The 72,089-nt window shown below is 37.8% G+C and overlaps 4 protein-coding genes across 4 annotated transcripts; 3 read left to right on the top strand and 1 right to left on the bottom strand.

Annotated features, from left to right (window-relative positions):
- The first annotated feature begins 1,593 nt into the window (after positions 1-1,593).
- LOC131797914 (melanocyte-stimulating hormone receptor-like) lies at positions 1,594-2,451 on the top strand. Its single transcript, XM_059115573.2, has one exon. The coding sequence runs from the start codon at positions 1,594-1,596 to the stop codon at positions 2,449-2,451; it is 858 nt and encodes a 285-aa protein (XP_058971556.2).
- Positions 2,452-9,103: 6,652 nt separating this feature from the next.
- On the top strand, positions 9,104-9,961 carry LOC136283760 (melanocortin receptor 5-like). Its single transcript, XM_066172957.1, has one exon. The coding sequence runs from the start codon at positions 9,104-9,106 to the stop codon at positions 9,959-9,961; it is 858 nt and encodes a 285-aa protein (XP_066029054.1).
- A 13,546-nt stretch (positions 9,962-23,507) lies between these two features.
- Positions 23,508-29,592, bottom strand: LOC136283759 (tetratricopeptide repeat protein 28-like). The gene is made up of 4 exons (XM_066172956.1): positions 29,529-29,592; positions 27,167-27,325; positions 25,466-27,007; positions 23,508-25,225 (listed from the first exon to the last, which is right to left on the bottom strand). The coding sequence occupies exons 1-4, from the start codon at positions 29,590-29,592 to the stop codon at positions 23,508-23,510; spliced, it is 3,483 nt and encodes a 1,160-aa protein (XP_066029053.1).
- Positions 29,593-59,086: 29,494 nt separating this feature from the next.
- On the top strand, positions 59,087-59,944 carry LOC136283758 (melanocyte-stimulating hormone receptor-like). The gene has a single exon (XM_066172955.1). It carries the CDS (start codon positions 59,087-59,089, stop codon positions 59,942-59,944), a length of 858 nt encoding a protein of 285 aa, XP_066029052.1.
- The last annotated feature ends 12,145 nt before the right edge of the window (positions 59,945-72,089 follow it).

The raw sequence follows: 72,089 nt of genomic DNA, 5'->3' as shown, positions 1-72,089 counted from the left end.
CTATACTTCATAATGTGTTTCAAGAAACAGATTGGAAGTTCCTGAAGAATTGAGATTGAGTTGCTCTTGTGTTCCTGTTTTGAAATAATGATAAACAAAAACCAACAACAAAAACCTCTGACAGGCTCTGTAAAAGGTAGTATATCAGTTTTTTGATGCAATAACAACCGTCCTCAAGCGCGCTCAATATGTATTCTTATTTTTGTTTTTTCAATCTCTTGTCCTGTTTTACGAAGTGTATCGTGGAATAAACAGGAGTTTGGCTCATGAATGTCATACAAAGAATAAAACCATGGCATCGAAGATGGGACTAGTGTCAAGTAAATTGATATTTTTGATGAAAATCTTCGTGAACGAACTAAAAGAAAAGAGCTTAAACTCACAAATGATATTTTTGACAATGAAAGACAGATATGCAAATAACTGACTTTAAATTAAGCCCAGAAAACCAAAGAAAGATGTCAAATAAATTAATAGCTAATATTTTTCTTTTAATATAGTTTTAAATTAGAATAAGAAGCCATGTAACCATAACTATCGATATGGTCGTGTAAGGCGAATCAATTTCCTAAAGAGCAAGGTATGTGAAGAAACGAGGGGGCTATTACAAGTTACAGAGACCACTTAAATGGGCTGAAAACATTTTTGACTCGGTGATTAATGAAAAGTCTAAAGCGATTTAAATTATTTTGGATTAAGAATGATAACTGGGCCGAGCTTTAGGGAGACTCATTTGATAAGGCGGCGAAGAAAGTTGCCACGTAAGCTTCTTTTGTGGTGTTGTCCTGTAAATGTGGACTGAGAAGTTATTCTTAGGAGGTGCTTAAACTACTAACTATTCAAAGCTTAGCTTTTCGCTGCCTTTTCCCTTTTCGTGCAATAATAATAATCTGTTGAAAACATTAATTTTAGCGATAGATCAGTTACAAAACAGCAATAGAATTCAAGAGTTCATTATTGAAATATTGCTGATAAAATTTTCGAAAATGTATGATTGTTTATCAGGTATGCATGCCATTAATTGTAATACAGCAGACATGGGAGATCCGTGCGTCGGGTTTTGTGACGGCGAATTCAACTACATTCGATTTTGGCAGGGTTGATGCCATGAAACTGACTCATTACTGTTGGATTTATAGCCATTCCCAATAGATTTTGAATTTTCAAACGAAATGATTATGACACATTGCATGGGATGCAAAGCAAAATACTTTCAATAACTTAAAATTAGCAGAATGGAAATTCAGACTTCGAAACTGACCTTCAGAATGTATTTTATATTTCAACAACGGAAAAACTGAAATTCGTTTGTAAACTTAAATAAAAATAAGTTGTTAAATCTTATTGTGTAGATGTGTAGGCATACACATCTGAAACAAGAAACTTAGAGCTGAATTAATCATACAATTAGAAATTGAAATACGTGAGAAAATATCAAGTTAAACCACATGCACACTAAAATGGGGCTAATGGATCAAAGCCTCCGAAAAACATTTAAAATTCTAACTGATACAAACTGAGCGGTCGATATCAATAACGTATCAAACTAAACACATCAAACTTCTTCGAGCTTCATTTGCGAACGCTATAACTATGACCAGCATAGAAGGCGACACAGTAATTGTGCCTCTGGAGGTTAACTTCATGATCAGTGCTATCATTAACAGCATCACCTGTCCTTTCACAGTTCTGCTTAACGTGCTCGTAATTATAGCCGTCAAAAAAAGACGACGACTCCGAACTAACAGCAACATCTTGCTGGCCTGTTTAGCGGTGACTGACGCATTTACTGGTCTCTTTGGTCAACCGTCATATGTCCTTTGGAGGATATTCCTGATATTTGGCCTCGGTGGCAGTGAAATACTTAAACAATTTAACGTCAGTGTTATGTCTACACTTTCGTCTGCTTCAAACCTTCATCTGATGTTGGTTACTTTCGAGAGGCTCATAGCGATCAAATATGCGATGCACTATTCAAACGTTGTAACTAATAACAAACTGAAAATAGCGGTGTTAGCAATTTGGATCATTGGTTTCGTGAGTGGTATTTTAGTTGCGTTAAAAATGTACCTGGCTATGCTTTATATCGCAAGCCTCATCACGATTTCATGTATCGTGCTCGTTGCCTTCGCATATGTGATTTTGTATCATGAAACCTGCCGTCATCGAAGGAAGATAAAAGCACAGCAACTGCCCCAAGAAGAAGTGGAAAGATCTATCAAAGAGAACAAAGCACTTAAGACAACAGTGTTTGTAGTTGGTGCTATCATTGTGAGCCTTCTTCCGCTTGGTTTCTGTCTCATCGGTACAGCTACAGACCTCTTTGATACCTGCCCCATCGATGAACCAATTTGGAAAACTTGCAGCATGTTAAACTCGTTTGTTAATCCATTGATCTACTGCTGGAGACAAAACGAAATGAGAAAGTTCGTACTTAGAATAATGAAGTAGGGCAATATGACAGAAAAACTAGAAAAAAACCTGTTTATGTAAACTTTAAACTCGCTCGATAAACAAACTCCTTAGTTATTGCTCTATATCATAATCGCATCAGTAACTTGTGACACGAAACCTCTGAAGGCTGAGGGTTTATTTTCAAACTCAGTTCTGAAGTCTTAAATTGAAGTTATAGCTTAAAGTTACCAGGGAAGTCACGTTATTTTCTTCGCATTCCTAAGAGGTATATTTAAACATCGCCTCAATACCTGAGAGGCGGAAACCCCATGTCAGCCGTACTTATTTATTTCAGGCATTACCGCGAAATTATTAGCATTATATCAATAAATATATCAGTTAAGGGGAAAGTTATCTCAAGAGATGAGTTCAATTGTTCAAAGGGTTAATGATTCTCTTTTCAATTTATTAATGATACTTTTTATGAACCCGAAAGCAGCCCTTGAACAAGATAGTAGCCCTTAAAAAAGATATTAAGTTCGCCTCTAAGATCCGTATTCTGATAATTTTTCCGAAAAAAAGGGCAAATGAAATCAGAAATTGAAATGAGAGAAAACATATGTTAAATAAGACTTTGAAAATCAGTTCATCAGTCTCTCCAAGATATAGACATCTCTTATGCTTCGAGAATTGCCAACGTCTGCACACATAAAGTCAAGATTAGGCAATTTCCTCAAGCCAGAAAATGCTGATCAATGGTAACTAGTAAATTCCCTTTGATGTGATTCAAACAAACGAAACAGCGGAATAAAAAAGGGAGAATCCTCATGCAATGCAAACCCAGAACTGCAGAGAGTAAACTAAATAAATTCCACTCCTGGAGTGAATATTAGCTTCTCTTCAACTACGCTTTAAAAATGAGATTGTGTATGCAAACTTTCAAATCAAACTTTCCTGAACATAGCACGAAATATATACAACTGTAGTTAAAGAGAATTTCGTTGACTGAGTGCGAGGACACGGGTCAGCAGAGTGTACATGAATAATCATCGAGGCTTTCCACCTCTCCTCCTTATTTCTCTCTTTCACATGATGGCTGGATGCACGACTTGGGTTCTTATTCTAAATACAAGCTTCCTCGTTTCTTTTTGTCTCCAGCATTAAAACAGTGGATCAAAAAGCAGTTTAACATAGCAAATGTTTGCGTCAGTACTTCGTTGATAGGACAAATATTAGAAAGGCCTGTAGTTAAAACGACCAGAAAGAAGCCAAGTGGGAGTAGGCAGACAAAAAAAAAAACACCAACTACAAACACAGTTGCCTTAAGCGACTTGTTCTCTTCGGTTAATATTTCCATTTCCTCTTAGGGAAGTTGCTCCACTGTTATCTTCCTTTGGTGTCGACGCGTTTCATGATACAAAATCAGAATAGTGAAGATAACGAAAACGACACATGAAACAGTGGCAAGGCCTACCATCTATGGAAGCAGTGCTAAGTGCACTAAAACACGCTGTAAGCCCGGCACAAGAGGGCAATGATCCAAACTACAAAAAGTGCTATCTTCATGTTATTATTAGTTACACGTCCTAGTGGCATAAAGTCAATTTGATCGCCATGAGACTCTCGAAAGCAACCAAAATCAAATAAAGGGATGAAGCCATAATTAATACTGCAATAAAAGTACAATGGACATTTTCAACTATGACACTGCTTCTGAGATCAAATAATAGGAACAGTCTCCACAGTATGTACGATGGCTGGTCAAGGAAACAGGCCAGCAAGAGGTTGCTGTTGGTTGAGGGTCGTGGTCTTCTCTTTACGGCCATTATCATCAGTACGTTGAGTAGAGCTGTAAAGGGACAACTGACAGTGTAGATTATGGTAACAATGACATAATTCACCAGAACAGGATTATTTGCTATGTTGCCCTCTGTACTGGTTATGTTTGAAGCGTTTGTTAACCTCGCCTAAGAGAAGTTTGCCGTGTCGAGTGGGAAGCTTATTACAAGTCAATGAGATCCCATTGATTTTTATCTAATATTTACTACTGATTTTGACTTTGATCAACCGCTAAAATAAAAGTGCTTATATTTAAAAACGAAGGGAGAAAAAGGCAGAGGAAATCTGGTTATTAAACAGTAAGCAGTTTCAGCATCAACTTAGAATGACCTCTTGGCCCATATTTTATATAATTATAACAGTTTATTAAACTCTCTTGCAGTAACTTACTGAATTAACGAGTTATAATGCAATGAAAAGTTAATAAAATCAACTATGTACATTTCTGTGTATATTAAGTACCAATTATGTGCACCACACCAGAACATGCATCACATTTGCTAAAAATAATTAAAAGTGAAAAGGTCTTCGGTGCGCTTCGTTCTACAAGTAGTAACGTTTTTTTAAAAGTACAGCTGGCCTGATTTGTGCCTTAGGGTGTAGGGACAGATATCGTCTAGGCGTGTTGGTAGAAGAGGATGAAGAGGGTGGTTTAAGTCCTTCATCGAACTCACAGTAGAGAACCTCTGAGTTCATATAGAAGAGTCCGTCATCAAGTTGCTCGATATATCCATATATAAGATTGAGTTATCATCATTATGCTTTAAATTCACCCTAACCAATCAAATTAACAACCGTATCAATTGAAGAAATGGTAATTGCTACAATTTATGCAGGAGAAATTCTCAAGTTGATCAAAGTACTCAAAAAAATCTTAAATCCAATCATATTGATCCGTAAGGTTCAATTGATCTCTATAAGGAATCCAACTCAGCAAATCAAGTTTCTGTGCTTTTCTTTTAAAAATTCTAAAGATGGTAAGCAACGAAGGTTACAGAGCAAATGTCCCACAAGAGGTTAGTTACTTTATCACTATTATCATTGGCAGCAACACTTGCCCATTCACAGTTCTTCTTAAGGTGCTGGTGATAATGGCCGTGAAAACAAGACCAACAAATACATCTTGCTGGCCTGTTTAGTGGTAACTGACACATTAACTGGTCTTCGTGGCCAGCCATCATACATCCTTTTGGGGATTTTCCAACTGTTAGGTCTCAGTACCAGTGAAACAGCTGAAAATTTGCATTTCAATTTCATGAATTTCATTTCTCTACTTTGGACGCTTCATGCCTTCATCCAATGTTGGTTACTTTTGAGAGGTTTATTGCCATCAAAATTACGTCGCACTACCCAAACAGTGTCACTGATAAGAAAATAACGATAGCACTGATTGCAGTTTGGATCATTGCCTTCGTGTGTAGAATGTTTGAGGCCTTAGAGATATATCTAATATTTTATTCTAAAGCAAGCCTTGTCGCTATTTTGTGAATCGTTTTCGTTGCCATCGCATATGTGATTTGATATCATTAAACGTGTCGACATTAAAGGAGGATAAAAGTACAACAACTGCCCCAAAAGGAGGTGGAAAGATTTACCAAAGAAGACGAGGTGATGATGACAACTGCGTTTGCAGTTGGTGCTGTTATTGTCTGCCTTCCTAAAGTTTCTTTGTGTCTCATCATTTTAGCTACAGGCCATTGTAGCTTTTGCCCCATCAACGGACCAATGTGGCAAGTCTTTGCCATGCCATCCACACACAACCCCGAATTCCTCCAATAGCTCTGACAAAGGGCTAACGCCCAAAAAGTCAGCTTTTGAACTCTTTTCGGTGGCCAACTCAGTTGATAATACTAAATTAGCATGCTAAACTCGTATGTAAATCCATTGATCTACCGCTGGAGGCAAAAAGAAATGAGAAAGCGCGTTCTTACACCTTGTACAGGAAGAACCCAGCTCGTGCATCCAGCCATCCAGCAAAGAAGGAGAATATGGCAGAAAGACTGAAAAAAAGGTCCTTGTCGTTGGTTTATGTGACAATATATTTTTTGTTAGGAGTGTTGATTCGGACATTGCGCGCAAAATCTGATTCTTAAAAGGACTATTTGAACCCACGGAAAAAAATCTTCGCAAGAAGGGTACATGTTTGGTAATTTGCCTCAGCCTATTTTTCCTTTAGCAAAAAGAGCTACGGAGTAATGATGTCAATTGAGTTTTTTCTTATATTTGTTTTAGATACGTAGAAATGTCATCATCATACTCCCGTCAATATTTAACGTTGTTCAATTACGTTCTTCGGGGCTGTAACTAAACTTATCCGATTTCAAATTGACTTGGGGAGTTACCCTCTTTTAGTCGATGCACGACCTGGTTCTCATTCTCGATACAAATTTCCTAAGCGCCCTGTTTTCTTTGGTTCATCTTTCCACTTCTTTTTAATCGGTTCCTGTACTTTTATCTTCCTTTGTTGCTGTTATGCGAAGTCGTCCACTGAACAAGAATAACTGGTTGTAGATGCTAAAAGTGTCATCAACCAAATTCACTGGGAACTTTTCGGCTCCGTTCAAATCTTGCGCACGCTTTGAGTTTAGTCAATCGCTGAGAAAAAGTAACGCTGTGATGTAAAATGCCATAATAATTCTGGCCATGCATGCTTGAAATGGCACCTTGTGCTAAGGGGCAGGTGATAACAAAGTTATCACGACATGAAGAATTACTAGATCTGATAATTATGCGATCATGATTGACACTATATTTCTTCTCTATATATAATAATGTGTTTAAAGAGACAGATGAGAAATTCCTGATGTGTTTTCAATCTTTGAAATAATAATAATAAAAAACAAAAAACAAAAACCTCTAACAGGCTCAGCAAAAGGTAGTGTATCAATTTTTTGATGCAATATTAACCGTCCTCAACCGCGCTCTACATATTTTCTTTTTTTTTTTTTTTTTTTTTTACCTCCTATCCTGTATTATGGAAGAAACATGCAAAGTGTAAAACTATGACATCGAAGAAGAGACGAATGTCGAATAAATTGGTATTTTTTGATGAAAATCTTCGTGGACGAACCTAAAGAGGAATAATATTTTTGACAATGAAAAACCTAAATGCAAATAACTGACTTTAAATTAAGCCCATAAAACCAAAGTAAGATGTCAAATAAACTAATAGCTAATACTTTTCTTCTAATATAGTTTTTTAATTAGGATAAGAAGCCATGTAACTATAAATATCTATATGGTTGTGTAGGGCGAATCAATTTCCTAAATAACAAGGTATATGAAGAAACGAGTAGGCTACTATAAGTTACAGAGACTACTTCAATGGGCTGAAACCATTTTTGACCTAGTGATTAATAAAAAGTCGGAAGTGATTTTAATTATTTTGGATTAAGAATGATATCTGGGCCGAGCTTGAAGGAGATTCATTTGATAAGGCGGCGAAGAAAGTTCCCACGTAAGCTTCTTTTGTGGTGTTGTCCTGTAAATGTGGACTGAGAAGTTATTCTTAGGAGGTGCTTAAACTACTTACTATTCAAAGCTTAGCTTTTCGCTGCCTTCTCCCTTCTCGTGCAAGAATAATAATAATAATCTGTTGAAAACATTAATTTTAGCGATAGATCAGATACAAAACAGCAATAGAAGTCATGAGTTCATCTCACAGACTTAGTAGACTTACAATAATCTACCAACTCGACATGGTGAATTTTTCAAAGCTTAACTTTTCGCTGCCTTTTCCCTTTTAGTGCAAGAATAATAATCTGTTGGAAACATTTGCACATTTATTTTAGCGATAGATCAGATACAAAACAGCAGTAGAAGTCAAGAGTTCATCCCAAAGACTTAGTTGACTTACAATAATATACCAACTCGACATGGTGAATTTTTCTTTGGCTAGTTTTAGAAACGCTTTCAGACTGATAAAAAATTTCTTATGCCCCATTTTATATTTACAAATGTATCCGCTAACGTTCTGATAATTTTCCTAAACAGAATCAATATTTTGAATAATCAAAAATACAAAAATCAGAATTAGGAGTTTATGGGAGAGCCTCATAAATTGTTGAATGCCTAATCAGTAGTGCTGTTAGCTTCATAAAGAGTTTCATTTGTCATAGGGAAAGTACATCGTAAAGCATTTGCGCTATTGAACAAATCTCTCGAGATAATTTCCCCCTTCAATATTACCACGATAACGTAATTAAAATATTGCTGATAGCATTTTCGAAAGTGTATGATTGTTTATCAGATATGCATACCATCAATTGTAATACGGCAGACATGGGAGATCCATGCGTCGGGTTTTGTGACGAATTGAACTACATTCGATTTTGGTTGGGTTGATATGTCATGAAACTCTCTCATTAAAGTTAGTTTTATAGCCATTCCCAACAGATGTTGGAGTTCCAAACGCCATGAATGTAACACATTGCATGGGGATGCAAAGCAAAATACTTCGTGCGACAACGGCTAAATTTTCAATAATTTGAAATTAGCAGACTGGAATTCGGACTTCGGAACTGACCTTCCGAATGCATTTTGTATTTCAACCATGGAGAAACTGAAATTGGTCTGTAAACTTAAATAAAAATAAGTCGTTAAATCTTTAAAACAAGATAAACAAGTGGCTGTGGGTATACATGTCTGAAACAAGAAACTTAAAACTGAATTAATCATACAATTAGAAATTGAAATACGTGAGAAAATATCAAGTTAAAACACATGCACACTAAAATGGAGATAGTGGATAAAAGCCTCCCAAAAACATCTAAAATTCAGCGAAATGATACAAACTGTGCGGCTGATATCAATAACGTATCCAACTCAACACATCAAACTTCTTCGAGTTTCATTTGCGAACGCTATAACGATGACCAGCATAGATGGCGACACAGTAATATTCCCACCGAATGTTAATTACATTATCAGTATTAGCATTAACAGCATCGCCTGTCCTTTCACAGTTCTGCTTAACGTGCTGGTAATTATAGTCGTCAAAAAAAGACCACGACTCCGAACTAACAACAACATCTTACTGGCCTGTTTAGTGGTGACTGACGCATTAACTGGTCTCTTTGGCCAACCGTTATATGTGTTGTGGAGGATATTCCTAATATTTGGCCTCAGTAGCAGTGAAATACTTGAAAATGTTTGTGTCTGTGTTGTGACTACACTTTCGTCTGCTTCATACCTTCATCTGATGTTGGTTACTTTCGAGAGGCTCATAGCGATCAAATATGCGATGCGCTATTCAAACGTTGTAACTCATAACAAACTGAAGATAGCGGTGTTAGCAATTTGGATCATTGGTTTCGTATGTGGTACTTTATGTGTGTTAAAAATGTACCTAGCTTTGAATTATATCAAAAGCCTCATCTCAATTCCATGTATCGTGCTCGTTGCCTTCGCATACGTGATTTTGTATCATGAAACCCGCCGCCATCGAAGGAAGATAAAAACACAGCAACTGCCCCAAGAAGAAGTGGAAAGATCTACCAAAGAGAGCAAGGCGCTTAAGACAACAGTGTTTGTAGTTAGTGCTGTTATATTGAGCCTTCTTCCAGCTGATTTCTGTTTCATCGGTTTAGCTACAGGCCTTTTTGATACTTGCCCAATCGATGAATCAATCTGGCAAACTTGCAGCATACTAAACTCGTTTGTTAATCCACTGATCTACTGCTGGAGACAAAACGAAATGAGAAAGCTCGTATTTAAAATAGTGAAGTAGGGTATTATGGCAGAAAACCAGAAAAAAAACTTGTTAATGTAAACTTTTCTGTTGCATTTTAAACTCAATAAACAAACTCCTAAGTTATTGCTCTATATTATAATCGTATTAGTCACTTGTGACAAGACACCTCTGTAGGCTGAGAGTTGATTTCCAAACTCAGTTCTGAAGTCTTAATTTGAAGTTATAGCTTAAAGTCACCAGGGAAGTCATGTAATTTTCTTTATATTCCTGAGAAGTATATTTAAACATCACCTCAATACCTGAGAGGCGAAACCCCCATGTCAACCGTACTGATTTATATCATGCATTACCGCGAAACCATTAGCAATATATCAATTAATGCCATTGTTATCAATATTTAATAGATAATTACTGAGGTTCGCAGCATTATACCCAATAATGCTGCGAACCTCAGTAATTAACTATTATAATTATTGACCCTCATAAAATCCTATTGTTCTCTCTCTGCATTACATCGACGATTTCAGTCGCCCCTTCATATTGATGTTTTGGTACACCAACAATGCAACTGGCAAGCATTGTCCAGTAATAATACAAATTGCATAATCCTTTTTCATTCCCCAATTCAGCCATTGTTAACTACTTGCAAAGATGATATAATCATTGACTCTCATGAATTCCTACTATTTTCTCTCTCCAACAATGCAATTAGCACGTATTGTCTAGTAGTTATACAAATTACATAACCCTTTTCATTTCCCGGAATTTAGTCATTGTTAAATCCTTGTAAAGATTATGTAACTTTCCACATCTTTCAGGTGTGTGATTGAATTTCATGCAAACGTAATTTGCATTGTATATTAACGCAATGCACTTGGTTATTTGAGTTGTTTGTTGGAAGGCAAAGAGTTGCTACTGTTTTGAAGCTTGATGGAGGATTCTTCGGAAGACGAATCTGCCATTTTCATAACGCAGAGCCAGAGGTCGGAAAATGCCGCTGCCGTTGCCCTTCGACGAAGTTGCGCCACACGATTGTACGAAGGTGGTGTGCCAGAACAAGTTATTGTAGAAACCACTGGTCACCGATCATGTGATGGGGTTAGGGAGTATAAGTGTACCTCATCAACACTTAAAAGGAAAGCAAGTGAAATCTTGCAGGGAGCGACTCCTAAGAGGGCAGAAATAGACGTCAAGGAAAAAAATGAAAAACTGTTTAACAATGATGTTGAGTAAAAATATGATGGACAAAGGGAAGAAACAGGGTTACAGGGGTTAAGCGAAAAGGTTTTAGACGAAAACCAGAGCGAAGATTATAATCAGTCAGTTGTAATTAGTACTCACAGCACGAAAATTGTTATTTCTTATAAGTGAGAAAGACTGTCATTGTCAGATGTGCCCTAAATAAACTGTAAAATGTTTTCGTCTGTACGTCTCCTGGAATGGTACTTCTCATGGTGTATTCATTTACTTTTTAACTTCAGATCTTCATCATAAATTATGCGCGGACATTCGCGAATTTTCAAAAATTACTGAGTGGAAAAATAACGAAGTAAATACCACAGTCATGCAGCAATATTAAAAATATTGCTGGAAGCAGGCTGCATTATTAAAAATATTGCAGTGCAGCCAGCCCACTGCAATATTGAACGTTTTAGCGCGTTTAGGATTACCCCTGATAATTTCCCTGCTACCAAAAAGGACCGCCACCGTTTTCCTCAGACAGTTGGACTTGACTGAATATGAATACTTTCTCAGGCTGAAATCGCCGATATAATGCTGAGAGAGAACAATAGGATTTTATGAGGGTCAGTAATTATTAGGGTAAAGTTATGTCAAGAGATTACTTCAATTATTCAAAGGGCGAACGATGCTCTTTTCAGTTTCCTAATGACACTTTCTATGAACGTGATAGCAGCCCTTGAACAAGATAGTAGCCTTTGAACAAGATAGCAGCCCTTGAATAAGATAGCAGCCTTCTTTTCAATTTACCAATGACACTTTTCATGAACGTGATAGCAGCCCTTGAACAAGGTAGTAACTCTTCAAAGACATTAAGTTCGCCTTTAAGATCCGTATTCTGATTATTTTTCCGAAAAAAGGTAAGTCAGAAATTGGAATGAGAGGAAACATATGTCAAATAAGACATTGAAAATCAGTTCATCAGTCTCTGCAAGAAATAAACATCTCTCATGCTTAGAGAATTGCCAACTTCTGCACATATACAGTGAGGATCAGGAAATTTCCCCATGCCACTGGATCAAAAAGCGGTTTAACATGGCAAATGTTTGCGTCAATACTTCGTTGATGGGACAAATATTAGAAAGGCCTGTAGCTAAAACGATCAGACAGAACCCACGTGGGAGAAGGCAGATAAAAAAATTAAAAAAAAAATACCAACCACAAATACAGTTTTCTTAAGCGACGTGTTCTTTTTGGTTAACATTTCCATTTAATTCCTCTCAGGGAAGTTGCTGTACTATTATCTTCCTTTGGTGTCGACGCGTTTCATGATACAAAATCAGAATAGTGAAGACAACGAAAACGACACATCAAAAAGAGGCAAAGCCTGCCATCTGTGGAAGCAGTACTAAATCCACTAAAACACACTGTAAATCCGGCACAAGAGGGCAATGATCCAAACTACAAAAAGTGCTATCTTCAAGGTATTATTATTTATACGTGCTAGTGGCGTATCGTAAATTTGAACGCTATGAGACTCTCGAAAGCAACCAAAATCAAATACAGTGATGGAGCCATAATCAATACTGCAATAAAAGTATAATGGACATTTTCAACCGTAACACTACCTCTGAGATAAAATAATAGGAACAGTCTCCACACTATGTACGATGGTTGATCAAGGAAACAGGCCAGCAAGAGGTTGCTGTTGGTTCAGAGTCGTGGTCTTCTCTTCACGGCCATTATCACCAGCACGTTGAGTAGAGCTGTAAAGGGACAAGTGACAGTGTAGATTATGGTACCAATGACATAACTAACCAGAACAGGATTATTTGCTGCGTTGCCCTCTCTACTGGCTATATTTGAAGCGTTTGTTAAACTCGCTCAAGAGAAGTTTGCCGTGTCGAGCTGGAAGTGTACTGCAAGTCAATTGATTTTTATGTAATATTTACCACTGATTTTGACTAAAAGTGCTTATATTCAAAAACGAAGGGAGAAGAAGGCGGAGGAAATCTGGTTATTTAAACAGTAAGCAGTTTAAGCTTCAACTAAGAGCGACCTCTTGGCCCATACTTTATATAATAATAACAGTTTATTAAACTCTCTTGCAGTAACTTTCTGAATTAACGATTATAATACAATGAAAACTTAATAAAGTCAACTATGTATACATTAAGTACAAAATATATACACCACACCAGAATATGCATCACATTTGTTAAAAATCAATCAAAATCAATTCCTCTCCAACATTGATTAAAGTCACTTGGAATTTTTAGTTGGTGCCAAATTTGTGTTCATTACGGCCTTCGCGCCTCGCGAGCCCAATTTTAGTGATTGCGATAGCAAGGAGTAGCTTGCTTTTCACGACACAAAGCTAGCATGTTCTAGCTTCATAGCACTAAATAAATGTTCCGTAGTTGTAGAGCTTTTTTATTTGTCGTCAGCCAACTAAAATTTGTTTTTAAAGAAAAAAATCAATCTGTAGATTCATTTTAATCAGAGTAATTGCTCCGGTGACTATATAGATGCACAGGCTCTGATTGATCAAGGGTCGCGTCATATCATATCGCGCGAGGTGATGCTAGCAGGAGCGCAGAATTTCAAAATGGCTGCCTCGTGTATTGTCAGTGTTACCGAGTAACTGATGAACGTGATAAAGAAAGTTCAATTCCGAAGAGTGCAAGAGATTTGGGCTAACACTTTCAAAATAATTACATGACGTTTTTGCTGATTGAATTAGATGAATCTGTTAAATTCTTGTGGAAACTGGCTCTTTATCTCGCTTCTAGTAATCGAAAAAATTGAAACAGAATGGCTTCAGCATCTGAAAACGAATATTTACAACACAATTCGAAAGCATCTAAGCAGTAATACTGAAAACAAAAATTCGCCTTAGGCTCAGTGAATATTGTCGAATAATCTATAATCCACTTGTTAATCCAATGATCTACTGCTGCAGACTAAAAGAAAGTAACTGGTATAAGATGAGAGGTCGCACATTCAGCCATCCAGTGATGAAAGACAATATGGCAGAAGGACTAAGAAGTTTGATAACTATTTACGCACACTTTTCTTCGCATTATACTATCACCAGATAAACGAAACTCCATTGTTAATGATTTATATGAAGATTGTTTGATTTGAAGTTAGTTTGATTACCGCATGCAAAATCTGATTCTCAAAAATATTACTAAAGATGATGGGAAAATCTTTGCTGGAAATGTTGTTGTTAGTGATTAGCCTCATTTTCTTTTTTTCTTTTTTTTGTTTCTTATTTTATTATTATTTTTTTTTGCAGAGCTACCTTAAATATTACCAGTCCCTCGCACTATTTTAGTATGCAAAGATTGCAACTGATTTCCTCTTGTATAAAACCAATTATGTAAAGGCTTCTAATGCAACGTGCGTTTATTGACGAATTGAAGATTATTGAAAGGAGCTTAGGGTTATCAGGGATAAGAGTTTTTTTTTTCCAGTGTGCACACGTGAATATGTTCAGTTATCGTAAAAGAAAGTATGTGATAACTTTTGGGGCGGACACATTATCAATTCAGAATGGGATTCTGGCTGGCAAAATCATTGTTTATGGCAATGAGTTATTGAATTGAATCCAGTATGAAAAAAATAGAAGATTCATGAATGATATTCTTATACTCTCGTAAGCTTCCTCTCTGATCGATTGGCCTTTTCGTCAGTGATCAGAATGACGAAAAAAACAGTTGTCACTTGGTTAATCACTGGATTTAGTTTCAAAATAATTTAAATCATAGATTATCGAATTGTGAGCTCAATACCTACCAGGCTAAAAATAGTGTAAGACATTTGAAAGGAATCAGGCGATAGATGAAATTCGAACTCACAATAGAGAACCTCTGAGTTCATATAGAAGAGTCTGTTCTTCTTAGCCTTTTTAATATCGCCTTTGAGGTAAAATAAAGTTCAAATAGGTACAATAAATTGTACGATTTCTCTCAAACATTCATGCAGTTCATCACAGTTGGGATAATTTTAGCTCACTGTTCTAACCTACATGTAACTAAATGTGGGAGATTATTGTTCGCTATCAGCGCCATACTCCTTGAGAGCCCGCTCATTCCAACTCCTCTATTTGCTTTGGGTTTTTTTTTGTCTCACTTAACCTCGTTCTTAGTCTAGCAACACTTACATTTTGTGATTTCAGGCAAAATTGGCGACTGTATTTAACAATTACTGTAATAAATGTGAGACAAAAACTAAAATGGAAGCATTTACACTCAAATGTGGTGATGCATCAAGGTGCTCAAAAAAAGGACAAATATTCAAAGAATCGATTTATGGGATTGAGTTATCCTCTTTAGGCTTTAAATTCACCTTAACCGATCAAGTTAACAAACGTATTAATTCAAGAAATGGTAATTACTACTATTCAAGCTGGAGAAAATCCAGAGTGGAGCCACATGCACTTTAGAGTGGAGCGGGTTGCTCAAAGTACTCAAAAAAAAATCTTAAGTCCAAACATACTGATCCATACGTTTCAATTGATCTCCGTAAGGAATCCAACTCAGCAAATCACGTTTCTGTGCTCTTTTTTTACAAACTCTAAAGATGGCAAGCAACGAAGGTGACAGAGTAAATGTCCCACAAGAGGTTAGTTACATTATCACTATTATCATTGGCAGCGACACTTACCCATTCACAGTTCTGCTTAACTTGCTAATGATAATGGCTGTGAAAACAGGACCACAGCTACATCTTGGTGGCCTGTTTAGTAGTGACTGACACATTAACTGGTCTTCTTGACCAGTCATCATAGATCCTGTGGAGGATATTCCAATTGTTAGTTCTCCGTACCAGTGAAACAGCTGAAAATTTGCATTTCGATATCATGTCTCTACCTTGGACGCTTCATGCCTTCATCCAATGTGGGTTACTTTTGAGAGATTTATCGCCATCAAATGTACGTCGCATTACCCAAACAGTGTCACATAGGAAAGTAACGATAGCACTGATTGCAGTTTGGATCATTGCCTTCGTGTGTAGAATGTTTGAGGCCTTAGAGATGTATCTAATATTTTATTCTGAAGGAATATTTGTGAATCCTCTTCGTTGCGTTTGCATATGTGATTTTACATCATGAAACGTGTCGACATCAAAGGAGGAGAAAAGCACAAAAACTGCCCCAAGAGGAAGTGGAAAGATTTACCAAAGAAGACAAGGCGATTATGACAACTATGTTTGTAATTGATGCTGTTATTGTCTGCCTTCTTCAAGTTTGTTTGTGTCTCATCATTTTAGCGACAGGCCTTTGTAGCTTTTTCCCCATAAACGGACCAATGTGGTAAATTTGTGCCATGCTATCCACACACAACCCAGAATTCCTCCAATGACACTGACGAGGGGCTAACGCTCGAAACGTCAGCTTTTGAACTCTACGGTGGCCAACTTAGTTGATAATACTAACTTAGCATGCTAAACTCGTTTGTAAATCCATTAATCTACTGCTGGAGGCAAAAAGAAATGAGAAAGCGCGTTCCTACACCTTGTACAAGAATAACCCAGGTCGTGCATCATGTCATCCAGCAAAGAAGGAGGCTAATTTGTAGGAAAAAGATTGAAAAAAGGGTCCTTGTCGTTAGTTTATGTGACAATGTATTTTTGTTCGTTTATTGCGCGCAAAATCTGATTCTTAAAAAGACAATTTGAACTCACAGAAAAAAATCTTTGCAGGAAGGGTATATTTTTAGTAAGAAGCCTCACTAAAAAGGCGATTTCTTTTTAGCAAAAAGAGCTACACTGAATGATTCTCAGTTCGGGGACAGTGATGATTGTAATTGAGTTTTTCTTTATGTTTGTTTCAGATACGTAGAAATTTTTTGTCCCCGTCTAATGGTCTACAAAGGAATTAGGCACAATTGAATTGAAATCTCTCTATGATTTTATCAAACATATAAAGCATTGACAATCCTGAAGGACTTGTATTGACATCGTCATATTCCCGTCAATATTAAACGTTGTTCAATTACGTTCTTCGGGGCGGAAACTAAACTCGGATAAGGCTTATTCGAGTTCAAATTGACTTAGGGAGTATACCTCCTTTAGTCAATGCACGACCTGGTCCTCATTCTCGATACAAACTTTCACATCAATTGTTTACTCCAAAAGTAAATCACTGGGTTAACAAGCGCGTTTAAAATTTCCCTTTTTTCCACATTTGTTCCCTGATTAGGAAAATATCATGTCTTAAGCGCCCTGTTTTCTTTCCTTCATCTTTCCACTTCTTTTTGGTCGGTTCCTGTGCTTTTATCTTCCTTTGTTGCTGTTATGCGAAGTCGTCCACCGAACAAGAACAACTGGTTGTAAATGCTAAAAGTGTCCTCAACCAAATTCATTGGGAACTTTTCGGCTCCGTTCAAATCTTGCGCACGCTTTGTGTTTAGTCAATCGCTGAGATAAAGTAACGCTATGATGTAAAAAGGCCACAATAATTCTGGCCATGCATGCTTTAAATGGCATCTTGTGCGAAGGGGCAGGTGATAACAAAGTTATCTCGACATGAAGGGGTTATAGATCTTATGCGATCATGATTGACACTATATTTCTTTTCTATATATCATAATGTGTTTAAAGGGACAGATAAGAACTTCCTGATGTGTTTTCAATCTTTGAAATAATGATAGAAAAAAAAACCGACAACAAAATCCTCTGATAGGCTCAGTAAGGTAGTTTCTCAATTTTATGATGAAAAAATTTAACAACCGTCCTCAAGCGCGCTCAACATATATTCTTATTTTTGTTTTTTTCAATCTCTTGCCCTATTTTACGAGATGTGTCGTGAAGAAACAGGCGTTTGGCTCATGAACGTCATACAAAGTGTAAAGCTATGGCATCGAACATAAGATGGGTGTCAATTAAATTGATATTTTTAATGAAAATCTTTGTGAACAAACTTAAAGAAGAGAGCTTAAACTCGCAAATAATCTTGACAATGAAAAACAGATATGCAAATAACTGACTTTATATTAAGCCCATAAACCAAAGTGAGATGTCAAATAAACCAATAGCTAATATTTTTCTTCTAATATAGTTTTTAAGTAGAACAAGAAGCCATGTAACCATAACTATCGATATGGTCGTGTAAGGCGAATCAATTTCCTAAAGAGCAAGGTATGTGAAGAAATGAGTGGGCTATTACAAGTTACAGAGACCACTTAATCCATAGTGAACTGGAACGTGAATGGCTGTCAAGGGCCAAAATTCTTTTGATATTTATCTTCTTGTGAGGCCATCATTGCTGCAACAAACCGGCTGCGCATTAAGATAGATCTTCCTTCGCAACAACCTCGTTACTAGGACACTAATATTCACCAATATTACCCCAGCAACAAATTGGTCCAACACTACCAATTGCCTCGTTAGGCGACACATTTTCTTTCCATATACTTCCAAGTCAGTTGCTTTTAGCATACCCTCTGTCTGATAAAAATCGAACGATCGAATGATAAGATTTGATCAAATTTCATAGGCTGGGTATGGTACATAAATATGTATCCGTCAATTTGGAGCTTCAACATCACAGCAATCTCCACAGGCATTTGGAGTTTTGAAGATTAGTTTGTTCCTGGGGCCAAAGTGTTGTTCAAATTCCCTACTCCAAGTGTTGGATTTAATAGTTAATTTTTGTAAAAGGCAATTGATAGTTAGTGCTATTTTTCTGTTTCCCTGTACCAGTGATTTATAGTTAACATTTTTAATTGTTTGATGCAACAACACAGGTGATTTGGGTTCATGAGAATGACAAGTGAATGTATGAACAAAATGATACAATAATTGTTTGTGCTAGCAGTAGTTAGTGGGTTTTAGCACTTGTGGTTCATATTTTAGGCATAAATGACTTTCCATCTTCACTAAGGTTTTAATCATTATGCTAAACTTTGCAGACCTTTTTTTCTGAGTTGCCCCAGGTTGAAAGGGGGATTTTAAAAGTTTGAATTTATTGGTGCATTACCTCTGTTCCTATCTGCTAGTTGTTTGGTGTTCATTTGTGCTACAGCATTTGCAGCAAATTCTGAAAAAAAGTAATAGTCAGTGATATCGATTCAATATAAAAAAGATGATTAGATCAAATAAAACATCAATTACAGCACAATTTGTTGATCAAATACAAAATTCTCCAACAAACCAAGATTGTTATTTTCCTGCATATAACTTACAACATATTTTGTAACAAAATGTGAGAAATATGCAGTTAGTAATAAAAAAATGGACAACCATATTTGTGGCATATTACATAGAGCATTTAATCATTAGAAAGTTAATTTGCGATGTAATTAGAGAATTTTCCCTCTTCTTCTAAGTTGCCCCATTGTGAAGAAAGGATTTTAAAGTTTTGAATTTATTGGTGCAAATTATCTTTGTCTTGCAATTGTTGCATTTCCACTTTGTGATCTCACTAATATTTGTTACAAATTCTGTACAAAAGTAATAGAAATATGTGGTCACTGATGTTGCAATTGACAACCATATTCATGTGGCTTATAACATAGCTCATTAATATCGTAAACATAGAAAAAGAGACACTTTTTGGTGAGAAAACAAAAGGTATATATATTTCATGTATTTTTTTCAAATGGCATTATTTCAAAACAGGTGTGTATATGTATATGTATATGTATATGTATATGTATAATTATGTATATGTATATGTATATGTCTAGTTATATCTGAGTGAAATCACTAAAACAGACCCAAAAAAACAACAAACTCAAAGTGAATATCGCAGAAAAAAACTTTCAAAATTGAACATTTTTAACCCCACCCCACCCCACCCCTGGCCAAAATGATTAAGTGTATGAGAAGTGATGCCATGAAGTATGAGTCTGACAATGAATTTACAGAGAAAAATGCCAGTCTACCAAAGGGTTTCAAAACTCTATCCTCTCCACCCCCTGAGGTTTCCATACAGAGTCATTTGCAAGTCACCTTTGGATTGTTTGGTGGCCACGCTGCATGTGGGCACTAGCTTAAACATTCAATCCCCTGCATTTTCTTTAACCAGGCTGGCTTGAAGGCAGGCAATGCCCACCTTCAACCAAAACCTAAAAATTAGGTTTTTGCAGCCTCTGCTAAGCCTGCTGCTTAACAAGTTCAACTTGCTTAACTTAACATGTTCAACAAGCCTCCAACCACAGGGTGTTCACCTGTTAGCTAAGCTCTGGCAGGGTGTGAACTCAAATGTCAATCTTGCAACATAATGGGCATGTTTTTGCCAATGCAATCAGATATATTTGTCTGTATGGACAAGTTGTATCTTTAGAACAGGAATGAAATTTGTAATTTGTGATGTATACCTACATGCAACTTGATTGGCAGTTGGGCTGGCACCCTGGTATCCATTCAAATATATACACTCTGTAACGTGTTGAAATTCTGAAAAAATATATATATACAATAAGGTTGTCAGTGAAATTATCAGCAAGCATATTTAATTTGTTGCATATCATGTAATTCGTCATTTATACATGTAGGTTGATCAGAAGAGATGTTATGTTTACACAATTTATACACACAAAAAATGGTTTAATAACTAATTAAAATGCACCAATTACATTATGGATTGTTGATTGCAGTTTTTTTTAATTTTATTGTGTCTTGTGTCAGCTGGAGGACAATACAAAAAGGCTACTTAGAACAGGTTTGATTGTAGGTTTCAATGTATTATTTGCAGGTTTCCAAGAAAAAATTAGTTTGAGTATCCCATTTCCTATGATTTATTGGCCTAACTATCCTGTATTCCATTAATTCCTGCAGTTTGTATCCCTAAAGTTCCAATTAGATACTCTGCAATCAGCTATTTAAAATATTTTCCATTCCATTGAATTTCTTCAAGTATCCTGTATCTTTATAATTTTGACCTAAATATTCTCTATCTGACTGAAACTTCATTGACTGACACATATCAATCACAAACCCAGCTCCCTCTTTAAAAACAAAGGAAAAATCCTCGCTCAAATTACTGGGCAAGAATAGATCGTTGTTGAATATGTTTGTAGCTTTTGGGTTTTTGTGGAATTTTGCATTTCTTTCTCAGCAAAACAAATGTGAGAGATTATTCAACGTTAATTGATTTCCGGTTGGTTTTTTTGCGATAAGTGACAGATGATTGAACAATACGATCATATTATATATTTACAATGAGAGAGACCGGAGCGTGAGACAGAGAACGGTGAGAGGGAGAGCGGGAGATTAAGTTGATTTTATTAAATAAAACGTGAAGTTTCGGAACATAGCAGATTCTTTAGTCTCATTTCCGACACAAAGTAGCGCTTTTTATACTGTTAGTAGAGTATCAGCAGGCTTCTAAGTGGCTACTATCAGCTTTTAGATGCAGGAGACAAAGCTGGAAATAGGATATGAAAATTGAGTTTGATTACACAAATTTACTAGCTATGTTATAAACATCTATATGTTACAGCTCGTTATCCATGATGGTTGATTAAGGAAGCTAAGAAATGTGAACAATTTTCGAGATTTTTTTTTTAAGGAATGGAAATTAATTTCACGTCGAGAGAGATGCTTGTAGGCAAAGAAAAAAAAATTTATCCAGCAAACTGATTACTACTATATGCGCTCTTTGAAGCAGAACGGAGTGGGGGAGGGAGGGAGGTTGGGGCAAGTAGGTTGGGGTACGAATAATCGATGTTCTTGATTCATAAGAAACATAACTCACAGAAAGGTTTCCGAACAAAACCGGCCAGAATCCACCTCTTCAATTTCCTTTTTTAAGCAGAGCGAAGTGGAGGAGGGAAGGGGTTTGGGACGTGTAGGTTGGGGTAGGAATGAGAATTCCTCATGCGCTGATACTCATAGTTCAGGTATATTAACGTTCGGAATAATAAGTGTAATGTTAAACGCCCTTAGAAATAGCTAAAGAAGGAGATGAGAAGGACACCATATCAAGGAAACGTGACATGATCGAACCTTTTTTTCGTGCATGCAATCACTTTTTCATGCCTCAAGAATGAAATTAATGTCATTTACATCAAATGAAGGGATGAAAAACTCGTTTGGCTCCCATAATAAGATCATTTGACGCTATATCTAGTGATACATGTATTAGGATTACTATTTGACACTGGAATGCTGATCACCAGAACTTCATCGCCAGAAATTTTTTGATTGTAGGACGAGAATCAAGTCACATGGGCGGAGGAGAAACGATCAGACAAATTCACGCCTTAACAATGAACAACAGTGCTTTCTGTTTTACTCTGTAACCTGGTTAAAACAGACGTTCGCGATATTTTCTAAGATTTCTCTTAAGCTGTCTTTTATTTTAGCGTCTTTGGAATTACTGCATAATCCCTTAAGAAAGTTTCCCAAAAAAAGAGGAGTGTATAAAAGTATGGTAAAAACAAGAATATTTTTATTCCCAAACCAACTTTCTGACAATAACCTGACTTAAAAACGATTAAATCACCATGAATAAATTATAACGTATCAAACATTACGTTGCTTAAGTGACTTATTGAACCAGTTTCAAAATATTGCTGCCGTAGCTTTTCCACTTTATAGTAATACAATTCTTGACTTTGATAGCTTTTTCCATTGTCCTATTTAGAAATACATGTATTTTTCAGTCTTTTAAGCACTAAGAAGTGGTACTGGAAATGACCATAAGGAAAGGTTTCTTTTAAGCCTTTTTGTCAAAAATTTAGGATTCTGTGAACGAAACCTATAAAAAAAATTAAAGACTTTGAGCGAAAATCCTTTAAGACAACTGGCTCATTTTTGATGCTTAAACTACTGTTTCAACTTTCCTGATTTCACTTTACTTAAGAGCCCTTCGTCCATAACGTTTCGTGCTACTTATATCGGCCGGATAAGATCATTTTTGCGCAGAATAAAATCTCTCTCGAATACGTAACCAATACTTCCTTCTGAGAAGATCGGAAAAAAAACGCAAAAAAAATTATAATCAATATGCTTAATTGAAGATTGCCCATTCTTTAATTACACAATAAAATAACGGATAGAGTATTTTCTTTACTCGTTCTATTTGTTCATCCATTTAAAAGTCTCTAAGGTCTGTTTCCTTCGAGATATTCTCATCCTCTTTCCTACAACAAACGTAAAGAAGAAAAACAATTATAAATAAACAGTTACACCAGGCGCAATATGTAGGCAAATGTGTACTTGTATCTGATTGGCAGAAAGGCGCTTTCGAGATTATATATTTTACATCTAATTGGGAGAATCAATTGTTACTATTTGAAAGAAACCGAAAAAAATGGTATAAAAGTAGCTTTGGTATTCATGGTGACAAAGGATTCCCGCCGACAGTCAGCGACCAGTAAGTCAAAGCCACCTTTACATCTAATTTAACTTTCATTTATGAAATACCTGTTCTGACCGAGTCTCACCTCTACTTGTCAAACTCGAGCCTCACATCATCTCCAATCAGCGTAAACGAAGCCCAATCAGACATTTTGTTCGAGCCGTTTTTTCTCATCCACTTCATGGCCTGATGAAGGGATTCACTGGCACTTTCTCCTTCAACAAGGTGTTTGTAGAACCGATTCATCAGCTGCTCCGTTGCTAAGTCTGAAATGGCCCACAGCGCAACTAACACCGAGCGAGCACCAGATCCTAAGAACGCACGGGCAATTCCTATCACTCCCTCGGCTGTTATCTCACCTCTTCCACTGTGACAGCAGCTAAGTACCACCAGTTTAGCTCTAACTTTCACTAGTGAGACATCAGCCATCGTCAACATGTAAGCTTCCTGTGGTGGGATAGGATTTGGATTGTTGGGAATAGGAATGGGGGAGAGGGCAATTTCTCCTCTTTGGGCGTTGCCATGGGCAGCAAAATGTATCAGGCTTACTGAACCTATCCGCTCAAGCACCGCCTGCTTCGTTGCTTTCTCTTCTACCAGAGGCGGAACACGCATCAGTCGTCCAACCATCTCCGCTTCCTTTCTTGCACATGGCAATGACGGCAGCCAATGAACCTTGGGATTTCCTATTATCAAGGCACCAGTGTTACTGTGATAGCCCTCTGGACTATCTTGAATAATCTTGAGTGTTGTCAAAGAAGGAATGACACGGATCTTATGAGTCTCCGAGAGGTATTCGGCTCCCTCCTTTTCATTCAGTGCAGCAAATGGAACTTTGTACAAACTGCGGTCAGGAACGATGATGACTTCAGGCTCCTCCAGCAAATCATAAACGGGAGCAATAAAAATTTTGTAACACAAAGATAGACTTGAAATGACTTCCTTGTCCTCGTCCTCCTCGACGAGTCGCAATCTTGCTGAGCTCTTTTGTGCGGGGGGGAGAGGTTGCACGTTAATCGTATTTAAAGACCGATCTTCACAATCTTTAGTAGGCAAAATACCAAGACCCCGGAAATTATCATCCAAAAATTGACTCAAAGATAAATCTTTGGGCAACCCAGCCTGAAGTAGATTCTCTTCTACTGATATTCTTCTATGGTGAAGGACTCCACTTGTTTTCAAGATCCACAAATGCAGAACATTCTGAAAATAAGAAATGTACAGACAAGTACAGTTATTTTTCTTCCTTAAAATGTTCTCAATGCCAAACCAAGATTGTGGATTAGCAAAGATGTGCGTTTCAACCGAGTACTTCTCTGCCATTAAGTCTGATAGGCCTCTAGCTCGACCCAACACCTCAACATAGAGAGCATCCCGAGCATTTCCGGTGTCACAGAGCAAAGTACAAAGCAGCTTGTAGGGAAATATTCCTGAGTGCTCAAGCAATGATGTTTTGAACTCATCATTGGCGCCCAAAAAATATCTCAGCTCCTCATACTTTTCAATGCACAGATGAAGACACGACAGAGAGTCTTTGATTTTATTTTGAAGTAAATACAAAACGGCGTAGCCTCGAAGGATTTCGAACTCTCTTCTTCCAGCTCCAATATCTCTGGATATGAATAAAGCTTTCTCCAAACATACTTCCGAAGCTTCATAATCACCAACAGTTCTAGACACATTTCCAAGGTTTGCAAGATGTGCTGCTTCCCCTTCCTTATCACCAATTTCAGTTGCGATGACAAGCCCTTTTTGAAGATACTGTTTAGCCTTGTCGTATTGGCCAAGCGACTGAAACACAGTACCTAGGTTTCCATAATATGATGCTTTCCCTTGTCTGTCACCAATTTCAGTTTTGATGACAAGCGCTTTTTGGAGATACTCTTTAGCCTTGTTGTATTGGCCAAGCGACTTAAACACAGTACCTAGGTTTCCATAACATGATGCTTCCCCTTTTCTGTCGCCAATTTCAGTTGTGATGACAAGCGTTTTTTGGAGATACTCTTTAGCCTTGTCGTATTGGCCAAGCCAATTAAACACAGAACCTAGGTTTCCGTAGTCAGTTGCCTCCCCTTTTCTGTCGCCAATTTCAGTTCTGATGACAAGCGCTTTTTGGAGATACTCTTTAGCCTTGTCGTATTGGCCAAGCGAATTAAACACAGTACCTAGGTTTCCGTAGTCAGCTGCCTCCCCTTTTCTGTCGCCAATTTCAGTTCTGATGACAAGCGCTTTTTGGTGATACTCTTTAGCCTTGTCGTATTGGCCAAGCGACAGAAACACAGCACCTAGGTTTCCATAACATGATGCTTCCCCTTTTCTGTCACCAATTTCAGTTGTGATGACAAGCGTTTTTTGGTGATACTCTTTAGCCTTTTTGTATTGGCCAAGCGAATGAAACACAGTACCTAGGTCTGCATAACATAATGCTTCCCTTTTTCTGTCACCAATTTCAGTTGTGATGACAAGCGCTTTTTGGTGATACTCTTTAGCCTTGTCGTATTGGCCAAGCGAATTAAACACAATACCTAGGTTTCCATAACATGATGCTTCCCCTTTTCTGTCGCCAATTTCAATTGTGATGACAAGCGCTTTTTGGAGATACTCTTTAGCCTTGTCGTATTGGCCAAGCGACTGAAACGCAGTACCTAGGTTTCTATAGTCAGTTGCCTCCCCTTGTCTGTCGCCAATTTCAGTCGTGATGACAAGCGCTTTTTGGAGATACTCTTTAGCCTTGTCGTATTGGCCAAGCGACACAAACACAGCACCTAGGCTTCCATAACATGATCCTTCCCCTTGTCTGTCGCCAATTTCAGTTGTGATGACAAGCGCTTTTTGGTAATACTCTTTAGCCTTTTCGTATTGGCCAAGCGACTCAAACACATTACCTAGGTTTCCATAACATGATGCTTTCCCTTGTCTGTCGCCAATTTCAGTTCTGATGACAAGCGCTTTTTGGTGATACTCTTTAGCCTTGTCGTATTGGCCAAGCGAATAAAACACAGTACCTAGGTTTCCATAACATGATGCTTCCCCTTTTCTGTCGCCAATTTCAGTTGTGATGACAAGCGCTTTTTGGAGATACTCTTTAGCCTTGTCGTGTTGGCAAAGCGACAGAAACACAGTACCTAGGTTTCCATAATGTGATGCTTCCCCTTTTATGTCACCAATTTCAGTTTTGATGACAAGCGCTTTTTGGTAATACTCTTTAGCCTTGTCGTATTGGCCAAGCGAGTTAAACACAGTACCTAGGTTTCCGTAGTCAGTTGCCTCCCCTTGCCTGTCGCCAATTTCAGTTCTGATGACAAGTGCTTTTTGGTAATACTCTTTAGCCTTTTCGTATTGGCCAAGCGACTTAAACACAGAACCTAGGTTTCCATAACATGATGCTTCCCCTTTTCTGTCGCCAATTTCAGTTGTGATGACAAGCGCTTTTTGGAGATACTCTTTAGCCTTGTCGTATTGGCCAAGCGACTTAAACACAGTAGCTAGGTTTCCGTAACAGAATGCTTCTCCCTTTCTGTCGCCAATTTCTGTTGTTATGGCAAGGGCCCTCCCAAAATATTCCTTCGCTTTTAGGTTTTCACCAACTTTATAAAGCATAATTCCAGACTCGCTGTATAAGGCAAACAGTTTCCTCCCGTATCTTTCCGCACTTATGTCATCAGAGATATGACGATAAGCGCTGAAAAGAACGGTATAGATGTCGCTGTAAAATTGTAGCAGTACTGAATCAAATTGGTCTTTGCTGTTTTGATCGGTGCTATTTAGCAAAATCAAACATTCGCTGCATATCTCAACGGCTTTCTGAAAGCGATCTGAGTTGAGCAAGAACAGGGCAACAAATAAGACGATGCTCATGAAAGGTGTCATGGCTTCTGCTGTTAGGTTTCCATTGCCATCCTCTCCTGTAATCAGGGAAACATCAGTTTTAGTAACACAATACTAAATGAGTCGATAACCTAGATTAATAACGAGTCAGTACAAGCAGGAACACACATGTTAAGCTACAAAAACGGGCTGGGTCGATTACACCCAGAAACTATTTGTAACAAGCTGAAAGTGTTAGAAGTCACAATATCCCCATAAAACAAAAAAATAAGTGAAGATAAATAAGTTTGTCACCTTTCATTTTACTCAAGTTGTGATTTATGCAGAACATTACATGACTTGAAAGTCTCAGGGCAAAGATAAACAAAACTGACAGCATTTATCTTAACTTTTGCAATGAGAACTTTTCTCATGCATAGTTTTTATAAACAACATTAATCAACGGGGTAGGTTTTGAAATAAACTTTGGTGGGGTATTACAAAACTATTTGGCTTTACCAATTGAGTTGACAATGTAAATTGGCCATCGTAATGAGTTTCTGAAGCTGACGTTTCGAGCGTTAGCCCTCCATTAGTGCATTTGATAATCTTGAGGAATCAATGATGTTGTGTTGCTAGTATTCCGCAAAGAAACCAGTAAAGAGTGTTTTGCCGTATAAATGTAATGCTTCGTTTTCTATCTGCATTTTTACCGGCCGTCAGAACTTATTTACAATAAAGCGTCTTGGAATCAAGCTACATGCATTCAAGTTTTAAGCGTTTCAATTCTTAGGCTAACAAGAGAGATAACCTTTTACAACAACTCTCTGGAAGATTTCTCGACATTCCACAATATGACATGGAATATTTGAAAACATTTTGAGGCCTCAGAAGTTTGACGAACTCCAGCTTTGTTGCGAATTCATTTCATCCGGTGGCGATTTTTTGCACAACATAACATGACTTTAGAGGCGATCTCTGTAAGAGCGGTCCAGGGCGTTTCGCATCGGAAAAAGGTTTTCCCTCAAACTTTGCCCAATAAACTATCTATGGTAACAAGTATATAAAACCACATTAGTTTTTGGAAATACGTTAAAATAAATTTTTAGAGCTCTCAAAAGTAAAAGCTGCAGAAGGCCTTTTTTTGACCTCTTGCGACATCGAAAATTTCAAAAGTTAAAAAGCCCGGTCCTCGTATCACACCGCATGCAGCAAAAAATATTTTGTACCCTTAAACTGCGTGATATATAAGGTGTATAAAATGAATTTCAATCTTGATATTCGTTCATTCAGAGGCTCGTCATAATTTATTTAAAAACACTCGTGGATAGCTTCTGAAATTGGTCAAAAGTACTCTTTCTTTCTTGGTTGATATTGCTCAAGTCCAGACCAGACCATTAAAAACTCCGCTTGATTTCTGCTAATAAGATGTTTGGCTGCAGAAAAATATAAAAACATCTTGCACTTATTGATTTTCTTCGCAGAGGTGACTTTAAACTTTTAGCGGTATTGCTAGAGAGACAGCCGATTATGCAAATTAGTTCATTGAGCAAACTCCGACAGTTTTCTATGAGTAGCTCAATAAATCTTTTAAGAAGAAAATATAGTAGGACAGAGCTTTAATACCACACCAATTAATACTTTAAACATTTGAAAAGGCCAAAATTTGAAAATTTGACGAATTTTATTATCTTGTGACGAAAGACGTCAACAACAACGTATTGAATAACATAATTTGATTAGCGCTCGCAAACTCTTTTTTAAAAATTTGGCTTCTGTTATTTCATATTTGAGTCCTGACAGCTTACGCTACTAAAACCTGTATGAACATTTAAAAACCAAACTACAGGATTCTATTTAGTATAACCGGCGACAACAGCACACACCGAAATACACTGTGACCACTGTCACGTAATTCAATTGTGAAATTATCCTGAATTGCTTCTCTCCTCGTAATAAAGCGGCGATAACATCGCCTTTTAGATCAGAATTCTAGTCGGAAGGAATAAGTGAAATGTTGTCTACACAACTGTCTTTATGAAAGTCTCTATTCAGAACTCTGGGGAGTTATTGTGGAAAAGGACCCCGCGATTTTTGAGGAAATAAATTATTACGTTACTTGTCAACTCATTTTTCCAACAATTAGGTATATTTATGTTGTAAAGGAGAGCTTATTTTTGCAAGGGCTGGTCTGTTCCATGTAGAAGACTCGGTTATGGCAAAATGTGGGTCTGCACAAAGCATAGGCACACTTATGGGAAGTTCTGGCGCCAAAGTTCAGTGTGCCAGTATCCGACACACCCTGGTAGCGATCCGAAAGGGGTAAAGAGCCGGTATTCTGCAATTTGCAAATGTCAAAGGCCATTTCTAAGATGTATGGCGTTCTATAGAGGTTAAGACAATACCACAGCTGAGGGAGTGGATGGTTTCAAGGATTTTCTCAAAATTATGGACGAATTGGAACGCGTGGGAGCAGAAAAGGATTGGTGTAAAGAAGTTCGGAAGAGGCTTCAGGAGAGCAAGTTGTATTTGAAGTCTTCATTCCGTAATCACTGCGAAGAGGACGATAGCAAATGTGCCGATCACTGTAGGGTCACTGAGCAATGCTGGTGACACTGACTTTCAGAAAGTTTGCAGTCACAGTCACAACGTGAAATCTGAGGATCGTGAGAAGCTGAAGTGTGTTCTTGAAGAAGTAAAAGGTGCTATCTGTATGAAGCAAAAAATGCTGCCGCTAAGATCTTTGAATGGAGAGGGCATATCCTGAGAGCAGAAGACCAGGATCAGTACAAGCGGCAAATTTTCGATGCTTTGAAGGGAGATGAAGCATTTGCAATAGTTGACTGGATAATGAAGTTCATAGCGATGAAGTTCCAGGAAAAGCAAGCAGAATGGTTTGCCAAGAGGGAAATCAATTGGCATGTGAGTAGCGTTTTTGTAAGACAGGAGGAAAGCCTGGAAGTAACCTGATACGTACACCTTCTTAACAGCTGTAAACAAGACTGGTTTTCAGGGCTGTCAGTCCTAGAAAATCTCTTTGTCACCATAAAGTTACGAAATTCAGGAATAATAAAGGCCTTTATAAGATCGGATGAAGCAGGTTGCTATCACAACAGTAAGCTGGTATCATCTGTACGAGAGCTCGGATATCGCCAGGGAGTCGAACTCGTGAGGTACGATCCGATTCTAGGCCACAGGCTGGAAAAAATATGTGTGACAGGAATCTGTGTCCGTTTAAAGCGTCAATCAGGAGATACTGCAACGAAAGCCATAATGTTGTTTCTGCCAAAAACATACATACCGCATTGAAAGAGAGACCAGTCAGGGGAACGACAGCATGAGTGTGCATAGTCCAGGAACAGAACTCAACCGTATAAATTAACAAGATTGCCAATTTCAGCAACTTACACAACTTTGAGTTTACACAAGAGGGCCTGCGTGTTTGGAGAACGTTTAATGTTGGGCCTGGAAAGTTTATTCAGTGAAATTAAAATTGCAATTTTTTCACAGAAAAAAGACGGATCTGGTGGAGGAGATTCCATTTTTCCCCACTACTGCTCGACGAACTGCATCAGCAGGAGAAAGCAATGATGGTAACGACGGTAGTTCCTATCAATGCCCTGAACCTGGTTGCGATGAAGATTTTAAGACCTAGGCCGACCTTGACCTCCATATAAATTAGCTAGTTCATCATGTAAGTCCTGTGCCTGCGAGCATGATTTAAAGTCTTTATGACTCAGTGAGGAGGTAGTGGGTTTATCACTTTCAGTCATTGTCATTAGAGGGTGAACTGAAATGGTTGCATTGGCCACAGAACCCTTGACAAGTACTTCAAAGCTTCCCATGGGATGGGCTCTTCATAAGAGAGGTGCAAGTGAACGGCTTTCGCAAAAGGTCAGGCAGTACTTGACACAGAAATTTAATATCGGATGAGACACTGGCAGAAACCAAACCCAGAAAAAGTAGCAAAGGATATGCGAACTGCTTGCACAATAGATGGAGAGAGAATGTTCGATAGAACAGAGTGGTTATCCAACATACATATTCAGGGTTTGTTCTTGAGATTGTGCCTTAAACAGCGATCTAAAATACAACAAGAATCGGATGATGCCACTGACGCAGACGACCACTTGATAGAGGCATCCGCGTCTGATGTAGATGAAAAGTGTTTGAGAGAGGCGAGGAACACAGTGATGGATGACAGTTCGGGCCATAACCATTTCTGGATATCGGTTTCGAGCTTTGTGATTGGGTGAGATCAAAACCAAAACAAAGTAAATTTGGCCGAGAGGTGCTGGAAACAAGAAGCTGATTTTTTTTTTTTTGTGTGGCGGCCATGTTGTAAAGCGATAGCAAGCTGAAACAAAATTCGCTAATAAGGACTGGACGTAAGATACCATTAAAAATATTCGTTTATTTCAAACATTCAACATGCATCTCCTCGACATTCTCGCATTCTGGAAGAGTAAAGCGCTTTTTTTCTAGCACAAATTCTTTGTAACGCTGTGGTCCTTCTACCAAGAGCGTCACAGGAATAAAAGCTCCTCCGCCAGCCTGTTTGTATCTGGAGAACTTCTGGGTAGAGCTTGGTCTCGATGTTACTGTCCGTTCTCCGTTGATTTCCGTATTTTGGGTTACAAGAAAACCAATTAAATAAGGTCGAACCAAATAACGCCCACTGATAACAATTGGGACGAGTAAGGTGTGAGATCGCGGAAACGGGACAATTTCATTTCCCTCCAGTATAGGTCGAGGAAAGACAATATCTTGCTTCTCTCCGGTTTTTAAATAGACATTATCAATTTCAGTCCATCAAGCCTTTACGAAAAAGTAACAGTGAAGCAAGAAAACAGTAACTCACCCTTCAATTCCTGGTTATTTTGCCACAGTTGTATGTTTAGAAAGTGCTGAACCGTGCCGATCTGCTGCCCTTTGACATCTCCTAAAGTGTATGTTCTGCGATTTGCTGAAAATCTGACTTCTCGTAGAGCCTCTGGAATGCGTTCCATTTCTCGTGGAAGAAGACAAGCCATGTGAGTCATACGTGTTGTCGTCTTCACTTTGAATAACAAGCGGTGTTCCACGTGGAGCTTTGATCTTGAAATTATGATACCTGGAAAATAAATGCCAATACATACATGAGTGGGATAAAATAAAAGCAAGTGGCCACATTCTATATTAAGACGAATACACATGATCGAATTCAATGCAAGAGAATCATACAAGGTATTTTGCGCGCTATTGGTCGATTCGCGGGAGAATCTAGGTCTCAGAACACTACAAATTCGGTCCTACGGCTTTTAGTCAGCAATAATATGTCCTTTACAATTACCCTTTGATTTGAACACACTGTATAGAAAGTTTGTTTAGGTAATCACTGCAAAATGTGAAAGCACGAGCGGTGTTTCTAAACGAGTTTCACAATTACAGACAAGTTCCTTGTGGTTTTAGACGAAAATTTCACTCTCATCAGTTCGTGTAGTTAAACTCCAACCTTTGTTTCCGGAGTGCTGTAATAAAGACACTTCGGCAAGGCTTTCCACCAATGTGATTTCTTTATTTTCATCTTCATGCCGCTCTTATCGCACATTTCCCGGATACGATACCTGAAGATGTGAGAGCTCAGTGAACGAATACCTCTTTGTTTTATGTTTGCCCGAAGGAGAACTTACTCGCTGGATAATCACATTTATGTGTTAGATCCGTGATTTCCTGAAATTATTTTTAGTGTGCATTCGCGTTGCTGAATGAATCTCTCTGATGTCAAGATCGACATTGATTCGAAATTTCATTCAGAGCTCCGATTTAAAAGATTCTTTGTTTGTAGCACTGACCCAGGTCCGTGGCAGATTTGTGCCACAAAGACGAGAGGGTCTCGAGATACTGAATGTGTTCATCCATTCTGTTGGCTTCATCTGAAATTCACTATGTAGGCTTATAGAGGTCAGATAAATAATTGTCCTTTTACTTTAAATTGGCCGGCCACAATGTATGGTTAAAATTTATGGTTTACACGATACTCCGATGGATCTGAACAAAGGAATCCGTCTAGTAGTTTGAACACTACCAGACTTTCAACATTCGTGCACTCGAGCAAAAACCTCTTGCACTCGATTGGAATTTTGACAAATTGGAATCAAATTTATTCTAGTCTTTTAAAAGTTTTTTTTTAGGAATCAAAAAAAATGTTGCATACCTGAAAACCTCAACTAAAGAGAGGTTATTCCTCGATCGAGCCCTTCGCAACATGGACCTCCACCCGACTTTTCATCTGAATTTTTCCTTCTCGTCATTGTGACCACCATCAGTTCTTTGCTTGTTGTGTGTAATTGCTTGTCTTCTGTAATTTTGCAAGGTTTCATGGGATATGGGTAGGGAACAAAGTCGCTAGGGCTCGAATAAAGTAATGATTGAGTTTCCTCGAGGTCCCACTACGAAATCCATGTTGGTGACGTCATCAAGTATCCAGAAATGGTTATGACCCGGACTGGATGAGATAGAACTGAAACATCCAATCATGTTTGATATCTATGATGTGTGCTCGTTGGCAAGAGAAGCAAGGTTGCCTAGCCTCAAAGTCAAGATGCTAAAAGACATGTGCAAACATCTTGAGCTCGCATTCAAAATGCAAGATAAAAATGCAACACCTCTTGCAAAACTGGAGGAAATGATTTCGGAGTGCAGTTGTTATGCAATCTAGTTATGACGTCCACCGTTATGTAAATGCAATATCCTTTTCACAAGAACTCTTCAAACTTACGAACAGAGACTGTTATGCAAGCAGATGTGACGACCAAATATCAATTTTTTTCCTTTCAGTTAGAAATCCGAGCAATCACTGCTTTATTTTGACGTGAGAAGTATTCAGGACAATTACACGATGGAATTACGTGACACTGTCACTGCTCACGGTGTATTTTAGTGTGTACTGTTATCGCCGGTTACACTAAATAGAATCCTGTAGTTTGGTTTTGAAATATTCATACAGGTTTGAGTAGCGTAAGGTATCAGAACTCAAATATGAAATAACAGAAGCCAAATTTTTAAAAACGAGTTTGCGAGCGCTGATCAAATTATGATATTCAATACGTTGTTGTTGACGTCTTTCCTCACGAGATAATAAAATTGTCAAATTTTCAAATTTTGGCCTTTTAAAATGTTTTAAGTATTAAAGCTCTGTCCTACTATATTTTCTACTTAAAATCAAAGATTTATTGAGCTACTCATAGAAAACTGTCGGAGTTTGCTCAATGAACTAATTTGCATAATCGACTGTCTCTCTCTCTCTCTCTCTCTCTCTCTAGCAATACCGCTAAAAGTCTATAATCACCTCTGCGAAGAAAATCAATAAATGCAAGATGTTTTTATATTTTTCTGCAGCCAAACATTCTTATTAGCAGAAATCAAGCGGAGTTTTTAATGGTCTGGTCTAGACTTGAGCAATATCAACCAAGAAAGAAAGAGTACTTTTGACCAATTTCAGAAGCTATCCAACGAGTGTTTTTAAATAAACTAGACCCTGTGAGCAGGGTAACTGGGATACCTGGATGGTACTGGATCCTTGGAATCAAGTGTAGTGATACTACGGGTGTCGGATTAGTATACTGAAATAGTGAGCTCAAGTCTGGCTAAGGGCATACACCTATTTCAAAACATAGGCATGCTATGCATGCAAGAGTTATTTTTTGTAGGGTGGGTGGATTACTTGTGGTCTACATTCTTACAAAAGGAAAGAAGAGTATTAACGTGGAAAAGAACGAAAATGTCGAATTACCTCACACACAGGTATTTTGTGGTAGATTATGTGTTATGCGAATAAATGTAACCAAAAATAAACTGTATTGGTGCCACAGATACCTGTTAGTACAAAATGCAGACAGCAGACCGGATACAAAATATAGACTGGAGACTGCAGAGTGGGTACAAAATGCAGACTGAGAATCTGAAGAGTTTTTACGTCTGGTAAATAATAACATGTCATCTTACAGCTTACCGAGCGTCACGCAATCGCTTTTCCTCGAACAGCCTTCACGATTATTTGCACTATTGTGGAAAATTCCTGGCCCATTTCTTGATGAAAATCGATCGTAACATAATTTCAAGCCTTCAATATACTCTTCTTACTTTGTGCGCGAGTTGGTTTGTGTGATGTCTGTACAGATTTTACCAACGTAATAAAAGTAGATGAGGTGAATAACAGTGATGGTAAAGCAAGCTTAAAACGGCAGAAATCACCAGAAACTACAACGGATACACAGTTCGCGACTCAATCCGGTCCAAAATTACCGCTCAATAACATCTTTTAGTGTGGATTGGCCGCGAACAATACGACTTTTGTATGCGTCTGTAAGTATTTCGAGCGTTTGCGCTATAATGCTTCAGGTGATCGTAATCCAAACGTTGAAATACAAAACGATCGACAAAAGAGTTTTCTTGGCAAAAATCTCGTGCTCGTCATGTGACCCGGACCTGTCCGTGCATGACAACGTCAATCATCATCAAGATAACACGTGATCAGCATGTGAACACCTTCACCCTCATTGGATCACAGTTAGTTGTCATGGTGTTGAGGGCCCAATGACCACTGGGTATTATTGCGCAATTTTTCCATTTTGTGGCGGAGGAAAAAAAAAAAAAAAGACGACAAAAAAACAAAGGCATTTTATGACTGGGCTACCACAGGTATCCCAGTAATTATGACGTGCCTCTGAATGAACGAATATCAAAATTGAAATTCATTTTATACACCTTATATATCACGCAGTTTAAGGGTACAAAATACAACGCTCGCACGCTAACGGCATGACACACTTATCGCGCAGATATACGCATAAAAACAATTGATTTTGGAAAGCATGTTTTAGCCATTGTTCATATCTGGCTAACACGGTAGAGCTTACTTTCTATGACACGCTATTTTGTTTTTGTGTTTTTTTTTTTTTTTTTAAACACGCTAAGTTCCATTATTTTTTAACACGCTAGCTTATCTTGTAAAACCCAGCTTACTTTGTTACTTGTGTTTGCAAAATTGTCAGCTTCTTAATAAATTATTGTGAGAACGGTGTTTGTGAAGTATATTACTTACAGAATGTAAGCGAAAATGAAGAGGATCTTCTGTCCTGTCCGAAAGTTGTAATAAAAAAGGAAACATTCAATTCAAATCACGGCTCTTTCCCTCAGGATTTTCACAAGGAATTCAGTGAGCACGAAGTGTCTCACAGGGTCCAGAGGAACTCAGTTTGAACACATGAATTAATTTTTTTAAAACTTAACTCTAACCTTGTAAAATATAAATCCTTATCGCTTCACGAAGTTAATAGGCCCAGTACTGAATCTTTGTGAATACTTTCGCAACATGTATCTGGCGCCATGTCCCCTACGCGGTCGCTGTTAGTCACTCTATGCAAACCGGCATTAAAATAAATAACTGACCGCAAGTTAGCCGGCGCAAAACGAAGCTTTCCGAGCAAAGCCGCGTATTATTTTCTGTAAACCGATCTTGGCATCTTACGAGCTAAGAGGTGTGTTATAAAATTGGCACGGTCACCGTGTTGTATCTTGCAAAATTGCGAGAAAGATCTTAACACGTTCCTTTGTTTCTACCCTACGAGGCAAGACAATGGCTGCAAAGTTAATGAGACAAGTAACTTACACGAAGCTAACGTGTTCAAAGTTCCTTCTTTTGTTTTAGCGTGCTAGTGTACCGTGAGCGTGCGTTCACCTTATTCCCTGAAATCTCGTGATGGGTCACATACAAGTATGATCACAGTGAATTCAAGTAAGTTACTGAGTTGTTATAGCTGATGAAAAACCGCGTGAGATAAACCAGTCGCGGTCAGATAAAGTTTAAGAAATACTGTAATTGGTACTGTTGGGGGCCAAAAGGATGGCCCAAATTGTTCAGCAAATTTCACACGTACCATAGAGGGTCTTTTTGTTCACGACAACGTTCCTAACTTGGAAGATGAAAGTGTGTGTGCTATTCTAATGATTAAAGGTGGAAGATTTAATGAGCGATCAGATGATGATACTGTATACCAAGGTCCTTTAAAAGAATCCGCTGATAACTTGACTTATAAGAAAGACTTCAGCATGTTATTGGACAGCAAAACTGAATGCGAAATTCGCAATGACGAATGACACCAGCAGTTAGAAAGGCTATGGAAAACAGACTTTGAAAACACAAAAGTAGAGACCAAAGTTTGCGCACCAGTCAAAGATAAGAGAGCTTTTAAGATCATGGAAGGGATTCTGCAGCAAGTCCATGGACACTTCCAAGTTACTTTGCCCTGGCAACATGGCCCACCGTACAAATTCAACAACAAGGCGATGGCAGAGCAAAGAGCTATGTTTTTGTAGAGGTGTCTTATGAAAGATGAAGAATTGTCCAGGAAGTAACGAGCGACAATAAACGACTACATAGAAAGAAGACATGCAGAAAGAGTTCTTGAAGAAGAGTTGAACACAAGGGGTAAACCAGTGTGGTACCTCCCTCGCTACCCAGTTAAGCATTCATTAAAGCCCCGCAAAGGTAAGGCTGGGTCATGATTGTGCAGCAAAATTTGGACTACCGCTAGGGGGGTCTGGGGGCATGCCTCCCCAGAAAATTTTGAAATCTAGAGGCTCAGAAATGCTCTTCTAAGCATTTCTCGTGGCATAATTCTTCAGAAAAGTCAATCTTGGACCAAAATCAAGACAAGGGAATTGCCTCGTCTTGCCTCATGCTAGCTACAGCCCTGTGAAGCGCAGCATGTATGTAGATGACATGATGAAGGCAGCAGGTGCCACAAAGAAAGCAGTTAATTTAGAAATTCAACTGCGCAGGTTGTTAGAGAATGGCAGTTTTCCCTTGAGAAAGTGCTAAAGTAATGATAGAGAAGTGCTGGCTGCGATCCTAGAGTCTGGAAGAGCTAAAGCTGTGGTTAATGTATAGCTTGAACGACTTCCTAAAGATAGTGCTTTTGGCCTCAAGTGGAATACAGAGAAAGACAAGTTTGCATGGGAGGTCTTGGAGAAGATATTGCAGCTAACGAACCAGAAACCAATGACACGAAGAGGGATTGTGTCAGCTGTTTATTCCATCTTCAATCCTTTTGGATTCATCGCGCCACATGTCATGAAGGCTACGTTGCTGTTGCTAACACTCAGTAGAAAGAGTTTGGGCAGGGATGACCCATCAGAGGAAGATGACAAAAAGCAATGAAAGTGCTGGCTAGATAATCTACCAAAGCAGCAAGAAATGCAAGTAATCCCCTGTTTCAAGCTCAAGGGATTTGGTGAAGTTAAAGAAGTACAACTACACCTCTTCTCAGACACTTCTCGTCAATGATATCCAGCCGTCATTTACCTCCATTTGAAAGATGTCACTAACCAAGTTCACTGTGCATTTGTCATGGGAAAAGCAAGATGAGGTCTCATAAATGAAATTTCAATTTCAAGATTGGAACTGACAGTCAGTGTTATCTCCCTAAGGCTCTCCAGAATTATTCGAGAACAATTGGACATGACAGTAGATCAAGTTTACTACTGGACTGACTCAGCTTCCGTGTTGAAGTACATCAACTTTGTTAACTCGCAGGTAAGCAAACCGTAGAAACTGGTAGGGACTGATGTGCAAATGTTAACTCACTCACTGAGTCACTCTGTGTAGACACTGTCGTAAATAAGTCACTTTGATATAGTTTTTTGGTTCGTTCATCTCGTCACGCGATGTAAAAGAAATCGTATGATTACAGACTCCACTCAGTCCTATTACCAGTACATTTCACTCGCTCACTGACTCACTCTAGTGTGAGACTGTTGGGTATAATTAATTTTGATCTCGTTTTTTTATAGTCGAAACAGAACTTACGGTTTTACTGATCACCTGAGGAAACTCGAAAACCTTTTTGTTCCGCCCTTCAAAACGTATATGTAATGAAACTTCCTAGGATCGAACATCTTTATTTCTTGTTAATGAATAATACAAGACATTTTTAAATGTCTTGCTTAAAATCTTGAATGAAGAGTAAACAAAGGCAAAGGTTCAAGATGAATAACCTAAGATTTCATTTTGGGAACTTTGAGGATCGAGCATTCCTTTTCAAATCACGGATGAAAAGTTTGTATTAATACAGAACAGATTCTCAAGTGCGAACCTGAGATAAATATTTAGGTTTTTTTTATCGTTTTTCGCGAGTTTGACGTCGGAATCCGATATAAATATTATTTTTTCCTAGGCGTAGATTGCTTTTGAAATTCATTGCAAGGTGAAATTGACTGTAATTAGCGCTCACGTTATATGTGAAATCTTACATGCTGCGTTGTAAATATAATTGACCACATGATGCCCTAACGTCGATTGCATTTACCCTTCCATACGTGGCCTATTAAATTACAATGTTTTGCCAGGTGATGTCACTAAACTTCAATCTGGAAAAAAGGAAAAGCCCGCAAGATTTGGCCGAATTACCCTTGATCTACCCCCCTTAAGTTACGTTGGGGTTAATGTCTAGTTAGTCATCGGAAATTCATTGTAAAGGACATTAAAATTTCGATGAGTTCAAACTATTCAGTGAGCACGCAGATCGTCAAGCGATGGAGCTGGTAAGTCTATTGTGGTAAGGTAAATCATAAGGAATTTTCAAGCGGCTAGAAAAAGGTTTTTATGGTATGTTCCAGTGCTATAGCATGCACGATCCTGGTGCCGCCTCTACCGTGCATTCCTAATATGGATCAGGAATTGCAGACCTATCACGGGGACAGCTGTCTGATTGGTTGATCGGGACGATAGATTAATGCGAGGTGTCACTGTGGGGATGGGAATAACAATGATGGCAAATCAAGCTTAAAACGGCAGAAATCGCCAGAAACTACTATAGATACACAAAATGTGTGTACTCTGGCTTTTATTGATTTTACGCGCTAAATGTTAATTTCTCGAAATATTTCTCGTCATAAATCGACCATATTTCGCTCCCCATTCTATTCTTAATAACGTGTTCATCTCTCGTAACTTAACACCAAGTCATACAACCCGTGACGCTTTCATGAATTAATCGTTTACTTTTTCTCGAGACGTGAACTTAGACCACCTCTGCTGACATTGGCAAAGGACATTCTGTATTATGAATATGTCTTAATATGGGATTGGTTTTAGTTTTTGGTCACGTGATTGTGGAAACCATCAGTTTCTTAAATTAAACAATGCTGAACAATCTTAACTACTGAGGTTGAAATATATTGTATAGAACCATAACGGTTTGAAGAAAGAAATTTAACGGTGGAGATATGAAGCATCCGTTCAACGGTAAAGTACGCTTATACTATGTATGCAATAACAATGACTTTAAGAGAGTGTCAGTTCTCTGAGAATATTAAAACATCTCTCTTCTTCTCTCTTATGCGAGACTCTGGCGCTTAAACGGACAAAAAACAGATTACGGCTTTAGGAAAAATATGCACCGTAGAACCCGCCTTTAGTATCCAAAGGTTTAAGTGAAGGGTATCTCGACAATGAAACGCTTGTGTATAAGTAGAAATATGGCATTTCGAATTTAGCGAGATCTCTGAATCGCTTCCCATTAACGTTGAAAACGGTTAGTGATCATATGATAAATACTTATTGACCGAATTTAGTGGGGTCAGTGGGGAAGATATTTGGCTCTGGGTCATGAAGCAGGGACCTAGCTGCGCTCGGTCCATAGATCATGACCCCGAGCCCAATAATTTTCCTTCCGGTCCTTCCACTCAATCAATAAGAACACAGTATTTCGGTTTTGTACGTCACACTTTTGTCGCTCATCATGTAATTGAACATAAAAAATGAAAAGTGTTATTCTCTTTTTAATAGGAAACGTCAAGTTTTAGTGTTTACCCTTTTGAAAGGTTTTATTTTCATAACAAGATCGATCACACTACAGCCTAAGTTTCTTTTTTTAACGCTAAGCTATATTGCGTGATAATCGACTCATTGTCTTCGTAAACTTTTCATTTTCTTCATTTTCTAGCGGGTGTGATTTGCATAATCGAAGCCAAAATACCAAAAAAACCAAATGATTGTATTTTGGTTTGGCACGTCACACTTTTCTGACTAATGATGGATTTTAGCATCCAAAAATGAAACATCTTACTCTGTTTAACCGAAACGCCAGGCTTTAGGGTTCATCCCTTTTAGGCCAGTTGGATTTGCATCAAGAGATCGATCATATCGAGCGTACCACTAAAGCTTCCAACTTTAAACCGTAAGCTATCTGTGCGTGAAAACTGACCCATTGTACTCGTGAACGTTTCATTTTCTTGCGTGTGTGATTTGCATTATCAAAGACAAAAATAGCAACCGAGATAATAGATAAAAAAAAAACAAAGAAAACTGACGGAGTGGATCGGTAATTTGCTCGAACATAACCACATCACTGGTTTTACCTTTAAAGGCTTCAATCCAATGACTGAAATATGGCAACAAGTAAATGAGGAGGTAGCTTGACTTTCAGTAATAATCAAAAGTTATACTTAGTAGTCCTTCATAATTCTTTTGAGAAGGGGAGAGAGGTGGGGAAAATGGACTGGACTACAGTTACGTTGTAGGATCCGCGCATCCGGAAGGCGCTCTCCTGAAAACTCTCCACCGCAATTCCCGCTGCCTTAACCGTTTTTGTTTCCTCTTTTCCTTTGAGAGTTGCAAGAAACTTGCAAATAGAGGGGACTAACACCGAGCGATGAGTTGAATGATAAAAATTACATATATGACTTAGATTCTTCCTTTTCTTTGAAAAATAACCATCAATTGTAAGCTTAACAAGCTTGCTTTCCGTTTAATTTAGTGTTGATGTCAACATTACCTGATTTCTCTAAATTGAGAATTTTTGCGCTTAACGGTTTAATCGCTTTTTTACTATCGCTATTGCTAAGCCCATTGAGAACTGCAAGAAGTATAGGACGTCTTAAATCAGTGGTAAATAACTGACATCAAAAAGGTTCCTACCGTAATTGTTTGCTATCATATACAGCTAACACCATAGATATTTCACAGGTTATGTACTATTTATTAAAATATCAATCGTTGGGAATATGTTTCAAATGGGAGGGGTGGTGGGGGGGTTAGCTGCGTCAAATTTGAATTTAAGAGCATACCGGCCGGAATGTATTATTATCGTAAATTGCGGGATAGGGGGTAAAATCTCCCAATAAACCCCTTGGATGCCCCCTCTAAGAATCAAGAGGGTCGCAGAGGAGTGTTGGCATGGCTTTTACGGCTAACGGTTAACTCTTTCCATTGTTGTCACCAGAAATTTCTTTTACACCTAACGGCTAATTTGTTGGCCGTTTTACGGCTCACGGTTAACCTTATTAAGACCCTCTATCAAACACTGTTACTGCCAATTTGAAAATTGTGATCATTATTATTTAACAAAATCTCTGAGAATAGGAACTGATCAATTATCAAATAGGATTGAAAAAAAGATCAAAATGATATTTTTTTTCCTAAAGTGATTCATTATGTGTAAGACATGAACTAATGATTCTCATTTCACAAAATCTTGCAGAAGATGGTGAGAGTTAAACTCCCCGGTTTCCATACGACTCTCAAAATTCGAATACTAAGGGAGAATTAATGAGAGGGAGATATGAAGAGCGAATCAGCATTTACTCAGAAGATTTAAGTGTTCCAACTCACACGAATGAATTTCGGTTTTGTACGTCACAACTTTGTAACCAATGATGGAATTGAACATGTAAAAATAAATTATTTCATTCTTTTTTAACAGGAAACGTCAGGCTTCTATGTCCATCCCTTTCGAAATTGGAATTTCATTACAAGATCCACACCAGTAGAACTAAAGCTTCTTTAAACGGTAAGCTATCTGTGCGAGATAATCAACTTTTCATGAACTGATATGGAAAACCGATCGACAGTTTACTCCACCGAGAGTCTATTTCAGTTCATAATTTCAAATCGACCATATTTTGTTCCCCATACTATTCTTTATAACATGTTCAACTCTCGTAACTTAACACCGAGTCACATAACGCGTGACGCTTTCATGAATTAAGCGTTTGCTTCTTTTCGAGATGTGAGCTTTGGCCGTCTCTGCTGTCATCAGTTAAGGACATTCTGCATGATAAATGTGTTTTAATATAGGATTGACTTTAGTTTTTGATCACGTGATTGTGGAGACTATCAGTTTTTCAAATTTAACAATGTCAGGAGCCCATCTCCTGGCAATGTTTAACAATCTTAGCTATTGAGGTTGAAATGAATTATATAAAACCTTAACGGTTTGAAGAAAGCCATTTAACGGTGGAGATATGAAGCATCCGATCAACGGAAAAGTACGCTTATACTATGTATGCAATAGCATTGAATTTAAGAAAGTTTCAGTCGTTCTGAGAAAATTAAAACATCTCTCTTCGTGGGCGCGCAGCGTCATGACTTATCTTCTTATGCGAGACTCAGGCGCTTAAACAGACATAAAAAAGATTTGTGCTTGTATGCCCGTCTATTGCGTCCCATTTAGGTCGAAATTTTTAGAGTTAGTGGTCATATGATAAACTGCTTATTGACTTAGTTTGGTTGGGCCGGACGGAAAAATATTTGGCTCTCAGTCATGAAGCAAGGACCTCGCTGCGCTCCAACCACTCGATTAGTAAGTACACAGTATTTCGGTTTTTACGTCACACTTTTATCACTGATGATGTAATTGAACATGAAAAATACAGAAAAAACACAGTACAACCTAAGTTTCTTTCTTTAAACGGTAACCTATCTTTGCGTGATAATCGACTCCTTGTCTTCCTAAACTTTTCATTTTCTTGCGGGTGTGAACCACTCGTTTGCTTTTGCTCGCGATGTGACCTCGGCCGCCTCTGCTGACATCATTAAAGGACATTCTGCATTATAAATATGTCTTAATATAGGATTGATTTTAGTTTTTGGTCACGCGATTGTGGAAACCATCAGTTTCTTAAATTAAACAATGCTGAACAATCTTAGCTAATGAGGTCGAAATATATTAGAAAACCTTAACGGTTTGAAGAAAGCCATTTTACAGTGGAGATATGAAGCATCCGATCAACGGAAAAGTAGGCTTATACTATGTATGCAGTAACAGTGAATTTAAGAAAGTTTCAGTTTCTCTGGGAAAATTAAAACAGCTCTATTCGTGAGCGCGCAGCGTCATAACTTATCTTCTTATGGGAGACTCGGGCGCTTACAGCCTTTAGAAAAATATGTAACGTAGAACCCGCCGCTAGTATCCAAACATTTTAATGAATGGTATCTCGACCAGGAAACGCTTGTGTACAAGTAGAAAACGGAAATTCAATTCGAATCTGCCGAGATCTCTGAATCGGTCGTTAAATCCTCCTAAAAAAAAGTCAAGTTAATAACTACATTTCAGATCATAGCCATTGGAAAACCACATCCTATGATATCAGCGTGGGACAGTCCACATAATAAACAGAGGTTTGAATTTAATTTTATGATCATCAATTTCTCAATTGAACGATACTCAATAATCTTAATTAATGAGGATAAATCATACGGTATAAAGCCACACAGATTTGAAAAAGTAGCCGTAGAACCAATTCATTTCACTGTGGTGACGATTCAATCGCGCCATCAACCGATTTAACGAAGGGCTAACGCTCGAAACGTGACATATTGCAACATAAAAATCAAAAAAGCAGTTACTGGGCTTTGCCATAAGAGCCTTACTTCTCTGCAGTTACTAAATAACTAAAGCTGATAAAAACCAAGTGACTAGAAAAGATTTTCAATCGCACTTACCAAGTTGTTGACAATGTGGCTGATACTTTCAAAATAAAACGACAAAAATAATGAATTACTTTTCTAACCTTCCAAACTTCCGCTGTCACAGTGTTTCAGGTATCCAGATCACGTGTGTTTAGGTTATTCCCTTTTCCCCTCTGGGCTAATGGAAATAAAAAGGAAAAGTTTCGATTGCATATTTTTTGTGTGCCCGTATGCCCGTCTATCGCGTCCTATTTAGGTTGAAATTTTCATCAGTTAGTGATCATATGATAAAGTGCTTATTGACCGAATTTGGTAGGGCCAGTGCGGAAAATATTTGGCTCGGGGTCATGAAGGAAAGACCTCGCTGCGCTCGGTCCTTAGGTCATGATCCCGAGCCAAGTATTTTTTCTGTCCGACCCTACTACTCAATCAACAAGAGCACAGTATTTCGGTTTTGTACGTGACACTTCTATCACTAATGATGTAATGGAACATGAAAAATGAAAAGTGTCACTCTTTTTTTAATAAGAAATGTCAGGCTTTAGAGTTTACCCCTTTGAAAGGTTTTATTTTCATCACAAGATCGATTACAGTACAACCTAAGTTTCTCTTTTTTAACACTAAACTATCTTTGCGTGATAATCGACTCATTGCCTTCGTGAACTTTTCATTTTCTAGCGGGTGTGATTTGCATGATTGAAGACAAAACTACTAAAAAAAACCAAGTGACTGTATTTGGGTTTGGCAAGTCACACTTTTATAACTATTGATGTTTATAAAATAATGGAGAAAGTTCGCACGCTCTTATAGGTCAACTAGCTAGTTTAAATGAGAGTATGTAAACACAGCTTGTTTGGACGTCATACTTTTAATTTTTGCCGGCGCAATTTGAAAACATTTCAAACTCAAAGTTTTCCCGATACTCGCAAAGTAATTTCAAGTGCAAATAATAAATATCGGAATTGGAGAAAAATTTGCCAAGTTTTGATCTGGGGTTAGGCTATCCCCCTTTCCCAGTGAGGAACAAGAAGGAGGAAAAAGAGGAACTAGCGCTATGCCTGCCTTGGTGATCATGAGCTGTATGGCCTCTTCGAGGGAGTTCAAGTAAAGACGACAAATATGCAACAAAATGCGCAGTAAACATCGAAATATAAGGAAACAAGGAAAAATTTGGGAAAAACATTTGGAAAACTCGTTTTACGCACCCTTCTTTCAAAGAAACCATGGAAAATTATCTATCACTGAAAAGCTTAAAAATTATAGAAGAAGAGTTTTAAAAGTTTCTTTTTTTTCCAGCAAGTTTAGTTTCAATCTTTTATCCAACCTGTCACGCAATTCTGGCTCTAAGCGGGCAAATAAACCTATGTATGTAAATAAACCTATATATGTAATAGCTCGTTATACACGATGATTGATTAAGGAAGCTAAGAAATGTGAACAACTTTCGAGATTTTTTTTTTAAGGAATGGAAAATTTCACGTTGAGAGAGATGCGTGTAGGCGAAATGTTGATGGGAAAATCGTAGAGTTTATTTCTTGGAGATTTGCTAAAATCAGCAAATATGGCTTTTGTACGGCACAAAACATTCATTGGTGTATGATTTGTTTACTGCTCATAGCTAAAAATATTGACGCAGATGGGGATCATTACGTGATAACTGACCAATGAATTCGTTCCGCGCGACGTGGAGTTTTCAATAAAATCTCGCTCAATCAATGGGTGGGTAATGAACTTCCACATTCACTAAGCTTTGGGAGCATTTATCTCACAAAAGTTTCACACAATTTTTACCCGGTAGCTATAGAGGTTTCACCAAAATAATTTAATCAACAGATTTACATTGTTCCGTTCTATTTTATCCCACGTCCCATTCCAATAGCTTTTGTCTATTCTTTGGTGAGGTTTCCGTTTATGGAAATTTGGTCTGAATTTGTTGCTGATCATGACACAAAGCTCGGAAGTTATAAACTTTCTTCTGACACTTTATTTTTGGCCGGCAGCTGGCGAGCTTAACGATCTCAGTGACGCAGAGTTCATATAAAGGACGAGTTCTATAGAATGTTTGTGTCTTTGAAGATGCAAGCTGCCTATTACATAATAAGACCTCATTTACATGGTCCCGGGTACCACAGACAATCCTTCCCCCCCCCCCCCGAGTTACCCTGGGCGAGCTAACTATTCACTTATTTCTTTTAGAAAATTCAGCCAACCGTTTACATGAACTCTTCTCAGGTACGCGAGACAACTAGGGGGGTGAGGCGGGCAACTTTTCCTCATGTAAACACCTTGCCTCGCCGACCCGATACGAGACAACTCGAACGGAAAATGCGTTGAATCAATTCAAATGCGTTTGTCTCACATTTCAGAAAAAGGGATTAAATCACTTCCCTGCAAATTTCATTGTTGAACTGAGCGAGGTCTGAAACATTACCAGATTGCAGTTTTTTCAGAAAGATTAAAAAACATTCCGTATTAGTTTTGATATTACTCAATTCCTGTTGTGTAGTTCTACTAATGACAACTTCACTGAATTAAGATAACTATCCTTGAATGTCCATGTTACTTCTTTTACCGCAGAGGTGAGGTAAAGATCCACCACTTTTTACGACTCTGAGGTAAATAATTGTTTTCGTATATACCACACAAGTACCAAAAAATTAACTGTATTTCTGTCAATATACCAAAGACATGTTCTGAAACTAAACTCTCGACGGGCGATTTTGTCTCTTCAGCTGCTTAGCTTTGAAAAGAACTTGTCAATCATTGTCAGCCAATCAGGTTGCACGAAAACCACCTCTCGCCCAGTGATATACACTTTGTGACCGAAAATGGACTTTTCCGTCTATCTTGAAGCTCTTTAAGACTTCTCCACTACATTCTCAGGAAACAATCTTGTCTCACACAAGCGTTTCTGTCTGAGCAAATTCCTCCCTCGCATCCTGTTCATCTACATCCTCATTATTTTTTCTAGTCCACTTTTCTTTCATTTGTAGAAAAATACTGTGACACAACTTATCCAGTATGCACCCGATCATTGCAATGGTGAGTTGCAAAAAGAATCCACTCAGGTCTTCTACCTAAAGTTGGGCTGGAAGAGTTTCTCTCGGGCATTTGTATTTTGACACCCAGAATTCTTGGATAAAGTCCGTCAGTCCCTTAGCTTTAATCATTTGAAGAGCCTCTGATACTTTATGAAAACAAAGGATTGTTCTTTTTAACAGCAATGGATACTGCAGACATTGCAAAAGGTTCACAAACAACTCTGAGTTCACAATGAGGATCATTCCTTGATTCGCATTCCAGGCCCACGTGATTTGCGACGAAAACGCCCAGACTCCTGTTCATAAAAAAACAAGCAAAATTATTTGACATTTGTAATGTTGTTGTTGTTGTTCTGTGTATGTTGTGTTTTATTTTCCAAAATGAATTTTTTCTCTAATTTTGTTCCTAGTTTAGAAAATCAGCAACCACACACAGGGCTTCCATGCTTGGGAGGGCTGAAATAAAGATGATCAAAACAAGATCTAACTGAGATTTTAGATTTGAAGATTCGTGAACTTGTAAAAGTACAATCCATCCGGGAACGTAGTCACCGTAGCCCAGAGTGGAAAGTGTAACGAACCATGCGTAAAAGCATTCTACAAAAGTCCAACCTTCCAAGTACATTCCTTCTAATCCACCAAGACAAACGGTCAGAATCATGAGAGCAAACGTCACAAAAAACACTCTTCTTCTTAACGTTTCGAGGTCGTGTCCAGCTAAGCGACTTCGCCTCGATTGCGAAAACAAAGTCATAAAAGTCATAACCAGTTTGGAAACCATTTTTCCCATTGTTTTCAGAGTTAGCATCGTCAGAGAAACACCAACAAAGGTGTATAAAACAGTGACGATTTGTCCAAGTAGACAAGTGGTGTAATGTGGCCATAACCTGAAACAGGCAAAGTGAAATGGTCAAGAATATTTCGTCTGCTTTTTTCTTGTAAATTATTAACAATTATGAAATGTTCAGAGAAATGTGCGCGCCGTGATTGGTCAGAACGAGTTCATTATATCTCCATAAAAGACCGCGCCTTACGTCACACGAGTGCATTGTTGAGATATAATGCACACAACTACGTCATCGGTACGAGCGCGCGCATTTCACGATACATTTTATAAAAGAAATAAAAAACTTGTTCCTCAAGCATTGTTGAGTTATATAAGCACTTGGGGATTTTTAAGAACACTCGAGAAGTACGAGAAGCACTCGCCTTCGGCTCGTGGTTCTCCGCATCTCTCTCGTGTTCTTAAAACTTCCCGCGTGTTTATATAACTCGACAATGCACTCGGCGATTTTTAATTCTTTAGTTACAGCATGATCTCTTGTGTCATTTGGTGTGAATAATAAGACTACAAATTGCGCTTGCCTCACGGACTCGTGTAATTCTATGACACCAAATTGCACTCGAAATAATATTATTTCCTCTAAAAATGCATATTCTGATAACTCTGCTATATCGCTAAACATTACTTTCGACAAGGACAGTCCTTCGAATAGACCAGGGCTCTGGGAGTTTAATAGTTCGTTATCACTTGATAGCGACTATTTTGAAACATTAACTTTTAAATTTTCTAAATTTGTTATGTAGCAATTAAACATCTAAATTGCACTCGAAATAATATTATTAGCTCTAAAAATGCGCATTAAGATAACTCTGCTGGGTAAAATTTCCGCACAGCCCTATACTACATTATGCATTCAGTTCTTGGATAGAGAAAACAATGACAAAAAAATACATTGCCATTGAGAAAACAGATTTGTTTTACAATAGTATGGGGCTGTGCGGAAGTTTTACCATTCGTTGTCACTCGATGTTGAAATATTAACTTTTAAATAAATGGATCACTTCGAAAGCTCTATGGATGAAACTTTTAAAATCGTTGGAAACATTGAACTTGTTTGTAAAGTTTGTTAGCAGCTCTCGAGAGAGTCTTAAATAAACATCCTTATTGTCTTCGGGCTTTTTCTCAATACAGTAGAACAGGCTTCCTCCAAATTAGGCATACGCAAAAAGCAGTGAGGCTCTAAACAGACTTTTCATTAGCAGTTCTTCATTTTTTTTCGACTTTTCTCCTTAGCGCTGTGGAATAAAATAGAGAACAAATTATTGGAATACAGGCCGAGGCAGTTATCGCTCCTTGACTCGTGCCATTTTCAAGGATGCATGAAGACGCATTGTTTTTTGGCTTAATTCCGATCAGGAAATCAAAACAAATCCTGCTCTTATAAAGACTTGTTCTAGCATATTTTTATAGAGAAAAATGAGACCAGAATAAGACCAAAATATTAAAATAAAAAAACGTTAAAAAAAGGCAATAAGAAAATCGTAAGCAACCCTTTTCGCTTTCTTTCTGGTTTTTCAGAAGTTTTGTCTTCTTAGGTCACTGTAAATTTCTCTCCTTCACCACTTAGAGTGTCATAAAGAGTCTAAAGGTAATTCAGTTTATCGCAAAAAACACTACCTCCTTCTTTCGCGTTGGGCAGCTTATGTACATCAATTAAGTCAAGACAGAAAAAAAAGGCGTGTTATTTTCCAAAGTAACATCTAACCGTGAGTGACATCATTACGGGAAATGGTGATACCTTGCCGTGGTGATAGCGACTGAACGGCCGACGTTAATAATTAGGTTACTTTTTGAATGGCTCGGTGAAAAATATGAGGAAAATGTCTCTCCAATTACGACAGAAATAATTACCGCGGTGCAAAAAAAAAAATTAAGATAGCTTTATTTAGGTTATCTGGCGGGAAACATTTGCAAGATTTATCGCCCGAGGACTTGATCTGATGAGGGAAGGTGCTTCATGATAGTAAGATTTGATAGTAAGAGAAAATAAGAGAGTGAAATGCATTGTTTAAAATATCTGTCATCCCTTCACTTTTTCAATTTTAATTCATTGCTTTTTTAACATCACTTTTCTCTGACAAATATGAAACTTAAAGTAGTAGTTAAGCACAAGATATTGACATAAATAATACACGCAGAGAAAAAATGAAATAAACAACATAATTAAAAGAACTAGAGAAAATAAAATAAATACACTCAAAAATTGACCAGACAACAGAAACGCTAATGATTAATAGGCTCTCCTTTCCCTCTATCCTAAGACATTTAATAAATAAACCACCTCCATTTGACTGTTATGTTAGTAGCTAGCTCACTTTAAGAATTCTCTTACATTGGGTTGTAACGTCAGTATCTCGTGCACCCTAAGAATTCTCTTTCATTGGATTGTTAAGTTAGTATCTCGTGCATCTTAAGAATTCTCTTTCATTGGATTGTAAAGTCAGTATCTCGTGCACCCTAAGAATTCTCTTTCATTGGATTGTTAAGTTACTATCTCGTGCATCTTAAGAATTCTCTTTCATTGGATTGTAAAGTCAGTATCTCGTGCACCCTAAGAATTCTCTTTCATTGGATTGTTAAGTTACTATCTCGTGCATCTTAAGAATTCTCTTTCATTGGATTGTTAAGTCAGTATCTCGTGCACCCTAAGAATTCTCTTTCATTGGATTGTTAAGTTACTATCTCGTGCATCTTAAGAATTCTCTTTCATTGGATTGTAAAGTCAGTATCTCGTGCACCCTAAGAATTCTCTTTCATTGGATTGTTAAGTTACTATCTCGTGCATCTTAATAATTCACTTTCATTGGATTGTTACGTGAGTATCTCGTGCGCTTTAAGAATTCTCTTTTATTGGATTGTTAAGTTAGTATCTCGTGCATCTTAAGAATTCTCTCTCATTGGATTGTAAAGTCAGTATCTCGTGCATCCTAAGAATTCTCTTTCATTGGATTGTAAAGTCAGTATCTCGTGCACCCTAAGAATTCTCTTTCATTGGATTGTTAAGTTACTATCTCGTGCATCCTAAGAATTCTCTTTCATTGGATTGTTACGTGTGTATCTCGTGCGCTTTAAGAATTCTCTTTTATTGGATTGTTAAGTTACTATCTCGTGCATCTTCAGAATTCTCTCTCATTGGATTGTAAAGTCAGTATCTCGTGCACCCTAAGAATTCTCTCTCATTGGATTGTAAAGTCAGTATCTCGTGCATCTTCAGAATTCTCTTTCATTGGATTGTTACGTGAGTATCTCGTGCGCTTTAAGAATTCTCTTTTATTGGATTGTTAAGTTACTATCTCGTGCATCTTCAGAATTCTCTTTCATTGGATTGTAAAGTCAGTATCTCGTGCACCCTAAGAATTCTCTCTCATTGGATTGTAAAGTCAGTATCTCGTGCATCTTCAGAATTCTCTTTCATTGGATTGTTACGTGAGTATCTCGTGCGCTTTAAGAATTCTCTTTTATTGGATTGTTAAGTTACTATCTGGTGCACCTTAATAATTCACTTTCATCGGATTGTTACGTTAGCATCTCGCGCACCTTGAGAATTCTCTTTCACTGGATTGTTGCGTTAGTATCTCGCGCACCTTAAGAATTCTCTTTCATTGGATTGTTGTGTTAGTGTCTCGCGCACCTTAAGAATTCTCTTTCATTGGATTGTTACGTTAGTGTCTCGCACCCCTTAAGAATTCTCCATCATTGGTTTGTATATCGAAAAGTAACATCAAAGCAAAGACACATTTAACAATGACCGATATGACAGAATCTACTGAGCTTCAAGCTTTTACAAAAGGATGGATAAAAAGTTACTGTAAAAAATGTCCTTGTGTATTTGTGTTGTTCTATCTTGAGACGAACTCAAAGTCCGGCAAAATTTAATTTCTAGCGACTATGAAATATACATGGTGTGCCTCCTTGTCGCCACCGTTTACTGGCATAAATCACTACAATTAGTAAAATAAAATTTAACACAACGCTCTTACCTTGTTTATTTATGATTTAATGAGCTGTTTCGATGATTACGTTATGCTCTACCACATTCTACCCAGAATTGAGTTCCAGACTATATATCTTCTCCATCTTATTCAATCAGTTGCACGACAAGTGTGACAAATAAATTCAAAGATGAATCAACCTTCGAAATACCAAGAGACGGTTTTTTTCCTCTTTGCGTGATATCTAGAAAAACCTTTCAGGAATTACTGCATTCAAAAAACTAAAATGTCCAGACCGTCAATGATCCCTTTGGCGGCGGAAGTTAAAGAATGGTTACAAAAGTCAATTTGATTGACAAGCAACATACTGATTTAGCTAATTGATCTGTTTTTAAGCGTCTCATCTTACAATCTAACATGGAGATTTACTTTTCATTTAAATCGTTCGCTGGTGGAACATGTGGGTTAAGTTACCTAGAAGACCGAAGTTGCATATCTCAAGTCGGTCCTTTGCATAGTTGTAAAAAAGACATTTCGAGTCACTTCATTCTATTTTTTCGCATGCCGGCATGTTCGAAACGATGATTTTACAATTTGCCCCACACATAGATGTTGGTTGGAGTCGTGGTTCCAATAGTAGATGTAGAATGCCTAAAGAGGTGTCCGGCCTTTGCAATGGTAGGGTTAGGCCGATTCCAAAAGCCGATAAGGGAATTTGGCAAGCGTGTATCACAGGTAGTACTCAAGATGTCTGGAAAATTCATAGAGCCTGGCTCCGGTAATTAGCCTACTTACCACCGTGAGCAAAATTACGCGTTCCGCCAGACTTAACTCTTGATTGGGAATTGGTCAATACGCTACCAGAAGTCCAGACAGAGCTGGAATTTTCCCTATACTAATGCCTGAACACTTTGTTGGCTTCCCGCCCGCTGGCGGTACTCGTAATTATGCCCACGGTGATAAAGGGTGCCTCACATCAAAATTTGTCCTTGCTAAATTTCAAGTGTGCTGCACGCATCATCACCCCCCGGGGGACACCTTCACATAAGAAGGCGGGGGCGCGCGCCGGGAATTTCGAAAACGAGCACTATAAAATTATAAAAAGGTACCTGAGTCTTCTCTGTTTGGGAGTGGCAACAATTGATGACTACCCCTAAAAAGTACCAATTCAAAAGCAAAAAATTGAAAAATGCCAAAAATAAAAACTCCTTGATCGATGTGCTCTATAGGCTCAAGTCAGATCATTAAAATCGTCCTAGTAATGCTTCTTTTAGGTATTTTATCGAGCGAAAAACACCCTAAAACGTACCAGCTTGGTCTCAGGTAGTCCACTTAAGTTTGAGACACCGTTAGCATCTAAAAACCTTAAAAACCCCCATTGAAAAAAAAAGTGATTTGCCCCAGTCGCCCCCACCTCAAAAATCTAATGTTCCGTCCCTGAGGTACCTTTTACATAATTCCAAAACGAGTTTCGTTCCGGAACGAAATGAATTTCATACCGCGTTTACATGCAAGATAATTTAGCCTGTAAAAACACGTATTTGTGTCTTTTTCTGTCTTTTTCTATGCTTCCCTCGCTCCTAAAGAGGATTCATACAGATATATATATAGATAGATATACAGATATATCTGAGGAAGCAGGTTAAATCATATTCGCTTTCGTTTCATTAGAGTGTCAATGAGAAAATCAGGCCGGAACAGAGGCGATGATATAAAAATTAGCATTACTTTTTGCTTTGTTCCTTTGACAAATAGGAGAACCACATGGAAATCTAATCTGCCTGATTATTTACTTGATTTATTCAGATTTGAAGCAGAAAGGGCTCTCTAAAATCTTTGGTTAGATTTCTTCCCCTCTCTCTCCTTATAGTCCGAAAAGGTCCCAAATCTTTAAAGAGAAACCAATTCATGCCATAATTGCTAGCTGGCTAGTGCGAGCCATCAGAAAAGTATTAAAAGTTTTGGGGAACTGATTGATTTCTTCTTGGGAACGTGACAGGCCAACACAATTGTAATGCAACTCTTTCGAGTGATATGTCATGGAATATCCTCCGAGTCACCTCTATTTCCTCGAATAACACGAATCTCTATAATGAAACGACAAAGGTAGCTATCCAGTTTAAGGGGAGGAATTTTGGCCTGGCGTTTTTTCTTTGGTTTGTTTTCTCTTCAAAGAAAATATCAACTTCCTGATCAATCAGCAGTGTCTTTTTTGTTAAATACTCATTTTTTGCTTTGTTTTGGACCTCAGAATTAATGTCGAGGAGAACATTTGGCTCTGACGTGGCTCAAGATAATACGACCCAAGGATTGGAATATCCAGGATATACGAGTGCTGGCAAAGAAGACAAGTTAATGTATCAGTCACCGCTGACAGTTCGAGTTTCACAAGGGTTTCTTGGCTTGTTTGCGTTTCCTAAAATTATTTAGAGTTTTCCGTGCTTTGTCGGATTACATGTTTAGTAAATAAGGGCAAAGACCTTCCAGCCGTGTAGCCTTCGTAGGATGGGCTTTTCAGATCATGAGCCATGGATCCTACCCAGATGTCCTGCCGAATTTTTTTTTTCCTTATCGGGGTTTTTTTCTGGCCTCTGTTCTGACAGTATACTGTGTTAACTGTCGCTCAGCTCTGTTCTAGTTTTTCCACCTCATGTTTGAATGTAATAGAGGTTGTTGTATAACGTATTGTTACATGTGCGGTGCTCGGCCGAACAGCCTTAATGAACCTGATGGTTTCTCTAATTCATGTGTACTGCGTAGTGGAGCCGAAATCTTTTCTTTCCTCAAGTCATTTTAATCAAATCCTATTGAAGCGGCAGTAAGTAGGCTTCTTGAAAGTTGGAAATCTTCAATGTGCTTCGGTGTGGCAATTTTGGTTTGATTTCGCATCGCCGGACTATGTTAAATAATGCTTTCATTGTGTCCCAGCCGTAGTTAGGGGGAGCTTAAACTTAAAATTTAAAATTTAATAAAAAATGTTCACTTTCTTTTATTAAAAGATCGCACGTAATCGCTCATGCTACGTAGCATATTCAGCATGCGCACGTATAATTTTATTTTGAGCAAATTACAAAGTCAGTATTGCGTTTTAAGAGGCGAACTTTAGGTATTTTTTTTAGCCTGCGAGCTGTAGTTTTAAAGCAGGCACGAGAAAACTATTCGAAAAGCATTTGCAACATTGAATTGAAATCTCCCTATGATTTCATCAAGCATATAAATTTCACAATTTCTCAGACTTCGTCGTTTATGTAGTGACGACTCTGATTTTTCCGAAAACTCAGAGGCAATGTGCCAGTTTTTTGATAAACGTGGCTATCATGTTTCTGTCGTCCAAGCGGGCCACCACCGTGCCCAACAAATTAATCGACAGTCAGCACTAGAAACGGCTGTTAAGGAAAACACTGACCGCATTCCATTCACTCTTACATTTCACCCCCACAACCACGCGGTTGAATCTATTATTTTTAAAAACTTTAAATTACTCCAAAACTATTCAGAGATTGGCACTATCTTTTCGCAACTCCCACTTATTTCATTCAAACGTGACAAAAACATAAGCAACTTTTTGGTCAGAAGTTCATTCCAAACCAATGACCAATCTGGAACTTTCAAATGCGCTCGCTCACGTTGCAAAACTTGTCCTTTCATTTACAACGTAGAGAAATTATCGGTACCCAAGAGATCTATTAGGATCACTGATCACTTTACGTGTACCTCCACTAATGTTATTTAATGCATAACATACACTTATTGTTATAAGTTATACATTGGCGAAACAGGAAGACGACTAGGTGACCGATTCCGAGAACACTTTCGCGACGTAAAAAGAAATGACAAAGACGCATCCAAACCAGTCGCAAGACGCTTTAATCTCCCCAACCATTCAAAACAGCATATGGCAGTTTGGGGCCTTTCCTTACATCTAGGCAGTTCGGAAAGCCGCAAAACACTAGAACAAAAATTTATCTTCCAAATCGGCACCCTTAATCCCCACGGAATCAGCGAGCGCTTTTCATTCAACTAATTTATTCCTGTTTTCTCTTCACCATATTCCTACCAATAGCGTAGCTCCACTTTCAGCATATAAACTCACCCACAACTCACAATTCCTCCAATCACCATGACGAAGGGCTAACGCTCGAAACGTCAGCTTTTTTACCCTTTACGGTGGCCAATTTACGTTTTCAACTCAGTTGTTAACACTAAATTACCTGCTATACTCTTCCACCGACGCAGAACCACAGTTTCTTTAGAAACTTACCCCCTTTAATATTATTACTCCAGAAGTGAATTAATGGGTTAACAAGCGAGTTTTAAAATTGCCGTTTTTTTCCACACTTCTTCCGTGTTTGGGAAAATTGCATATGTCTTAAGCGCCCTGTTTTCTTTGTTTCATCTTTCCACTTCTTTTTGGTCGGTTCCTGTGCTTTTATCTTCCTTTGTTGCTGTTATGCGAAGTCGTCCATTGAACAAGAACAACTGGTTGTGGATGCTAAAAGTGTCATCAACCAAATTCATTTGGAACCTTTCAGCTCCGTTCAAATCTTGCGCGCGCTTTGTGTTCAGTCAATCGCTGAGAAAAAGTAAAACTGTAATGTAAAATGCCACAATGATTCGGGCCATGCATGCTTGAAATGGCATCTTGTGCGAAAGGGCAGGTGATAACAAAGTTATCTCGACATGAAGAGTTACCAGATCTGATAATTATGCGATCATGATTGACACTATATTTCTTTTCTATACTTCATAATGTGTTTCAAGATACAGATTGGAAGTTCCTGATGTGTTTTCAATCTTTGAAATAATGATAAACAAAAACCAACAACAAAAACCTCTGACAGGCTCTGTAAAAGGTAGTATATCGATTTTTTGATGCAATAACAACCGTCCTCAAGCGCGCTCAATATGTATTCTTATTTTTGTTTTTTCAATCTCTTGTCCTGTTTTATGAAATGTATCGTGGAAGAAACAGGCGTTTGGCTCATGAACGTCATACAAATAATAAAACCATGACATCGAAGATGGGAAGAGTGTCAAGTAAATTGATATTTTTGATGAAAATCTTCGTGAACGAACTAAAAGAAGAGCTTAAACTCACAAATGATATTTTTGACAATGAAAGACAGATATGCAAATAACTGACTTTAAATTAAGCCCAGAAAACCAAAGAAAGATGTCAAATAAATTAATTGCTAATATTTTTCTTTTAATATAGTTTTAAATTAGAATAAGAAGCCATGTAACCATTACTATCGATATGGTCGTGTAAGGCGAATCAATTTCCTAAAGAGCAAGGTATGTGAGAGGTATTTCCTAAAGAGCAAGTTACAGAGACCACTTAAATGGGCTGAAACCATTTTTGACTCGGTGATTAATGAAAAGTCTAAAGTGATTTAAATTATTTTGGATTAAGAATAATAATTGGGCCGAGCTTTAGGGAGACTCATTTGATAAGGCGGCGAAGAAAGTTGCCACGTAAGCTTCTTTTGTGGTGTTGTCCTGTAAATGTGGACTGAGAAGTTATTCTTAGGAGGTGCTTAAACTACTTACTATTCAAAGCTTAGCTTTTCGCTGCCTTTTCCCTTTTCGTGCAATAATATTAATCTGTTGAAAACATTAATTTTAGCGATAGATCAGATACAAAACAGCAATAGAATTCAAGAGTTCATTATTGAAATATTGCTGATAAAATTTTCGAAAATGTATGATTGTTTATCAGGTATGCATGCCATTAATTGTAATACAGCAGACATGGGAGATCCGTGCGTCGGGTTTTGTGACGGCGAATTCAACTACATTCGATTTTGGCTGGGTTGATGCCATGAAACTGACTCATTACTGTTGGATTTATAGCCATTCCCAATAGATTTTGAATTTTCAAACGAAATGATTATGACACATTGCATGGGGATGCAAAGGAAAATACTTTCAATAACTTAAAATTAGCAGAATGGAAATTCAGACTTCGAAACTGACCTTCAGAATGTATTTTATATTTCAACAACGGAAAAACTGAAATTCGTCTGTAAACTTAAATAAAAATAAGTTGTTAAATCTTATTGTGTAGATGTGTAGGTATACATATCTGAAACAAGAAACTTAGAGCTGAATTAATCATACAATTAGAAATTGAAATACGTGAGAAAATATCAAGTTAAACCACATGCACACTAAAATGGGGCTAATGGATCAAAGCCTCCGAAAAACATTTAAAATTCTAACTGATACAAACTGAGTGGTCGATATCAATAACGTATTAAACTAAACACTTCAAACTTCTTCGAGCTTCATTTGCGAACGCTATAACTATGACCAGCATAGAAGGTGACACAGTAATTGTGCCTCTGGAGGTTAACTTCATGATCAGTGTTATCATTAACAGCATCACCTGTCCTTTCACAGTTCTGCTTAACGTGCTCGTAATTATAGCCGTCAAAAAAAGACGACGACTCCGAACTAACAGCAACATCTTGCTGGCCTGTTTAGCGGTGACTGACGCATTTACTGGTCTCTTTGGTCAACCGTCATATGTCCTTTGGAGGATATTCCTAATATTTGGCCTCGGTGGCAGTGAAATACTTAAACAATTTAACGTCAGTGTTATGTCTACACTTTCGTCTGCTTCAAACCTTCATCTGATGTTGGTTACTTTCGAGAGGCTCATAGCGATCAAATATGCGATGCACTATTCAAACGTTGTAACTAATAACAAACTGAAAATAGCGGTGTTAGCAATTTGGATCATTGGTTTCGTGTGTGGTACTTTAGTTGCGTTAAAAATGTACCTGGCTATGCTTTATATCTCAAGCCTCATCACGATTTCATGTATCGTGCTCGTTGCCTTCGCATATGTGATTTTGTATCATGAAACCTGCCGTCATCGAAGGAAGATAAAAGCACAGCAACTGCCCCAAGAAGAAGTGGAAAGATCTATCAAAGAGAACAAAGCACTTAAGACAACAGTGTTTGTAGTTGGTGCTATCATTGTGAGCCTTCTTCCGCTTGGTTTCTGTCTCATCGGTACGGCTACAGACCTCTTTGATACCTGCCCCATCGATGAACCAATTTGGAAAACTTGCAGCATGTTAAACTCGTTTGTTAATCCATTGATCTACTGCTGGAGACAAAACGAAATGAGAAAGTTCGTACTTAGAATAATGAAGTAGGGCAATATGACAGAAAAACTAGAAAAAAACCTGTTTATGTAAACTTTAAACTCACTCGATAAACAAACTCCTTAGTTATTGCTCTATATCATAATCGTATCAGTAACTTGTGACACGAAACCTCTGAAGGCTGAGAGTTTATTTTCAAACTTAGTTCTGAAGTCTTAACTTGAAGTTATAGCTTAAAGTTACCAGGGAAGTCACGTTATTTTCTTCGCATTCCTAAGAGGTATATTTAAACATCGCCTCAATACCTGAGAGGCGGAAACCCCATGTCAGCCGTACTTATTTATATCAGGCATTACCGCGAAATTATTAGCAATATATCAATAAATATATCAGTTAAGGGGAAAGTTATCTCAAGAAATGAGTTCAATTGTTCAAAGGGTTAATGATTCTCTTTTCAATTTATTAATGATACTTTTTATGAACCCGAAAGCAGCCCTTGAACAAGATAGTAGCCCTTAAAAAAGATATTAAGTTCGCCTCTAAGATCCGTATTCTGATAATTTTTCTGAAAAAAAGGGCAAATGAAATCAGAAATTGAAATGAGAGAAAACATATGTTAAATAAGACTTTGAAAATCAGTTCATCAGCCTCTCCAAGATATAGACATCTCTTATGCTTCGAGAATTGCCAACGTCTGCACACATAAAGTCAAGATTAGGCAATTTCCTCTAGCCAGAAAATGCTGATCAATGGTAACTAGTAAATTCCCTTTGATGTGATTCAAACAAACGAAACAGCGGAATAAAAAAGGGAGAATCCTCATGCAATGCAAACCCAGAACTGCAGAGAGTAAACTAAATAAATTCCACTCCTGGAGTGAATATTAGCTTCTCTTCAACTACGCTTTAAAAATGAGATTGTGTATGCAAACTTTCAAATCAAACTTTCCTGAACATAGCACGAAATATATACAACTGTAGTTAAAGAGAATTTCGTTGACTGAGTGCAAGGACACGGGTCAGCAGAGTGTACATGAATAATCATCGAGGCTTTCCACCTCTCCTCCTTATTTATCTCTTTCACATGATGGCTGGATGCACGACTTGGGTTCTTATTCTAAATACAAGCTTCCTCGTTTCTTTTTGTCTCCAGCATTAAAACAGTGGATCAAAAAGCAGTTGAACATAGCAAATGTTTGCGTCCAGTACTTCGTTGATACGACAAATATTAGAAAGGCCTGTAGTTAAAACGACCATAAAGAGGAGTAGGCAGACAAAAAAAAAACACCAACTACAAACACAGTTGCCTTAAGCGACTTGTTCTCTTCGGTTAATATTTCCATTTCCTCTTAGGGAAGTTGCTCCACTGTTATCTTCCTTTGGTGTCGACGCGTTTCATGATACAAAGAATAGAATAGTGAAGACAACGAAAACGACACATGAAAAAGTGGCAAGGCCTGCCATCTATGGAAGCAGTACTAAATGCACTAAAACACGCTGTAAACCCGGCACAAGAGGGCTACAACTACAAAAGTTCTATCTTCATGTTATTATTAGTTACACGTCCTAGTGGCATAAAGTCAATTTGATCGCCATGAGACTCTCGAAAGCAACCAAAATCAAATAAAGGGATGAAGCCATAATTAATACTGCAATAAAAGTACAATGGACATTTTGAACTATGACACTGCTTCTGAGATCAAATAATAGGAACAGTCTCCGCAGTATGTACGATGGCTGGCCAAGGAAACAGGCCAGCAAGAGGTTGCTGTTGGTTGAGGCTCGTGGTCTTCTCTTTACGGCCATTATCATCAGCACGTTGAGTAGAGCTGTAAAGGGACAACTGACAGTGTAGATTATGGTACCAATGACATAATTCACCAGAACAGGATTATTTGCTATGTTGCCCTCTGTACTGGTTATGTTTGAAGCGTTTGTTAACCTCGCCTAAGAGAAGTTTTCCGTGTCGAGTGGGAAGCTTATTACAAGTCAATGAGATCCCATTGATTTTTATCTAATATTTACTACTGATTTTGACTTTGATCAACCGCTAAAATAAAAGTGCTTATATTTAAAAACGAAGGGAGAAAAAGGCAGAGGAAATCTAGTTATTAAACAGTAAGCAGTTTCAGCATCAACTTACAATGACCTCTTGGCCCATATTTTATATAATAATAACAGTTTATTAAACTCTCTTGCAGTAACTTAATAAATTAACGAGTTGTAATGCAATGAAAAGTTAATAAAATCAACTATGTACATTTCTGTGTATATTAAGTACCAATTATGTGCACCACACCAGGACATGCATCACATTTGCTAAAAATAATTAAAAGTGAAAAGGTCTTCGGTGCGCTTCGTTCTACAAGTAGTAACGTTTTTGTAAAAGTACAGCTGGCCTGATTTGCGCCTTAGGGTGTAGGGACAGATATCGTCTAGGCGTGTTGGTAGAAGAGGATGAAGAGGGTGGTTTAAGTCCTTCATCGAACTCACAATAGAGAACCTCTGAGTTCATATGGAAGAGTCCGTCATCGAGTTGCTCAAAAAAGACAAAAATTTGAAGAATCGATATATGAGATTGAGTTATCCTCATTATGCTTTAAATTCACCCTAACCAATCAAATTAACAACCGTATCAATTGAAGAAATGGTAATTACTACAATTCATGTAGGAGAAATTCTCAAGTTGATCAAAGTACTCAAAAAAAATCTTAAATCCAAACATATTGATCCATAAGGTTCAATTGATCTCTATAAGGAATCTAACTCAGCAAATCACGTTTCTGTGCTTTTCTTTTAAAAACTCTAAAGATGGTAAGCAACGAAGGTGACAGAGTAAATGTCCCACAAGAGGTTAGTTACATTATCACTATCATCATTGACAGCAACACTTGCCAATTCACAGTTCCTCTTAAGGTGCTGGTGCTAATTGCCGTGAAAACAAGACCAACAAATACATCTTGCTGGCCTGTTTAGTGGTGCCTGACACATTAACTGGTCTTCGTGGCCAGCCATCATACATCCTTTTGGGGATATTCCAACTGTTAGGTCTCAGTACCAGTGAAACAGCTGAAAATTTGCATTTCAATTTCATGAATTTCATTTCTCTACTCTGGACGCTTCATGCCTTCATCCAATGTTGATTACTTTTGAGAGGTTTATCGCCATCAAAAATACGTCGCACTACCCAAACAGTGTCACTGATAAGAAAATAACGATAGCACTGATTGCAGTTTGGATCATTGCCTTCGTGTGTAGAATGTTTGAGGCCTTAGAGATGTATCTAATATTTTATTCTAAAGCAAGCCTTGTCGCTATTTTGTGAATCGTTTTCGCTGCCATCGCATATGTGATTTGATATCATTAAACGTGTCGACATCAAAGGAGGATAAAAGTACAACAAGAGGAGGTGGAAAGATTTACCAAAGAAGACGAGGCGATTATGACAACTGTGTTTGCAGTTGGTGCTGTTATTGTCTGCCTTCCTCAAGTTTCTTTGTGTCTCATCATTTTAGCTACAGGCCGTTGTAGCTTTTGCCCCATCAACGGACCAATGTGGCAATTCTTTGCCATGCCACCCACACACAACCCCGAATTCCTCCAATAGCTCTGACAAAGGGCTAACGCCCAAAAAGTCAGCTTTTGAACTCTTTTCGGTGGCCAACTCAGTTGATAATACTAAATTAGCACGCTAAACTCGTATGTAAATCCATTGATCTACCGCTGGAGGCAAAAAGAAATGAGAAAACACGTTCTTACACCTTGTACAGGAAGAACCCAGCTCGTGCATCCAGCCATCCAGCAAAGAAGGAGAATATGGCAGAAAGACTGAAAAAAGGTCCTTGTCGTTGGTTTATGTGACAATATATTTTTTGTTAGGAGTGTTGATTCGTATATTGCGCGCAAAATCTGATTCTTAAAAGGACTATTTGAACCCACGGAAAAAAATCTTTGCAAGAAGGGTACATCTTTGGTAATTTGCCTCAGCCTATTTTTCCTTTAGCAAAAAGAGCTACGGAGTAATGATTGCAATTGAGTTTTTCTTATGTTTGTTTTAGATACGTAGAAATGTTTCGTTCTTGTCTTATGGTCGACATAGGAATTAGGTAATTCAATTGAAATCTCCCTATGATTTCATCAAACATATAAAGCATTGACAATGCTGGAGGACCTGTATTGACATCATCATACTCCCGTCAATATTTAACGTTGTTCAATTACGTTCTTCGGGGCTGTAACTAAACTTATCCAATTTCAAATTGACTTGGGGAGTTACCCTCCTTTAGTCGATGCACGACCTGGTTCTCATTCTCGATACAAACTTCCTAAGCGCCCTGTTTTCTTTGGTTCATCTTTCCACCTCTTTTTTATCGGTTCCTGTGCTTTTATCTTCCTTTGTTGCTGTTATGCGAAGTCGTCCACTAAACAAGAATAACTGGTTGTAGATGCTAAAAGTGTCATCAACCAAATTCACTGGGAACTTTTCGGCTCCGTTCAAATCTTGCACACGCTTTGAGTTTAGTCAATCGCTGAGAAAAAGTAACGCTGTGATGTAAAATGCCATAGTAATTCTGGCCATGCATGCTTGAAATGGCACCTTGTGCCAAGGGGCAGGTGATAACAAAGTTATCTCGACATGAAGAGTTACCAGATCTGATAATTATGCGATCATGATTGACACTATATTTCTTCTCTATATATAATAATGTGTTTAAAGAGACAGATGAGAACTTCCTGATGTGTTTTCAATCTTTGAAATAATAATAATAAAAAACAAAAACAAAAACCTCTAACAGGCTCAGCAAAAGGTAGTGTATCAATTTTTTTAATGCAATATTAACCGTCCTCAACCGCGCTCTACATATCTTCTAATTTTCGGTTTTTTTTTTAACCTCCTATCCGAACCTAAAAAGGAATAATATTCTTGACAACGAAAAACCTAAATGCAAATAACTGACTTTAAATTAAGCCTATAAAACCAAAGTAAGATGTCAAATAAACCAATAGCTAATACTTTTCTTCTAATATAGTTTTTTAATTAGGATAAGAAGCCATGTAACTATAAATATCTATGTGGTTGTGTAGGGCGAATCAATTTCCTAAATAACAAGGTATATGAAGAAACGAGTGGGCTACTATAAGTTACAGAGACCACTTCAATGGGCTGAAACCATTTTTGACCTAGTGATTAATAAAAAGTCGGCACTGATTTTAATTATTTTGGTATAAGAATGATATCTGGGCCGAGCCTGAAGGAGATTCATTTGATAGGGCGGCGAAGAAAGTTGCCACGTAAGCTTCTTTTGTGGTGTTGTCCTGTAAATGTGGACTGAGAAGTTATTCTTAGGAGGTGCTTAAACTACTTACTATTCAAAGCTTAGCTTTTCGCTGCCTTCTCCCTTCTCGTACAAGAATAATAATAATAATAATAATAATCTGTTGAAAACATTAATTTTAGCGATAGATCAGATACAAAACAGTAATAGAAGTCAAGAGTTCATCTCACAGACTTAGTAGACTTACAATAATCTACCAACTCGACATGGTGAATTTTTCAAAGCTTAGCTTTTCGCTGCCTTTTCCCTTTTAGTGCAAGAATAATAATCTGTTGGAAACATTTGCATATTTATTTTAGCGATAGATCAGATACAAAACAACAATAGAAGTCAAGGGTTCATCCCAAAGACTTAGTTGACTTACAATAATCTACCAACTCGACATGGTGAATTTTTCTTTGGCTAGTTTTAGAAACGCTTTCAGACTGATAAAAAAAATTCTGATGCCCCATTTTATATTTACAAATGTATCCGCTAACATTCTGATAATTTTCTTAAACAGAATCAATATTTGAAAAAATCTCTCGAGATAATTTCCCCCTTCAATATTACCACGATAAAGTAATTAAAATATTGCTGATAGCATTTTCGAAAGTGTATGATTGTTTATCAGATATGCAGACATGGGAGATCCGTGCGTCGGGTTTTGTGACGAATTGAACTACATTCGATTTTGGTTGGGTTGATATGTCATGAAACTCTCTCATTAATGTTAGTTTTATAGCCATTCCCAACAGATGTTGGAGTTCCAACAGCTAGGAATGTAACACATTGCATGGGGATGCAAAGCAAAATACTTCGTGCGACAACGGCTAAATTTTCAATAATTTGAAATTAGAAGACTGGAATTCGGACTTCGGAACTGACCTTCAGAATGCATTTTGTATTTCAACCATGGGGAAACTGAAATTGGTCTATAAACTTAAATAAAAATAAGTCATAAATCTTTAAAACACGATAAACGAGCGACTGTGGGCATACATGTCTGAAACAAGAAACTTAAAACTGAATTAATCATACAATTAGAAATTGAAATACGTGAGAAAATATCAAGTTAAACCACATGCACACTAAAATGGAGCTAGTGGATCAAAGCCTCCGAAAAACATTTAAAATCCAGCGAAACGATACAAACTGTGCGGTCGATATCAATAACGTATCCAACTCAACACATCAAACTTATTCAAGCTTCATTTGCGAACGCTATAACGATGACCAGCATAGATGGCGACACAGTAATATTCCCACCGAATGTTAATTACATTATCAGTATTAGCATTAACAGCATCGCCTGTCCTTTCACAGTTCTGCTTAACGTGCTGGTAATTATAGTCGTCAAAAAAAGACCACGACTCCGAACTAACAACAACATCTTACTGGCCTGTTTAGCGGTGACTGACGCATTAACTGGTCTCTTTGGCCAACCGTTATATGTCTTGTGGAGGATATTCCTATTATTTGGCCTCAGTAACAGTGAAATACTTAAAAATGTTTGTGTCTGTGTTATGACTACACTTTCGTCTGCTTCATACCTTCATCTGATGTTGGTTACTTTCGAGAGGCTCATAGCGATCAAATATGCGATGCGCTATTCAAACGTTGTAACTCATAACAAACTGAAGATAGCGGTGTGAGCAATTTGGATCATTGGTTTCGTATGCGGTACTTTATGTGTGTTAAAAATGTACCTAGCTTTGAATTATATCAAAAGCCTCATCTCAATTTCATGTATCGTGCTCGTTGGCTTCGCATATGTGATTTTGTATCATGAAACCCGCCGCCATCGAAGGAAGATAAAAACACAGCAACTGCCCCAAGAAGAAGTGGAAAGATCTACCAAAGAGAACAAGGCGCTTAAGACAACAGTGTTTGTAGTTAGTGCTGTTATTGTGAGCCTTCTTCCAGCTGGTTTCTGTTTCATCGGTTTAGCTACAGGCCTTTTTGATACTTGCCCAATCGATGAATCAATCTGGCAAACTTGCAGCATACTAAACTCGTTTGTTAATCCACTGATCTACTGCTGGAGACAAAACCAAATGAGGAAGCTCGTATTTAAAATAGTGAAGTACGGTATTATGGCAGAAAACCAGAAAAAAAAACTTGTTAATGTAAACTTTTCTGTCGCATTTTAAACTCACTCAATAAACAAACTCCTTAGTCATTGCTCTATATTATAATCGTATTAGTCACTTATGACACGACACCTCTGTAGGCTGAGAGTTGATTTCCAAACTGAGTTCTGAAGTCTTAAATTGAAGTTATAGCTTAAAGTCACCAGGGAAGTCACGTAATTTTCTTTATATTCCTGAGAAGTATATTTAAACATCGCCTCAATACCTCAGAGGCGAAACCCCCATGTCAGCCGTACTGATTTATATCATGCATTACCGCGAAACTATTAGCAATATATCAATTAGCAATGTTATCAATATTAGGGTAAAGTTATGTCAAGAGATTACTTCAATTATTCAAAGAGCGAACGATGCTCTTTTCAGTTTCCTAATGACACTTTCTATGAACGTGATAACAGCCCTTGAACAAGATAGTAGCCTTTGAACAAGATAGCAGCCCTTGAACAAGATAGCAGCCCTCTTTTCAATTTACCAATGACACTTTTCATGAACGTGATAGCAGCCCTTGAACAAGGTAGTAACTCTTCAAAGACATTAAGTTCGCCTTTAAGATCCGTATTCTGATTATTTTTCCGAAAAAAGGTAAGTCAGAAATTGGAATGAGAGGAAAAATATGCTAAATAAGACATTGAAAATCAGTTCATCAGTCTCTGCAAGAAATAAACATCTCTCATGCTTAGAGAATTGCCAACTTCTGCACATATACAGTGAGGATCAGGAAATTTCCCCATGCCACTGAATCAAAAAGCGGTTTAACATGGCAAATGTTTGCGTCAATACTTCGTTGATGGGACAAATATTAGAAAGGCCTGTAGCTAAAACGATCAGACAGAACCCACGTGGGAGAAGGCAGATAAAAAAAAATACCAACCACAAACACAGTTGTCTTAAGCGACGTGTTCTTTTTGGTTAATATTTATATTTAATTTCTCTCAGGGAAGTTGCTCCACTGTTATCTTCCTTTGGTGTCGACGCGTTTCATGATACAAAATCAGAATAGTGAAGACAACGAAAACGACACATGAAAAAGAGGCAAGGCCTGCCATCTGTGGAAGCAGTAATAAATCCACTTAAACACACTGTAAACCCGGCACAAGAGGGCAATGATCCAAACTACAAAAAGTGCTATCTTCAAGGTATTATTAGTTATACGTCCTAGTGGCGTATCGCTCCGGTGATTATATAGATGCACAGGCTCTGATTGACCAAGGGTCGTGTCATATCATATCGCGCGAGGTGATGCTAGCAGGAGCGCAGAATTTCAAAATGGATGCCTCGCGTATTGTCAGTGTTACCGAGTAACTGATGAACGTGATAAAGAAAGTTCAATTCCGAAGAGTGCAAGAGATTTGGGCTAACAATTTCAAAATAATTACATGACGTTTTTGCTGATTGAATTAGATGAATCTGTTAAATTCTTGTGGAAACTGGCTCTATATCTCGCTACGAGTAATCGAAAAAATTGAAACAGAATGGCTTCAGCATCTGAAAACAAATATTTACAACACAATTCAAAAGCATCTAAGCGGTTATACTGAAAACAAAAATTCGCCTTAGGCTCAGTGAATATTGTCGAATAATCTTTAATCCACTTGTTAATCCAATGATCTACTACTCCTCTATTTGCTTTGGTTTTTTTTTTGTCTCACTTAAACTCGTTCTTAGTCTAGCAACACTTACATTTTGTGATTTCAGGCAAAATTGGTGACTGTATTTAACGATTACTGTAATAAATGTGAGAAAAAAACTTAAATGGAAGCATTTACACTCATATGTGGTGTTGCATCAAGTTGCTGAAAAAAGGACAAAAATTCAAAGAATCGATTTATGGGATTGAGTTATCCTCTTTAGGCTTTAAATTCACCGTAACCGATCAAATTAACAACCGTATTAATTCAAGAAATGGTAATCACTACTATTCAAGCTGGAGAAAATCCAGAGTGGAGCCACATGCACTTTAGAGTGGAGTGGGTTGCTCAAAGTACTCAAAAAAAAATCTTAAATCTAAACATATTGATCCATACGTTTCAATTGATCTCCGTAAGGAATCCAACTCAGCAAATCACTTTTCTGTGCTCTTTTTTTACAAACTCTAAAGATGGCAAGCAACGAAGGTGACAGAGTAAATGTCCCACAAGAGGTTAGTTACATTATCACTATTATCATTGGCAGCGACACTTACCCATTCACAGTTCTGCTTAACTTGCTAGTGATAATGGCTGTGAAAACAGGACCACAGCTACATCTTGGTGGCCTGTTTAGTAGTGACTGACACATTAACTGGTCTTCTTGACCAGTCATCATACATCCTGTGGAGGATATTCCAATTGTTAGTTCTCCGTACCAGTGAAACAGCTGAAAATTTGCATTTCAATTTCATGTCTCTACCTTGGACGCTTCATGCCTTCATCCAATGTGGGTTACTTTTGAGAGATTTATCGCCATCAAATGTACGTCGCACTACCCAAACAGTGTCACATAGGAAAATAACGATAGCACTGATTGCAGTTTGGATCATTGCCTTCGTGTGTAGAATGTTTGAGGCCTTAGAGATGTATCTAATATTTTATTCTGAAGGAATATTTGTGAATCCTTTTCGTTGCGTTTGCATATGTGATTTTACATCATGAAACGTGTCGACATCAAAGGAGGATAAAAGCACAAAAACTGCCCCAAGAGGAGGTGGAAAGATTTACCAAGGAAGACGAGGCGATTATGACAACTGTGTTTGTAATTGGTGCTGTTATTGTTTGCCTTCTTCAAGTTTGTTTGTGTCTCATCATTTTAGCGACAGGCCTTTGTAGCTTTTGCCCCATAAACGGACCAATTTGGTAAATCTGTGCAATGCTACCCACACACAACCCAGAATTCCTCCAATGACACTGACGAGAGGCTAACGCTCGAAACGTCAGCTTTTGAACTCTACGGTGGCCAACTTAGTTGATAATACTAACTTCGCATGCTAAAATCGTTTGTAAATCCATTAATCTACTGCTGGAGGCAAAAAGAAATGAGAAAGCGCGTTCCTACGCCTTGTACAAGAAGAACCCAGGTCGTGCATCCTGTCATCCATCAAAGAAGGAGACTAATTTATGGGAGAAAGATTGAAAAAAAAAGTCCTTGTCATTAGTTTATGTGACAATGTATTTTTTGTTCGTTTATTGCGCGCAAAATCTGATTCTTAAAAAGACTATTTGAATTCACAGAAAAAATCTTTGCAAGAAGGGTATATTTTTAGCAATAAGCCTCACTAAAAAGGCGATTTCTTTTTAGCAAAGAGAGCTACACTGAATGATTCTCAGTTCGGGGACAGTAATGATTGTAATTGAGTTTTTCTTTATGTTTGTTTCAGATACGTAGAAATTTTTTGTCCCCGTCTAACGGTCTACAAAGGAATTAGGCACAATTGAATTGAAATCTCTCTATGATTTTATCAAACATATAAAGCATTGACAATCCTGAAGGACTTGTATTGACATCGTCATATTCCCGTCAATATTAAACGTTGTTCAATTACGTTCTTCGAGGCTGAAACTAAACTCGGATAAGGCTTATCCGAGTTCAAATTGACTTAGGGAGTATACCTCCTTTAGTCAATGCACGACCTGGTCCTCATTCTCGATACAAACTTTCTCATCAATTGTTTACTCCAAAAGTAAATCACTGGGTTAACAAGCGCGTTTAAAATTTCCCTTTTTTTCCACATTTGTTCCCTGATTAGGAAAATATTATGTCTTAAGCGCCCTGTTTTCTTTCCTTCATCTTTCCACTTCTTTTTGGTCGGTTCCTGTGCTTTTATCTTCCTTTGTTTCTGTTATGCGAAGTCGTCCACCGAACAAGAACAACTGGTTGTAGATGCTAAAAATGTCCTCAACCAAATTCATTGGGAACTTTTCGGCTCCGTTCAAATCTTGCGCACGCTTTGTGTTTAGTCAATCGCTGAGAAAAAGTAACGCTGTGATGTAAAAAGACCACAATAATTCTGGCCATGCATGCTTTAAATGGCATCTTGTGCGAAGGGGCAGGTGATAACAAAGTTATCTCGACATGAAGAGTTTCCAGATCTTATACGATCATGATTGACACTATATTTCTTTTCTATATACCATAATGTGTTTAAAGGGACAGATAAGAACTTCCTGATGTGTTTTCAATCTTTGAATTAACAAATAGAGAAGCCTTGGCTGTGCTCTGTTCTGTTATAAAGCACGCAGGAAGCGGCTAGAGCACGAAAGAAGTGTAGGGAGAAACACGAGACGTAGTCGAGTGTTTCTTCCCACTTCTTGAGTGCTCTAGCCGCTTCCTAACAAACCAAAGTGAGATGTGAAATAAACCAATAGCTAATATTTTTCTTCTAGTTTTTAATTAGAACAAGAAGCCATGTAACCATAACTATCGATATGGTCGTGTATGGCGAATCAATTTCCTAAAGAGCAAGGTATGGGAAGAAACGAGTGGGCTATTACAAGTTACAGAGACCACTTAAATGGGCTGAAACCATTTTTGACCCAGTGATTAATGAAAAGTCTAAGGTGATTTTAATTATTTTGGATTAAGAATGATATCTGGGCCGAGCTTGAAGGAGACTCATTTGATAAGGCGGCGAAGAAAGTTGCCACGTAAGCTTCTTTTGTGGTGTTGTCCTGTAAATATGAACTAAGAAGTTATTCATATGAGGCGCTTAAACTACTCACTATTCAAAGCTTAGCTTTTCGCTGCCTTTTCCCTT

Source organism: Pocillopora verrucosa, chromosome 10 (genome assembly GCF_036669915.1).
Source record: "Pocillopora verrucosa isolate sample1 chromosome 10, ASM3666991v2, whole genome shotgun sequence".
Lineage (NCBI taxonomy): Eukaryota > Metazoa > Cnidaria > Anthozoa > Scleractinia > Pocilloporidae > Pocillopora > Pocillopora verrucosa.
This window is presented reverse-complemented; position numbering and strand designations above follow the sequence as displayed.

What these genes read in the sequence shown, in the direction of transcription:
- LOC131797914 (XM_059115573.2), top strand. Translation starts at nt 1,594, where the DNA reads ATGACCAGCATAGAAGGCGACACAGTAATTGTGCCTCTGGAGGTTAAC.
- LOC136283760 (XM_066172957.1), top strand. Translation starts at nt 9,104, where the DNA reads ATGACCAGCATAGATGGCGACACAGTAATATTCCCACCGAATGTTAAT.
- LOC136283759 (XM_066172956.1), bottom strand. Translation starts at nt 29,592, where the DNA reads ATGGCCTTTGACATTTGCAAATTGCAGAATACCGGCTCTTTACCCCTT. An exon ending in AAATAGCACCGATCAAAACA is followed by an intron (nt 27,008 to 27,166) that starts GCAAAGACCAAT and finishes TGCTTTATAAAG; the next exon opens with TTGGTGAAAACCTAAAAGCG. An exon ending in AACTGACTACGGAAACCTAG is followed by an intron (nt 25,226 to 25,465) that starts GTTCTGTGTTTA and finishes ATGGAAACCTAG; the next exon opens with GTACTGTGTTTCAGTCGCTT.
- LOC136283758 (XM_066172955.1), top strand. Translation starts at nt 59,087, where the DNA reads ATGACCAGCATAGAAGGTGACACAGTAATTGTGCCTCTGGAGGTTAAC.